This window comes from Castanea sativa, chromosome 1 (genome assembly GCF_040712315.1).
Source record: "Castanea sativa cultivar Marrone di Chiusa Pesio chromosome 1, ASM4071231v1".
NCBI lineage: Eukaryota > Viridiplantae > Streptophyta > Magnoliopsida > Fagales > Fagaceae > Castanea > Castanea sativa.
The window spans coordinates 24,918,887-24,990,975 of record NC_134013.1 but is presented as its reverse complement, the minus strand read 5'-3'; the positions used below and the strand labels follow the sequence as shown (position 1 = coordinate 24,990,975).

Below are 72,089 nucleotides of genomic sequence, written 5' to 3'. Positions count from 1 at the left end.
TGATTGGTGTCTATTGGTTCAATGGAAATGAACCATAGACACAAACCTAAAAAAAGAATGCAATTTCAAAAGGTTTAAAACAAAGTATACAAAAAAGGCCTCAAAACTTGCCTTTGGAAAGATGAGCAATTTCTTTTAGGAAAACTCACGACTTTTGGAAAAATTTTATTTTGAAACTAAGGTTTACACTTTTTTTGTGTGGAAAAGACCTAAAAATGGCTTCTTTTGATTTTACATGAAAATGGGATTTCCTTTAACTAAAAAAATCATAAACAAAGTGGTAATTTCTAGAAGATAAAAGCATTTCTTTGTGCATGACTTTAAAGAGACTATGGTTATGTTTGGTAACAGTTTTTTTTTTTATTTTCAAAAACTTGTTTTGGAGAATATAGAGAAATTTTCTTATATTTTTGAAATAAAAAACATGTTAGTTAATTGAAATTGAAAAAATATTTTTTTGAAGAAAAAAATAGAAAATACTAAAATATGTTGTTACTAGGATTTGAACTCTAATACTATATCATAAAATGAGATAGATGTATTAAATTAAATGCGTGGTTTCATTGACTTTTAAAAATTAGAAAATGAAAACAACATTTTGCATGTTTTCAGTTTCCATCACAAATTGAGTTTTGAGAACAGTTTTTGTTTTTAGTCCATTTTGGTTTTCCAAACAAGTTTTTAGTCTCAAAAATAAAAAATTATTTTTGGAAACAGAAAATAAGGGAAAAAATGGTTACCAAACATACGCTAAACTTTTAAAGTTTAAAAGCCTTTTTGAAACATACATTTCTTTTTTAAGAGAATGAAACATCAAAATTTTTTGAAGAAAACTGACCTAAAACTTGATTTTAAAACATTTGGAAGAGAGGATTGTGTTTGTTTGTTTAGATCCCGTAAAAAACAGATTAGTTTAACCTAATGAATTAGCCAAGTATTTACTTAGGTTAATTATGAGATCTAGGTTAGGCACCCCTCACCACCTATCTAAAGGATAGTACCCCATTTTAGTTTTAATTACAACATTAATGTTTTAAAGAAATTATTTAGATACTTGGCATTTGATTTTTGAATTTGTTTTTGTACAATCAATATATATATATATATATGAGTATTTATTTACATATTACATATCATGTGAATATTTTTAGCAAATAATAATTTACAAACTAAGCATATGAAATATAAGTACATAACATGTGAGAGTTTACTATCTTGCAAAAATAATACATATAATTTAACATGTGAGTATTATTTATTACATATTTGACATGTGAATGCATACATAAACAATAAAAGTAAGGGAAGGAAATATGTCATATTTTAGCAAATTTATCCTCCAATTTCTCATTCTCATGTACAAACACAATGAACCAAAACATTAGTGCAAAGAGGAAGGGGGGATATGTTAGCTTGATTGGTGTCTATTAGTTCAATGGAAATGAACCATAGACACAAACCTCAAAAAAGAATGTAATTCCAAAAGGTTTAAAACAAAGTATACAAAAAAGACCTCAAAACTTACCTTTGGAAAGATGGGGAATTTCTTTTCGGAAAACTCATGACTTTTGGAAAAATTTTATTTTGAAACTAAGGTTTACACTTTTTTTTGGAAAAGACCTAAAAATGGCTTCTCTTGATTTTACATGAAAATGAGTTTTCCTTTAATGAAAAAACATAAACAAAGTGCTAATTTCAAGAAGATAAAAGCATTTTTTTGTGCATGACTTTAAAGAAACTAAGTTATGTTTGGTAACAGTTTTTGTTTTCTATTTTCAAAAACTTGTTTTTGAGAATATAAAGAAAAAAAATTTTCTTGTATTTATGAAATCAAAAACATGTTTGGTTATTTGAAATAAAAAAGATAGTTTTTTGAAGAAAAAAAAGAAGAAGAAAATACTAAAATATGTTGTTAATGAGATTTGAACTCTAATGCTATCTCATTAAATGAGATAGATTTTTTTAAATTAAACGCGAGTTTTTATTGACTTTTGAAAATTAGAAACTAAAAAAAACATTTAGTATATTTTTAGTTTCCTTCACAAATTGAGTTTTGAAAACAGTTCTTTATTTTCAGTCCATTTTGGGTTCCCAAACTAGTTTTTAGTCTAAAAAGTAAAAAATTAATTTGGGAAATAGAAGATAAGGGGAAAAGTAGTTACCAAACATTCCCTTAATTTTTAAAGTTTAAAAACCTTTATAAAAACTTACCTTTCTTTTCTAAGATAATGGAACATCAAACGTTTTTAAAGAAAACTTACCTAAAACTTGATTTTAAAACATTTGGAAGAAAAGATTGTGTTTGTTTGTTTAGACCCCTTAAAAAATAGATTAGTTTAACTAACGAATTAGCCAAGTATTTACTTAGGTTAATTATGAGATCTTGGTTAGGCACCCCACACCATCTATCTAAAGGATAGTACCTTATTTTAGTATTAATTCCAACTTTAACGTTTTAAAGAAAATATTTAGATACTTGGCATTTGATTTTTGGAAAATAATTTTGTACAATCAATATATATATATATATATATATATATGTGTGTGTGTGTGTGTGTGAGTATTTATTTACATATTACATATCATGTGAATATTTTTGGCAAATAATTATTTACAAACTAAACATGAAATATATGTACATAACCTGTGAGAGTTTACTATGTTGTGAAATTAATACAATTTTTTAACATGCGAGTATTATTTATTACATATTTAACATGTGAATACATAACTAAAAAGTAAAAGAGTGTGAAGGAAAGATGTCATATTTTAGCAAACTTATCCTCCAAATTCTCATTCTCATGTACAAACATAGTGAACCAAAACACTAGTGCAAAGAGGAAGGGGGGGCATGTTAGCTTGATTGGTGTCAGTTGGTTCAATGGAAATGAACCATAGACACAAACCGCAAAAAAGAATGCAATTCCATAAGGTTTAAAACAAAGTATACAAAAAAGGCCTCAAAACTTACCTTCGGAAAGATGAGCAATTTCTTTTTGGGAAATTCATGGCTTATAGAAAAATTTTATTTTGAAACTAAGTTTTACACTTTTTTTTTGGAAATGACCTAAAAATGGCTTCTATTAGTGTTTTACATGAAAATGGGTTTTCCTTCAATGAAAAAACATAAAGAAAGTGCTAACTTCAAGAAGATAAAAGCATTTTTTTGTGCATGACTTTAAAGAAACTAATGTTATGTTTCGTAACAATTTTTGCTTTCTGTGAGGATACTTCCCCAATTATCCGGATTTATCCGCTTTGGGGAGCCAGTCCCTCACGGTTTATCGGCTCAGTACCGAGTGTGGAGAGCGTACGGATTTTCACCCTCTGGGGGCTTGACACCGCAGTCCCACATCGGCAAGAGTTCCCTCCCACATATGGTTTATAAGCTTCTGGAGCGACCATATGTGTACCATTACTACACATGTGTAGTAGTGGTACACATATGGTCGCTCACATCGGCAAGAGTTCCCTCCCACATATGGTTTATAAGCTTCTGGAGCGACCATATGTGTACCACTACTACACATGTGTAGTAGTGGTACACATATGGTCGCTCCAGAAGCTTATAAACCATATGTGGGAGGGAACTCTTGCCGATGTGGGACTGCGGTGTCAAGCCCCCAGAGGGTGAAAATCCGTACGCTCTCCACACTCGGTACTGAGCCGATAAACCGTGAGGGACTGGCTCCCCAAAGCGGATAAATCCGGATAATTGGGGAAGTATCCTCACACTTTCCATTTTCAAAAATTTGTTTTTGGGAATATAGTGAAAAACAATTTTCTTGTATTTTTGAAATCAAAAAATTGTTTGGATAGTTGAAATTGAAAAGATAGTTTTTTGAAGAAAAAAATAAAAAATACTAAAATATGTTGTTACTAGGATTTGAACTCTAATGCTATCTCATTAAATGAGATAGATTTAGTAAATTAAATGCGTGGTTTCATTGACTTTTGAAAATTAGAAACTGAAAACAACATTTTTTTTTGTTTTTAGTTTCCTTCACAAATTTAGTTTTGAGAATAGTTTTTGTTTTTAGTTCATTTTGGGTTCCCAAACAAGTTTTTAGTCTCAAAAATAGAAATTTTTTTTTGGAAAATTAAGGGAAAAAAAATAGTTACTAAACATACCTTAAACTTTTAAAGTTTAAAAACCTTTTTGAAAACTTACCTTTCTTTTTTAAGAGAATGAAATATCAAACTTTTTAAAAGAAAACTTACCTAAAACTTGATTTTATAACATTTGGAAGAGAGGGTTGTGTTTGTTTGTTTAGACCCCTTAAAAAATTGATTAGTTTAACCTAATGAATTAGCCAAGTATTTACTTAGGTTAATTATGAGATCTAGGTTAGGCACCCCACACCACCTATCTAAAGTATAGTACCCTATTTTAGTTTTAATTCCAACATTAACGTTTTAAAGAAAATATTTAGATACTTGACATTTGATTTTTTTTAAAATTTTTTTTTTTACAATCAATATATATATATATATATATATATATATATATATATATATATATATTGTAAGGACACAATTCAAATTCCCAAACCACGACTGGGAGGAAAATGGGCTTGAAAGGCCTTTCTTCACAATGAATTTGTAGAGGGTGGGTTGGTAATTTAGATTTCAAGAATGGTTTAGACAATTACAAAAGGAATGGGCTTTGGGCCCAATGGAACAAAACAAAGAATCGTTTGCAAAGAGTAAGACTGAGAAATCGTCCTCGGATTGTTTCCGAGGACGATTTATAATAATATTTCTCAAGTTTGAATACAAGTGTTGATCATCATTTACTATTGACTCTATCTCTTCTACTCCAAAAGTTCCTCCCTTCTTCGTATGCCTTCCCTCCTATTTATATTCTTTTCTTTCCCTTCATCACCTTCCACTTTCTGGTTGCAATCCTCATTTTTGGATACTTGTCCCATCCATTCTTCCCTAAAGCCCGCTGGGATTAGGGACCAAGTTCCAAGCTCTATGCTCAGGTCCCATCCTTCCATCTCTCCAGTCAGCGTATCAATTACAAAGCTTTTAATGTATGGGCGGTGGTAGCAGCTTTATTTTTAGACATTCCACCGTTCTTTCTATTGTCCTCCACGTATACTGTGTATCCCCATAGTTGTAGGACTCTTTATAATATAACCCAGGGATACTAAACTTCTCTTCCTATGTCCTCGGCCTAGTAATCCGAGGACAAATCTTCTCCTTGGACGTATTCGGCTATTTAAATAGTCCACGATAATTTTGATGTCTTTGGATTTGGGTTTCCAGCCCAAAATACTTCGTTGGGCCATCCTTCATATATTACTGGGCCCAACACCCCTACATATATATATGAGTATTTATTTACATATTACTATCATGTGAATATTTTTGGCAAATAATTATTTACAAACAAAACATATGAAATATATGTACATAACATGTGAGAGTTTACTATGTTGTAAAAATAATACATATAATTTAACATGTGAGTATTATTTATTACATATTTAACATGTGAATACATACATAAAAAATAAAAGAGAGGGAAGGAAAGATGTCATATTTTAGCAAATTTATCCTCCAATTTCTCATTCTCATGTACAAACATAGTGAACCAAAACATTAGTGCAAAAAGGAAGTGGGGGGATATGTTAGCTTTATTGGTGTCTATTGGTTCAATGGAAATGAACCATAGACACAAACCTCAAAAAAGAATGCAATTCCAAAAGTTTAGAAAACAAAGTATACAAAAAAGGCCTCAAAACTTACCTTTGGAATAATGAGTAGTATCTTTTAGGAAAACTCATGACTTTTGGAAAAATTTTATTTTGAAACTAAGGTTTACACTTTTTGTGTGTGGAAAAGACCTAAAAATGGCTTCTCTTGATTTTACATGAAAATGAGTTTTCCTTTAATGAAAAAACATAAACAAAGTGCTAATTTCAAGAAGATAAAAGCATTTTTTTTTGTGCATGACTTTAAAGAAACTAAGATTATGTTTGGCAACAGTTTTTGTTTTCTATTTTCAAAAACCTGTTTTTGGGAATATAAAGAAAAACAATTTTCTTGTATTTTTGAAATTGAAAACATGTTTGATTAGTTGAAATTAAAAAGATAGTTTTTTGAAGAAAAAAATAGAAAATACTAAAATATGTTGTTACTAGGATTTGAACTCTATTGCTATCTCATTAAATGAGATAGATTCTTTAAATTAAATTTGTGTTTTCGTTGACTTTTGAAAATTAGAAACCGAAAACAGTTTTCTTCACAAATTAAGTTTTGAGAACAGTTTTTGTTTTCAGTCCATTTTGGGTTCCTAAACAACAATTTAGTCTTAAAAATAGAAAATTATTTTTGGAAACAGAAAATAAGGGGAAAAAATAGTTACCAAAAATGCCCTAAAATTTTAAAGTTTAAAAACCTTTTTGAAAACATACCTTTCTTTTTTAAGAGAATGAAACATCAAACTTTTGTAAAGAAAACTTACCTAAAACTTGATTTTAAAACCTTTGGAAGAGAGGATTGTGTTTGTTTGTTTAGACCCCTTAAAAAAGGGATTGTTTTACCTAATGAATTAGCCAAGTATTTACTTAGGTTAATTAAGAGATCTAGGTTAGGCACCCCACACCACCTATCTAGGTACCCCATTTTAGTTTTAATTCCAACATTAATGTTTTAATTAAAATATTTAGATCCTTGGCATTTGATTTTCGAAAAAAAAATTTGTACAGTCAATATATATATATGAGTATTTATTTACATATTACATAACATGTGAATATTTTTGGTAAATAATTATTTACAAACAAAACATATGAAATATATGTACATAACATTTGAGAATTTACTATGTTGCAAAAATAATACATATAATTTAACATGTGAATATTATTTGTTACATATTTAACATGTGAATACATACATAAAAAATAAAAGAGAGGGAAGGAAAGATGTCATATTTTAGCAAATTTATCCTCCAATTTCTCATTCCATGTACAAACATAATGAACCAAAATATTAGTGCAAATAGGAAGGGGGGATATGTTAGCTTGATTGGTGTCTATTGGTTCAATGGAAATGAACCATAGACACAAACCTCAAAAAAGAATGCAATTCCAAAAGGTTTAAAACAACACATACAAAGAAGACCTTAAATTTTAGGAAAACTCATGACTTTTGGAAAAAAATTTATTTTGAAACTAAGGTTTACACTTTCTTTTTGGAAAAGACCTAAATTGGCTTCTCTTGATTTTACATGAAAATGAGTTTCCCTTTAATGAAAAAACATAAACAAAGTGCTCATTTCCATAAGATAAAATCATTTTTTTATGCATGACTTTAAAGAAACTAAACTTTTAAAGTTTAAAAACCTTTTTGACAACTGACCTTTCTTTTTTAAGAGAATGAAACATCAAACTTTTTTAAAGAAAACTTACCTAAAACTTGATTTTAAAACATTTGGAAGAGAGGATTTTGTTTGTTTGTTTAGTCCCTTTAAAAACAGGTTAGCTTAACCTAATAAATTAGCTAAGTATTTACTTAGATTAATTATGATATCTAGGTTAAATACATGCAAACATATTACTTGGTGCGAAAAAGTAAAGAAGACAGTAATATGATGACTTAGGAAAACTAATGAAACAAATTGTTCCAAGGGTAAAACCTGGGGAGGATTTAGCTTAGCTATCCTCAAGGTAAACAAATCCACTATGATAGAATAGAAGATAACAATAGATTTAAACCCTAAATCTAAATTTACCTCAAGTAAAACTTATTTACACGACCACGTGCACCTCCGATTCCACGGGCTCTTCTATCTTGGATTTTCTAAACACAAACTCCTTGTTTGTGATTTTGAGATCCCACTCAAAGGTTTCAGATCACCATCAATAGTAGATCTTTATGCAGCAACTCAGTTACACCAGTTCTTGATTGTAGATTTCGTTCCGGTAGACGCTTGTAGAGTTAGAAGGTTATAGAAACCTCACAGATCCCACAGGATTAACTCGCAAGACCTCCAAGAGCTTCTAAAACGTAATTAGGGTTTTCCTTTGTACTTTGTTGTACTAGTCTGAAACCTTAAATGTTTTTATGGGCTTGGGCCAGATTCAAATTCTATAGAATTGACTTATTTGCGATTTTCAATCTGTCGAGTCTAATTTTCGATCACTTGAGCTTCACAGAATTTGACTTTTCTTTCTGTAACTTGAATGTTCTTCAATCTTGATTTGTACAATATTGGGTAATATCTAACACTTAATCTAGACATGTTTTTGTTCTTGATTTGCCAACATACACAAAATAAGAATCTAAACATTTAATCCTAAGTATTTTGAACCTAATAGATTGCATTTTAAAAAAGAATTTTCATAAAAGCCAGAATCTAGGAAATTTAGAAAAATAATTTTTAGAGAACAGAGAAAAGAGAAAAGAGTTTGGGAGAGAAGAGTTTTTGTAAAATTGTGATTTAAGCTCAAAAATTATTTGGGAGAGAAGTCAAAACAAAGGGAAAAACAAACTTGTTTGGAAAAAGATGCTTTGAAATCCTAATTTAAACATTTAAAAAAAGGTTTGATTCTAAGAAAATGTTTTCCATGGATTTTCTTTAAAAAAGGGTTTTGAAGCAAAGAATCCATGGTTTTTATCTTTTTAGGGTAGAGCACTTAGGGGATTTTAAAAGGGGAAAAATTTTAGATTAAAAACACTTTGTTTTTCAAAAGAGAATTTCCATGCTGTTTAGAAAAAGATACCCAAAACATAAATCAACATTTTGGAATTCAGCTCCTAAGCTCTAAATTATTTTGACAAGTAGTCTATTTGGTATTAGAGTCTTAAGTAATTAAATATAATGCTTTCTCAGCTCTGTTTATTTCTAATATTCAACTGAATTAGGTTATAATTTCTCTCTTTAAAAACTACAATTGAAAATCCTAATAAGTTTATGAAATAGTGAGAAGTCTATTTTTTGTTAGCTTAATTCAGTGACAAAGTTGTATGTATTGTGTTTTATTTTTAATGTAACTTTCAAAAACTTAATTGCAAGGGCGTAGCCAGGAATTTTTACATGGGGGGGGGGCAAATTCAAAGTATTGATATAAAAAACATAATTCATAAGACTATTGAATATGAAATTTCAATTTTGATATATCTTAAACATTAATGAATATACAAAAACTGTCTAGTTCAAAATATACATATACAAAAATATCCACACAAAAAAAAAACATTTCACATCAAAATCATGCTTGACGACGATTTTTCATGGAATAGAATTCATCCATAATCATTTTCATGGTGAAATTCCCAGCAATTTCCTTTTCTATATAAACTGTTATATTATCTGCCAAAAGTTTATCCTTCATTCTATTGCGAAGTCTTGTTTTTAATAGTTTCATAGCTGAAAAAGCTCGAAACTGGAAAAGTCAACACAAGAAGAATCAGTTTATCAATTAAATGATAAAATTTAGACTTCCCTGAAATTTCTAATCCCCTACATAGCTCAGATATTGTACCCATATTTTGAAAATCTGGATGCTTTGTCACATCAAGCTCATAATGTTGCAATTGATGCTTCCAAAGACAAATTTCCTGCTCATTGAAATCTTGAGGATAATAATTTTCATCCAAATTGCAAATATCACCAATTTTGAATGATCTAAAAGCATCCTTAGGATTTATTGTTGAACTGAGAGTGAGAAGATTTGCTGTTAGCTCACAAAATCTACTATTCAATTCTTGCAATTGAAAATCTATTACAACTGTAAATATGTCAATTCTTAAATGATGTTCTATTGTTGTTAAAGCTTCATCTTGATGACGGTATCTACCTCGAGCTTTAGTGTAACGAGCATTTAAATCAGGAATATCAATTTCATGTTGTCCACAAAATGATTTAACACTAGCAAGTAAAGGCTCCCATCCATCATCTCTCAACTTTTGAATAAGTGATTTTGTAGTTGAAACTAAATGCATGGCATTTAAAAGATCCTGGGAATGTTGTCGCAAAGCTTGGCAAAGAATATTAGTAATTCCCATAATCTCTTTCATTATATGCAAAATCAAAACAAATTCAAATGATGTTAATACCTGATAAGCTCCCTCGGCATCATCATGTTGTTTATAATTAGCCCCTTCCTTAGAGATAGTATTGATAACTTTACAAGTTGCATCAAACATTTTTATCAAACTACAAATAGATTGAAAATGAAATCCCCAATGTGTATCTCCAGCCCGTTGCAAAGTACCAATTTGGTTTGCTCCTCTTCTAGTTTCAATTTCATTAGAAGCAATCATATTCTCAATTTGTTCCCCTTGAGCATATTGCAATTCATCATTATGCTTACTAGAACCAACAACAATACTGATAATATTAGTCAAATGATCAAAGAATTGATGAACAACTTTTACTTCTCTAGATGCTGTAACTAAAGCCAATTGCAACCTATGAGCCATGCAATGTACATAATAAGCATATGGACATTCTTTAAGAAATAGAGCTTGCAATCCATTCCATTCATCATGCATATTAATAGCTCCATCATACCCTTGACCTCGAATATTTTCAATGTGGAGGTTGTAACGAGAAAGGACAACACATATCTCTATCTTTAGGGTCAATGCAGTAGTATCTCTAACATGCACAACATGAAAGAAACGCTCTTTAATGAAACCAATTTTATCAACAAACCTCAAAATAATGGCCATTTGCTCTCTCTTCGACTCATCTCGGGCTTCATCAACGAGAATGCAAAATTTTGAATCCCCAATTTCTTCACGAATAGAATTTCGCATATTACTAGCAAGGATATACAAAATCTCCTTTTGAATTGTGGGTGATCTATATTTGGCATTTCGTGGAGTATTTTCTAAGACAACACTAGCTACTTTGTCATTGAAAGTTAATGTGAATTTTATCAATTCGATAAAATTACCTCTATTTTTTGAATCAAGGCTTTCATCATCACCTCTAAAAGCACAAGCTTGGAATGCTAGCCATCGAGCACACTCTATTGAGGTTTTGAGCTGCAACCGATTATTCTCTAATTCTTTTGACGTTTGTTTCTCAATTAGCTTGTCAATATGTCGTGAATAATTCTTTAAATCCTCATAACATTTCACAGCAATTTTATGTGGGGAGTTTGGATCTTTCCCTACATGACGAATTAAAGGACAATTTATTCCATCATTCACTTTTTTCCAATTATTAAAACCTATTGAAAGGAATGCATTTGATCCGGGATGACCTATTGGTTTCTTACCAAAAAGGTAGCAAGGTAGACAATATATCGCATCCATTGAAGGTGAGTATTTCAACCAATCCCTATGTGATTCAAACCATGAAACTTGAAATCGATGATGATGAGTATCATTGTTATATGGATAGTCTATATTTTTAGGTTGATATGGACCTTCTTTGAGATAAGCTCGTCGAATTTCATCTTGTTTGTTGATAGGAAATTCACATATTTGTTTACGTGATCCTGGATCATGATTTATCTCTTCATATTGAATTCTTGAACATTTAGAGGGGTGTTCATCAGGCATTGAAGTATCAACATTTGTTTTTACAGCCACAAGTGTCCTAATTTCTGAATTGCTAACATCTTTTTTCTTAAAGAATGAATTAATTGTTTTTTGTTTGCTCATAATTATTTTAGCTTTAAGAATGACTCAAAAATTAACCTGAAAAGAACTTTAAAAAATAAAATTTTAATTAGAAATTTTTACTTAGTTATATGGATGTTATTCATACTAAAAAAAAACAAAACAAAATTCCACTATAATTTAAACAGTCAACCCATCATCATTCTTATTATTAAAATTTTCTTTTATTTTAATTTCTTTTAATTAAGAATAACCCCTCAAACAAAAGCAAAAATTAAACACACAAGTCCACAACATAAACCAAACAATTTAACAACACCCACTGCCACATGATATCTAACTAATAAAAAATAGGTAATAACTCAAAAAAAATTTACCTTAGAAACTTTATCTTCACAAAGTGCAAACTTTATCTTCCCTTCAAGACTCATCACAAACAACCTCCCCATGCCCATGCCTTCAACCATATATTTCTCTAAAAATCTATGAAAAATTAAAGGGCATGTGAATATTTAAGTGTAGATAGTTGAGAAAAAAAAAACACTAAAAGAGATGAAGCGAAAATTGAAAACTCACCTTCTGGGCCTCTAGCTACGCCCTTGCTTTGAATGATTTATTTTAAGAAAGAAAGAAGAAAGAAAATAATGGTCTTTTTTTTTTTTTGGGATCGTGAGGACTGGGTTTGAGAAGAGGGCTGAACTGAGCTGAGGGTTTTGTTTTGTTTGGGGGCTGCTGGAACCAGTGGAGTGGGTGGTGGCGTGTACACAGTAGACAAGAAGAGAGTAAAAAGAGAATCAAAAGAAAGGGTTTTGAATCTTTTGATTTTGAGTTGGAGAATGGGTGATAAAGGGTTGTTTTGTTGGGTAGTGCTTTGGGTATTCAAATATAAGTGGGTTGTGGGCCATGTTTTGTTTTATTAGAGGATAAAAAGGCCTACAATTGAAACTAGAGTCTGGGAGTGAATTGAAGTATTGAACAGAAATGGGAGGGGGGGCCGGATGTACATCATTGGGGGGGTCCAATTAAAATTTGTACATATGTTGGTGGACTTTTTTTTTTGGCAGGGGCCACGGGCCCCCCAAGGGGCAACATGGCTTCGCCCCTGCTTAATTGTAATTTGCAGTAGATGTACTTGAGTCTTTCCTTTACATTTGGAAAGCTACATGGTCAAAGATTTCATGATCTAGAGGCGACTAGGAGGCGAGCTACCTAGCCCGCGACATCCAGGTGGTTTGGATGTGAGTGCTGACGTGCACCTCGCAACTACCATTTGACCTTAGGGCGCGTCCAGGTCGCGAGTTGCACGATCTTTGTACTCTGCTTCTTGGACTGCACCTAATCAATGCACATTTGCTAGCACACGCACACAATTGTGAGGCATGGCAAAGACTTCTGATAAGGGTGAGACAAACCCTAAAAATCATAAGAGAAATATCCAAGAGAAGTCACAATGAGTATAAGAAAAGAGAGAAACTTTATTTTGAGAAAAACACATTCCATCCTCTCTTTTCCATCTCTTTCATTGTTTTGATTGAAATTTTGTAAAATCTTTCCTCACCCATAAACACAGACCTTGTGAGTGAGAGAAAGCTTATGGAAACTTGAGAACCCACCTTTAAATCCAATCTCTATTGGAGGTGTTTCCATTGGTGCTTCAATGGAGGTTATCTAGTAAGCTAGATGAAGAAAAGACTTGGTGAACTTGGTTGCTAGCTAGAGCTTAGAGGACTTGAGTACACAAGGAGAAATGAGCGTGGAGGCTTTATGTTCATCCATGTATTGCGACTATTCATTCTAGTGGAGATTTCCGACGGGTGGTTAGGGGAGAGGTTTTTACGCCCAGTGCTTGGGTTTTCCTCTTCCTAAATATGTTTTGGTGTTTAGTGTGGTTTGCTTGCTTTTCCCTTTATTTCCTTTACACTACTATATTGCCATGCTTTGTGTAGTGTAGCTTGTTTTGTTTTGGAAATTGGTTAAGTCATTTATTACTGGACTAGTATGTTTAGTTTAGGGTAAAATTGATTAAGTTGTAAAAACCTTGCTTTGGTTCTAACTTGCTAGGGATAATATAGCACATTTCAAATAGTTATTTTAGTTATGTGAACAAGTATTGATTAATTGTATTGTTATTGCTCAGAATTGTGGAAAGTGTAGGCAATGGTGTGTTTAAGCTCAAACCAGGAGACCATGTTCTCCCTTGGACACCAAATTTTGATTATTAGGGGCATTTTGGTCATTTTGCCCATATACATTCAAAATTGGTGAACTGACATTCAATTAGGACAAATCACTCTACATTTAGCATTCCCTTGATTCCGGAAACAAAATTATAATTTTTGCAATTTTTGGCTTAAAATTGGTATTTGGCATACAAAACGAGAGTCAACAAAATACAATATTTACAATTTTTTTTTTCCATTTTAATAAAATAAGTGGTGACTTTATATAAGCCCTCGATCTAGGGGGGAAATATAGTCAATCAATTTGAGAGGTACCAACATGCATGACTTTGCCTATTTATGCAGGGTTGGCCCAATAAGATGCCAAAGGGCCAAGGGCGCCGTCTCTCATAGATTAACTCTCTTTTTAATAGATTTTTTTATTGTTAGTATATGGGAAGTGATTGTTTTTATGGTTGAGTATGGTGGGTTGAGATTATTTAGTTGAAACTGGATATTTTGTTTCTAGGTTGATATGTTGATTAAAACTCTTGGCATTCCATTTGAATGTCCAGAAAATATTGGAAAAAAAAGGATTTTATTTTATGTAATTTTTTATATATAGAGACTTTATTATTTTAATTGACCTGGACATGATCATTTTATTGGACTAATTAGCATATGTTACCGACTTTAGCTGCATTTGATGACCAACTTGTAATGGGTATGAAAAATGGTCCGAAGTAAAATGCTATACAATGTCAAGAACTAAAATCTAAAATTTTCAACACAAATAGGCATAATTAAAATTCCTCAATACCCTCAATACTTTGAGGGTACACTTGCAACTTAATTTGTTTCCCCCCCTAATTTTATTGATTTTTATTTTATTTATTCATTTTTGGGGGGGCTTTATTATTGAGTTAAAAGTTGAGGATTAAATTATCTAGAATTCTTAATTCATGGTGGAGCTTAAAGTCCTAAATATGTATCTATTTTATTTGAACAAAGTTTAGGTATAAACATAGCTAACAATAAAAGTATGACATGTATCATTGTTATCTGCAACGTACACACAACTTACTAAACCAAACTTAGGTGATTATCTACGATTATTAATTTTAGGTCGGTGCACATGATCTTTTTCTTCTTTTTTTCTTCTTTTTTTTTTTCTTGAGAAGCAACAACACACATGATCTAGACAAATTTTATCTTACAATCATTAACCAATTTTTAGCCAAACTTTGTCTATTTTTAAAATGGATTAGATTTAATTAAGTCATCAATAGTCTAAATATATCCAAAATAGATTATAGTTCGTCTTTATTTAGATATTTACAGTTAAAAGATAAAATCTTGGTAGCACTGTCCATAATAAGTCAAGACCAAGCAGTATAAGTACCATCACAAAGACAAAATCAGCACACAAACATTCAAAACAAAAGTCATCTAATTTCAGTCAGACAATTAATCACAGTCGTCGCCATCCAAGTTAGCCATGTCAAGCACAGCCGGTCAGGTCATTAAGTGCAGAGGTGAGCCACCACTGACTACACTCTTCCTTTTCTCAATATGGCCATGCTTTTGTAGTTGGGTTCTTCTCTGTTTCTGAAGAGGGGTTGGCTTTATTTATATACTTCAGTAACTTCAGTTTGATAGTTTCAGTGATCAGTAGTCACTGTCGTCTTTCACATATTCTGTTTGTTTCTGTCTATGATGATTTTTTTATATTAGATCTTATGCAGCTATTCTGTTTGTTGGCTTTGGTTTCTCTTTCATAAATTGATCACCTTTTAGTTTTGTTGTTTAGAGACATGCACTTCTTCTATGCATGCTTTGGTGTTTGCGTTTTCGAGAGTTGATCCTTTTCATGGCTTATTATTCTCTGTCAGATTTGTATATATCCAGACGGTTTCATACGAATTGCCTTTAAAATTTTTTTTTTCATGGGTTGTGATCATGAGCTTCTGTTATTGTTGAAAGATATTATTATAAAAGAAATTAAAAAATTTTAACTTTTTTTTTTTGTTAATCCTGTGACAAAAACTTTTTTGAAGTCAAGTGTTCACTAGTTGTGTTATAAAACTCTTGACAAATATCATAGATTGATGCACTTTCATTATTCTTGACATTTGATTTATTTATATATATTTTTAATAATTTGATAGTTACAAGAAAAAACCATTTGAATTTTGGATGTTTCTAATAAAATTTTGATGTTATACTATTGGAATTAGTAGACTAAATTGGGGTATTTGTTTTATTTAAGCCGCGGTGGCGTGGGAGGCTGGAAAGCCATTAGTGATTGAAGAAGTGGAGGTGGCACCACCTCAGGCAAATGAAGTCCGCATCAAGATTCTCTTCAACGCACTCTGCCACTCTGATCTTTACTATTGGGAAGCTAAAGTAACTGATTTCAGATGATACTTTTTTTTAGATTAACGATTCCCTATAAAAACCCCATGTTGCCCCCATCATATTTTTCTTAAATAGGATATAAGGATATTTGGTATATTCATTATAAATGCCTATTAACTAACATAAATAACAAATACGAAATTCCATGTTGGGAAATTTTTTTTTTTTTAAATGGAGGTATTGACTAAGTTAATATTAAGGGAAATCCATTCAATAAATTATCATACTGTTAGCCCATTAATTACTAAGAATAGAAGCCTTTGCAAGTGTAGTGTAAAATAACATATTGCAATTTTTTTTAGCCAATAATCGTTTCAAAAGGCCCTAAGTCTTTCTCTTGATCAAAAAGAGCAAAACATAAAATAGGAATAACAGGTACTTATAAAAAAGTTGTAGGGCCGATCAACTATTGATCAAGTTTAATCCTTTTTTCTTTATGAGAAATTTAATCTGGATTAGTTTGCCAAAGTTCCTCTTTCTCCTTTTATTGTCTATTAATAGTAAATTAGCATGTAACTCATGCAAACGCATGAATGCATTTAAAATTAAACACAATTTTTATTATAAAAATATAAAATTAGTTAAATTATTTTAAAAAAAAAGCATGTAACACATGCATAAGTATAGATATATTTAAAATTCAACACAATTTTTATTATAAAAATATAAATAATTAGTCAAATTATTTTTTTTAAAATTAAACATAATTAGTCACATATTAAAATTCTTACCTAAATTTAATAATAGTTATGCTCATTTTTTTTATAATTTTTAATAAGATAGAACGTGTGGTGATATTTGTTGTGCAGTGGTTTTTATTAAGTATATGTGATTGTTTTTTTTTTTAAATTTTATAGTTCATTAATATTAGATTATTTGTATTTTGCACTAATTAACTCACTTGGCACAAAAATAAAAAAACTTAAGTAGATAATTATGGTGTGGTCCCCACATAAATTTAGACATATGGTGCAAAATTGGATTCTAATTTCAAATTCTAATTGAATTTTCTCTAAGTTTTACTTATTAATATATATATATATATATATATATATCTTTTTTTTATTATAAAAAAATGAAAATAGATATTAGTGGTAATTAATAGGCATTTATTATAACTATATATATTGGCTTTGGAATGCAAACACACAAAGATTTTGATGATGTTTTTAAAGACTTTATCAAAGATCAAATTTTTTAAAGGGACAGTAACTATTTTTCATAACAAGGGGGCCGAACAAAAAGCGGTGTTACTTTTTTCTTTTCGTCTCTATTTAATAGAGAAACGATATGTTCACAACATTTTCACAATAGATCTTAAGTGACAGGTTGTTACTGGTTGTTATTGTTGGGGCAAAAAAGTAATCTTCGTATTAGGTTCAAATTTGAACTAATAACAACTAACTACCTGTGATTTGTTGTGAAAATATTGTAAAAATATTATGGACGTAGCCCAAATACAAGAAGAGAAAATGGTGGTAACTATTTCCTCTCTTTTTTTTTTTTCTTTTTTTTTTCTATTTAATATATACTTCTCCAAATACAAGAAGAGAAAATGGTGGTAACTTTTTCCTTTTCGTGTCATTGATCTAGGCTTCTCTAAATACAAGAATATCTCTTCAAACATAAATAACAGCAGAAATATGGAGTTTTATAGGGAATTCTTGTAAAATTTAACATAGTTTTTTTTTACATTTATGATTAATATTTTAATAAGAAAGGTGCATTTTTTTTTTTTTTTGAGAGAAAGGTACCTCAATATAATAAGAGCAATAAACATAGTAGTATAACATTTTTTTAATTGGGTATCAGGTTTTGGGAGGAACTTCGGTTTTTTTATTTTATTTTATTCTTTTTTTAAGCTTGATGAGCCAAGTATGTATTATTCAGAAACTCCATACTATGCAAATGATTTTTTCTGGAAACTTAAACCCTGGTTCTTACTTCCGTACTCCACAAGCACTTATACTTGTAAAGTGATCATCGCGATAAGGGTGCGATGTGGTTATGCAAATGAAAATTTAAAATATTGAATTATTGAAAAGTAGTAAATGTAGTTATATTTGAAATTGATCATTCATTAATTTTGCTGGTTTCATTAATTTTGAAACCTAATTTGGTACTAAGGTGGGGAAACAAATGGGTGAAGTTAGCCACGCTATTTCCATGTAATTTATAAACAGGATTTGATGAATGTATTTACAGTTTGAATGGTAAAATTAGACTGGTGCGGTTGACTTTATAGTTGAAACTAAAATGTCCTTTATATTGCAGGGGTTTACTCCGTTGTTTCCTCGCATACTTGGTCATGAAGCTGGGGGGTATGTATAACTCTAAATTTTGACAGGCAGTCTATTTGGTAATTGGTATGAGAGTCTTAAGTAATTAAATATAACGCTTTCTCAGATAAGTTTATTTCCAACCTTCAACTGAATTAGTTTAATTCCTCTCTCTGCAGAATACCATTGAAGATCGTAATAATTTTTTAGTGGCATGAACAAGTACTGATTGATTGTATTGTTGTTGCTCAGAATGGTGGAGAGTGTAGGTGAAGGTGTGACTGAGCTCAAACCAGGAGACCATGTTCTCCCGTGCTTCACTGGAGAATGCGGGGATTGCCGCCACTGTAATTCAGAGGAGAGCAACTTGTGTGAAACTCTTCGGTTCAATACTGACAGGGGTGTTATGCTCAATGATGGCAAGACAAGATTCACCAAAGATGAAAAGCCCATTTACCACTTTCTTGGCACCTCCACATTTAGCGAGTACACTGTTGTTCACGTTGGCTGTGTTGCCAAGATCAACCCTGCAGCCCCACTTGACAAAGTTTGTGTACTTAGTTGTGGAGTATCCACAGGTCTGGAGGAGTTCTTTTCAAGAATAATAACAACATTAGTGATAATATTCATACTAATTTTTAGTTTCCATCGATCTATTTGTTTTTATACCTGTAGGTATGGGTGCCACTTTGAATGTTGCAAAACCCAAAAAGGGTCACTCTGTAGCAGTCTTTGGATTGGGTGCGGTTGGCCTTGCAGTGAGTTTTCTATTTTGTTATGTTCTATAATTTTTGGCAACTGCAAAAGCATTAGAATGGTTTTCTGTATCTCTAATCTTGTGCTGATATTTTAGGCTTGTGAAGGCGCAAGGATGGCTGGGGCTGGAAGAATCATTGGTGTTGATCTGAACCCTGATCGTTTTAGCGTGGGTAAGTCATTAAAGGTATACATAAATATATGTTCCTATTAAAATGTTGGAGATGGTTTTGATTCTTAATCTCTTTGGCAGCCAAAAATTTTGGTGTTACTGAGTTTGTGAATCCAAATGATCATGACAAGCCAGTTCAAGAGGTTTGTTTGGACGCCATGACTTGCTATTTCGTGATTAATCAGTTGGCATGACTAGCATGTATTTTGGGTGTTTTTTCTATATGTTCTGTTCTCTTTTAGTACATATTTTCTGTTTAAAATGTTTACACTTCTCACCCTTTTGAAACTAATGAGGGTTATGCCTTCTCAATTATAGGTGATTGCTGAGATGACCGATGGAGGAGTGGATCGGGCTGTTGAATGTACTGGAAGCTTCCATGCCATGATCCAAGCATTTGAATGCGTTCATGATGTAATTATTTAACGAATTTATATAGCCATCTTCTCTTATTATACAATTGCTTCCAAGTCTCCCATTACGTTTCCTCAGACAATAAAATTTTCTTTTTCTCAGGGTTGGGGTGTTGCAGTACTTGTTGGAGTACCAAGTAACGATGACGCATTCAAGACTCATCCTCTCAATTTTTTGAATGAGAGGACACTTAAGGGTACTGCTTTTGGCAATTACAAGCCCCGCACTGATCTTCCTACTCAGGTGGAAAAGTACATGAACAAGGTAAGCTTATGTTTCAATTCTTGAACCATTTCTGCATTCTCGTTAAGACATGTATCTTTTATATATAAGCAACTGAAAATGGAATAAGCAAAGTGCAACTTTCTTAGATTATTATGAAATGGGTTTTACTAACGTATGTGCTAAGGACATATGTTAAAAAACCACTTTAGGAATTTTTTTATGAAATAGTTAATGTATGCTCTAATTGATTTGACAGTTTTTTTAATTTTCTACATAAAATTTCCTAAAATGAATAGTTAATGTATGTCCTAATTGTATGCTCTTAAAGCATACATTATCCAGACCCGAATTGAAATATACATATTTTTAATAAATGCAATTTTATATTATTATGGGTAGTCGTTAGATGTAATAGTTACTTTCACATAACGATCATACCTAATTCTTTTTTTTTTCTTTTTTTATATATACTTAGTCAATGACACCATTAATTGATGTTGCAGGAGTTGGAATTAGATAAATTTATCACTCACTCAGTCGCTTTCTCGGAGATCAACAAAGCATTTGATTACATGCAGAAAGGGGAGTCTATCCGATGTATTATTCGCATGGATGCTTAAAACATTCTCGTTCAAGATGGTGTGCATTATCTATGACCAGAGATCTTGTTTTGAATAAGATATATAAGCTTATAAGCTTATATGTAAAGAGAACAAGCAATTTCTGAGTTTATGTTACTTTTTTGTGTTATCTTAATTTAAATACCCTATTTTGCAACTTACATTTAACTTCATTCAAGGGAAAAATGATCATTTCACATCCTAGGAGTAAAAAATGTAATTTTGACCATTTGATCTCCAATTGCATCATGTAGGATAAATTTTGACAGCATAACAATCAAAATGACAGGTCATGAGCCTCAATCAGACATTCAGATTAAAAAATATATCATGAAATTAAATTTTAATGGTTAATACGCAAATATAGGAATTAAGTCCATCCATTTGTGATTAAGAATAATTTGTTTTAATTGGTCCAATTTAAATTTACCGATGTGTCATAACGCTATTAGTTGAGACGATGATTTATTGGCATGCATAGAATTTAATTCGGTGAAATGTTATTTTGAAATTCCTACATTAACCTTTTCCCACCTTGTAACATAGCTACTGAACCTAAATCAAAGGTTCTCAAATTAGTTTCTTATCCATATACTTTTACATTAGTAGAATGTAACTAGAGCTAAGGCCATGTAAATTTAAACTTTTAAGTAAAATTATTCAATTATTCAATAAAAGTTACATTTTCTTATGGTCTCCTTATTTTTCCAATTTAATACTCCATATAAAACTCTCAATCAAAGAGGATAATATATAGTTAGTCAAATCATCATTTTGAAAAACACCAACACGATTCTACTTGTTCATGCAATGTTGGCCCAATAAGATACCAATGGGCTGAGGCCGTAGTCTCTATTTTTTATTTGATCTTTTTTATTGTTGGTACATGGGAAAGTGATTGTGTTTGTAGTTGAATGAGGTGGGCGGAGATTGTTTAGATGCAAAGCGTGTACTGGGTAATTTGTTTCTAGATTGATAAGCTTGCTGCTTGGAGATTGTGATTCTGGCATTCCATTTCAATGTCTAGAAAAAAAAAAAAAAATCTTTTTTGTAATTTTTTATATTTGATACTTAGATTTTTCTTTTTTTTGGAAAAAAAAGGTTAGTTAATTCACATGGGCACAATTTTTTTTAATGAATGAGAAATCTATTCAATATCATATCATTTATTATACTATATAAGAAAAGTTAGGCTTAAAATTGCAAAAATTTTGTTAGATTTTTAAGAGATTAAATATATATATATATATATATATATTCCTTATCATATTCTCTTATAATTTTTAAGTTGATAAATTTTTTAATTTGATTACAATCCAAATTCTTTATTTAATCCTTTTATTGCTAATTTATCTATAATTGCTAAGTTACTAAAAATCTTAATATTACAATCCAAATTCTTTATCTAATCCCTTTTGTAAGGACTGGATTTGGTTCCTAAGCTTAAAGGAAGAATGATTGAGGCCCAAAGAACCCAATACAATACATTTGTAGAGAGTGGGTTGGAAAACAAGGCTTTAATGGATCAAACAATGATTGTAGTGAGCCCAAATGAAGAAAAAAACCAAAACACAATTGTTTTGGATGAAGTAAATCATCCTCGGCATAGTCTGAGGAGGAGAATAAATCTTACATACATATATATTTTTCTCTTGAATATGGTTACAAATTTAGTTCTTAATGCTACAGTGGTCGTTCTTTTTCTCCTTTTCAGATCCCCCCCCCCCTCCGTAAGGGGCTTCCTTCTTCATTATATATCCCTCTCACTTTCATCTCCATCATCCACGTGTAGATCAAGTTGTTGGCCTTGTTCCTTGTCCCATTAGTACATTCCTGAAGTCTTTGGAAGTAGCTGTAAGACTGCTTATCACTGTTCAGGTATCACCTCGAAATTAGTGCGGTCAAAGGGTTAGATGCAAAGCATCCAATGCGATGATAGCAGCTTTCTCCTAAATATTTCACAGCTTCTCTTCGTTTTGTGCTTCCATGACGTTTATCCTTATCAATAGAATCTTTTGGAAGGTTGTCCTCGAGGGAAGACCAATCCTCCTTACCTCTACTTTGATTAGCCGAGGTGACATTCCTCCTCAGACTGTCTTCCATAACCCTCGCAGCTATAATTTGTTCGCGATGTTCTATCTCTTACGTCTTCTCTATTGCCTACATGTCCTTGGACTACTAAGCGTCCTCGGACAAGGCCCATGACCCAACATACTCTCCTGGGCTTTTTATCCCTACAATAGCCCCTCAAAATTCCCTTCCTTTGCTCCTCGGAAAAGAAAGGGATTTTGATATTATCATCATTATTCCCTTCTTGTCACACGTCATCTTCTATCTGCACAAACGCCTTTTCCAATGCCCAATGCACATCCCTGACGTTTCAGCATCCAGGGCGTGCTCGTATTAAATTTCTAGGGCTCCATGTCTCCCACGCTCTATGATGTAATGGAGATCCAACAGCTAAGGATTTTCTTGGAACTTGGGTGGGAATTCTCCCACTTGTCTCTCTCTCTGATACAAATACTGTTTGAAGGCCTCATTCACTCCACTTTTACACTCATAAATATCAAGAACCAGTCCAAGGAGAGTTTCTTCCCTTGCGTAAGTCATTTAAATATTTTTGTTTTTTTTTCTTCTACTTTTCTTTACCCAAAATTCTTTCCTCCTCGGCCCCCTGATTTCCTCTCTTTTCATCTTTAACTCTTTATCACTTATGGGTAGGCTTGCTCATTGGTTGACTCCGCTGAGGGTATAGAGAGCTTTAAAGCTCAATATAGTGTTCCCCCGGGAGTCTCTATTAGGTATTGTAAATAGGGGGATTGGTACGCTTAGAGGCAGAAGGAAGAAGTGGTAATCCCGATGATTGCCTTCTTAAAGGGAGGGATGAGAATCCCCATTGGCAGAGTTACTAGGGATTACATAATATCCGATAGATTAGCCCCCACCTAGTGTGCTCCTAATATGTTTGGAATCCTTGGTAGCATCGATGCCCTTAACGAGAAGATGGGTGTGAACCTTAGCCATCACGATGTTAACTGGGTTTACAACCGCCATAAATTATCAGGGCAAGGATACTATTTAAAAACTAGAGAACTCACGGTCAAGCTTATATCGTATCTCCCTGAGTCTAATAAGGGCATGAATAAAGATTTCTTCATCGTTTCCGGAGAGTGGCACGATGGGCTTCACTGTCCGACCAGAGAAGGGACACCAAGTGGGGTGTTTTAGGTCTAGGTTCATGATTTTAACAATACCCCTTATTTCTACTAACCCCCTGTGTGTAATTTTGCAATTTGTGCTTACAAGTTTAATTTTCTTGGTAAATATGTTACACTCTGACAATATATTTACGCTTGGTGATATTGCATATAAATACTCGGCCATTCCCAACTTCAGCCTTGTTAACGAGTCAGACCTCAACAGAGTACTAAAGGCCGAGGTATTCGTTCACACTGATGGGCAGTTGAGGGTAGCTTATTTGATCCTTAGCTACACGCCCTTATCATTCAGCTTCCAAGAGCCCAAGTGCATGATCAAGGCGAAAGACTGCCGCTTGCACCTAATCAACGTTGTTGTGCCTGGCTTTCTACATCCAGACATAGCACCACAAGGTGTACTAGAAGTAGAGCCGCTACTATAGTATAAGGCCCAAGGAAGAAGTAACTCCCTCCTAGCCAGCCATCAGAGAGGAGGAAGAAATAGTTGAAGTTTCTGATTCCAAGGACGATTTCGAGGTATTCAATCGACCTGAATTCGCGGAGGTTCCAACCGGTGACTTTAGCAATCTCCCGTTGGCACAAGTAAGTTATACACAAGAAGAAGACCCTTCCATTCTTGAAGCCATGGGACTACAGCGCAGGGCAAGAACGAGCCTTCATGACTTGCTGGAACCTCAAGTTGGGGGCAACATCCCTGAGAAGACAGCCTAACCAAAGCCTCCAAACCTTCCCTCTGTCCAGGTCTCCCAAGCTGACTCGGTTGATAAAAAGAGGAAAAGAGACCAGAAGGGAAAAGAGGTAATAGAGGAGAGAAGGGCAGCTCAGTCAAAGGAGTTTGAGCAGCAAAGAGGGGGCAAGCAAGCCAGGGTCGTGCAGACAAGATCATCCAGCGAGGGAACTATCGTAGAGAGGAAGAATGACCACCAGGTCGAAGTCATAGCTTGGGCCCCTTCCTTGGTGTTAGATGGAGGCCCCCTTCCCAGCGATGCCTCCATAAAGGACTTCCAGCAAGGAAGGGTTGGGTACGTCGCTAATGCAGTAGAGCAGGCTCTATTGCTGCCTGTCGACATGGCTGACCTTAGAGGGATGCGGAATCACGAAGTGTTCCTCACATTGAAGAGGGATCTCGCCCTGGTAAGGCTTCCAACCAGAAAAACTTTTCTTTCTTCGCCCTTATTTTTCTTTTTCTTTTATTTATTTATTTTATTATTATTTTTTTTTTTACACTTAAAGTTACAACTATGTTTTTGTTCTTTTACTTTTACACTTTATGCTCATTTCTTTGGTAGGCCGTCCAAGCCACACATAGGGTCGAGGAGATAGTTCGATCCGCCCATAGGACAATGAAGGACGAGGAGAGTCAGCGCATTGCCGCCGTGGAGGCATTCAATGTAGCCGACAAGAAAATTAAAGAGCCGAACGTGAAGTTGAATTAGTCGGATTGGGACAAGAAAAGTGCTGAGGTTGCCCTGGAAGGAGCTGAGAGGCAGGCAGAGAACCAACGCAAGCAGCTTCGCCAAACCGAGGCCAGGGACCAAGCCGAGCAAGACGGCTACGACGTGGGGGTGGCTGAGACTGAGGAAGCCCTCAAGGTTAAGGTCACGGAGGTATGTAGAGTTTACTGCCTCCAGGTGTGAAATGAGGCCCTAAACTAGGCTGGGGTTGAGGCCTCCTCTGCCCTTAGGAGGGCAGAAAATTTTTACAACCCCCCAGCAATCCGCATGTCAAGCCCTCCAATTTCCACAAGTTCCCAAGCTGACCCTGTTCTTGAAAAAGTAGAGGTGGCCAAGGATACCTAGATTCAAGCTCCTCCTCCTTCAACCAGTCCTGCCAAGGACGTCGAGAAAGAAAAAGAAATCTCCAAGGGAGTGGTTCCTAAAACGACCAAACCTCCTTCTGCGCCCAAGGACAGTTCTAAGGGTGGAGAGGCTCCTAATGATATGGAGATAGTCCTTGTTGCAATCCCCCTTCTTGCCAAAGAAGACCCTAAAGGCAAAGGTCCAGCTTCTACTGCTATTTAGGCGACCAAGCCCATCAAAGGCGCAGGGAAGACGAACCCTCCCTTGAAGATCAACTAGGACTCAAATCAAAATCTGTTGGGCTTAGTTAATTTTTTTTTTTTTTTTAACTGGAAACTTCATCTCTTATAACCATTTAACTTTCTCAAGGTTTAATTTAATGGAAGTTAACAAATTTTAATCATAGATGTTTTGTGCAAATTTTGACGTTTCCTACATTCTATTTTACACTTAATTGGTTTAAGAGTGAAGGATAATAGCATTTGACTTAACATACACTCACATACTTAACTTTAATGATCATTGGCGTAAGTGAAGCTTCCCAAGCTTACCGTTCTCACAAGAGGGGACCTTAACTTAGAAGAAATACTTCTTATACTTAGTCAATATATAAACAAAAATATAACCTAGATCTATTAACGGGGTAAGTGATAATGTAACTACCATTTCCCATATAAGCAACAACAAATCTGGCAGGACCACCCAAGATCATAATCTTGACAAAATAAACTATTAACTTTAAAAACATACCTTAACATAGCTCACTTAAAGGGCCCTACACACCATCCATAGTTCCATGTATCCTACCCCTTAGTAGCAGATTTAAGGAATTGCCGAGGACTCCCAACTCATGACATGATTACGAATACCCTCACAAATGCTTTAAGTGATGCTCAGGTGTGGCATAGTTAGACTAATTACTTGCAAATGATTGGGTTATCCATCATAGCTAGGCTACTTACTAATTCCCTCAACACATGTGGTTTAAGAAACTTAACTTGTTCGAGGTTCTGTTTAACACTCAGAGAAATAATAAGAAGTATTAATTTACCCAAGGTATGTGGTCAGAGGAACCAGGCATGACTAAGGTTCTGTTTAACACTTAGAAAAATAATAAGAAGTATTAATTTACCCAAAGTATGTGGTTTGAGGAGCCAAGCATGACCAATGTTCTGTTTAACACTTAGAGAAATAATAAGAAGTATTAATTTACCCAAGGTATGTGGTCTGAGGAACCAGGCATGACTAAGGTTTTGTTTAACAGTTAGAAAAATAATAAGAAATATTAATTTACCCAAGGTATGTGGTCCGAGGAGCCAGGCATAACCAAGGTTTTGTTTAACACTTAGAGAAATGATAAGAAGTATTAATTTATCCAAGGTATGTGGTCCGAAGAGCCAGGCATGACCAATGTTCTGTTTAACACTTAGAGAAATGATAAGAAATATTAATTTACTCAAGGTATGTGGTCCGAGGAACCAGGCATGACCAAGATTTTGTTTAACACTTAGAGAAATGATAAGAAGTATTAATTTACTCAAGGTATGTGGTCCGAGGAGCCAAGTATGTCCCAGGTTTTGTTTAACACTTAGAGAAATGATAAGAAGTATTAATTTACCCAAGGTATGTGGTCCGAGGAACCAGACATGACCAAGGTTCTGTTTAACACTTAGAAAAATGATAAGAACAATAGATAATGTCATAAGTAAAACATAGTAGGAATGCCTTTTTTTAATAATAATACCTCCGTAGGTTATTTACATTCCAAGGGCGTGTTACAACTTTTTCATCTAGATCTTTTAGGAAATATGCTCCTATACCAGCTATCAAGGTGATACGATACGGCCTTTCCCAATTAGGTCTTAATTTTCCCCATTTCGGGTTCTTTGCATTACCTAAAACCTTTCATAATACCAAATCTTCAAGGGCTAATGGTCTTAACTTCACATTTGAGTCATACCCTTGCTTAAGCTTTTGCTGATAATATGCCAACTGAACCATGACATTTTCTCTTCGCTCTTCTCTAGTAACCCCTCATTGCTGTCTGGAGTAAACAAACTTGTCCTCAGCATTGGGAATCTAGTCTCTAGAGGAATAACAGCCTCGACACCATAAGTCAGGGAGAAAAGAGTCTCACCTATGGACCTACGAGAAGTAGTTCTATATGTCCAAAGAACATAGGGCAGTTCTTCCACCCATTTGCCCTTGGCATCATCTAACCTCTTTTTGAGCCCATTAACTATGACTTTATTCACAGCCTCGGCCTACCCATTTCCCTGGGGATAAGCAAGAGTTGAATATCTATTCTTGATGCCCATATCACAACAGTACCTCCTGAAAGCCTTGATATCAAACTGAAGCCCATTATCCGAGATGAGGGTATGGGGAATCCTAAACTGGGTAACAATATTTTTCCACATGAATCTCTTAGCATCCACATCCCTGATGTTTGCCAGGGGTTCAGCTTCAACCCACTTGGTAAAGTAATTAGTGCCAACCAACAACCATTTTCTGTTTCTTGCTGCCTTAAGGAAAGACCTTACAATATCTAAACCCCATTAAGTGAAAGGCCAGAGACTAGAGAAGGGATTAAGGACACCCCCAGGCTAATGAATATTTAGGGCAAATTTCTGGCACTGGTCACACTTCTTTACATTCTCTTGTGCTTCCTTTTACATACCTAGCTACCAGTACCTTTGAGTGAAGACCCTATGAGATAGAGATTTGACACCTGAATGACTCCCACAAATCCTTTCGTGCAGTTCTTCCAAGAAGGGTTCTACTACCTCGGGATGTATACAAAGTAAGTACGGTTCAGAAAAAGAGGGCTTATACAATTTCTGGTCCTCAAGCAACAAAAAACGAGGAGCTTTTCCTCACACCTTATTAACCTCTCCCTTCTCCTCGGGCAAGATGTCATCCTTGAGAAACATAACAATAGGATCCATCCAACTAAGGCCCACCCTAGTCCGATGAATCTATACCACGTCCCTTTTTACCTTGGCAAGTTTGCACAAATCTTCAATCAAGATAACCCGTGGTAAACTTGGAGTCGAGGAGGTTGCAAGCATGGCAAGAGAATTTGCATAGGTATTTTTGCTTCTTGGTATCTACTGTAAGATGAAAGATTTGAACACTGATTGTAAATGTATGACCAGATTCAAGTACTCTTGCATTCTCGGATCCCTGGCTTCTAATTCACCCTCTACCTGTCCAACAACCAGCCTAGAATCTGAAAACACTTCTAACGCATTCCCTTACATTTTTTGAACCATAGTCATTCCCACTAACAAGGCCTCATACTCAACCTCATTATTTGTGGCCGAGAAACCTAATCTTAAGGATTTCTCAATAGCATCCCCTTGGGAGATACCATAACCAGCCCCACTCTGGATCCTCTTTGATTAGTAGCGCCATCAACATATACCTTCCAGGATAAAGGTTCTTGTAAAGAAACCATTCCAACTGATTTTCCATCCATGTTTAGCTTGTCTCCTTCTTCTTCTACAAAAGGTTCAACAAACTCAGCCTCCAAGTCGGCAAGAACTTGGCACTGTTAGGATGTGTGTCCTTAAATCCTATTGTATGATACTATGTATGTGATAACGCCTTAAAATGTATACTTGTTATATATTTATGTGGGCGTTATCTCCTTATTACTATGATTAATTTGTATAATTAAGTCATGATTTGCATTAGTCTCTATTATTTATTTTTACATAATTTCTTGAATAAGATGTCATTCATTGTGTAATTTTCTACTTTCAGGAAATCATGTAAGAAAGATGAGTTTACAGGAATTTATGAGAGAATAGAGGCCAAACTAGAATTAAGTGGAGCTAAAGGACCATGCTTAAATGTTTAAGGAGGTGCAGCTGGAGTGCTTGGATTGTCTTCCATGATTGGAAGCTTCAAATAAGGAAAGAAATCAAAGAGGCAAAATCTGAAAAGGAAAAATATGATCTGAGTATCGATCAGTATTTTGGGCGTATCTCTCTCCTCAAAAATCCAATTGATACAAGGCTAGATGGGTTGGAACCGTGACTTAAATATCTACAACTTTTCAGTTTTGAGTTTTTTGAAATTCTTAAGTTTTGAAGGCTGAAATTAACTCACAAGTTAACGCTGTAAACCTGGACGGAAATTAAAATAGTAAAAGTTTAATTTTCTTTGGACACTTTGACATTAGGGTTTTGAAGGGAGGCTGTGAGAACGAATTTTGGGCAGAGAAAATCTTGTATTTTTCTTTCTCTAATGGCAGCCTAAACTCTTTGCTAGAGCTAGGGGTCATGTTTCTTCTATACGGTATGAGTATTCAATGTGATTCTTTCTAAAATTTTATCAATAACATATTTGATTGTTCAATTAGATTTCTTTTTATGTATTAGTTCTTCCATGCTTTCAATAAGTTCAATCATGTTTTTCTTATTGTTTAGATGAATTTCTAATAGTTTCAAATAGAAATAAGATTTTAAAGTGAATGGGTTTTTCTGAAAAACTTTTCTAACCGCATTATTAATCGAGGTTATAATGCGTTCTTGAATTGTCTCAGTTCAACTGAATCATAAGTTTTTAATTGTATAAGAACAATCAATTATGAAATAGATATTTTCTTAAATCACAAAGAATCTCATATCGATATAGGAAAACACCCCGATGCCCTAGTATTTACATTATTGATTTGAATAAGTTTTTATTATTATTCTTGTTAACAATCACCAAGCAAAAGTATTTTTCTTCACTAAAATTATTGTTTAATTGTATTGTCTTTGAATCTACCCTGTTCCTTGTGGTTCGACCTTGGTACTCCGAGAACTATATTGCTACGATCTCCTACACTTGGGAGTGAGCAAACAGTATGACATTATGTATGACTTAATGTTATAATTAATAAATTTGTTTTATTATAATCTAAAATAATGGTAACATGAATATTGGACATTATCATATAGTCCATGAGATGCATAGTATATGATTTATGTGAAAAATCACAGAAGATATAAATCACAAATTCTTTGTAAACTCAGAATTATAGTTCATAGTTGGTGATGAAATTGGGTATTTCATCTACGAAGACTATAATATATCAACTAAGATGATTTTTCTTGATCATGGAAGTGGAGACTTCTAGTTGATATGCTTTAAGAGTTAAGACATAGTGAACTGGATCGCTGTGAGATTTATTATTCTTATAACGACTATCAAATGAATGATAAATCTCACGTCTTCTATTTACATGAACTCTTAATTCTAAGAGGATAATTGACCTGATCATGAAATGTAGGTTGTTTTGATATATCAGGAGTGAGATCTAAAGTAACGATCAAAACCTCAGTATATTAGGCAGCCACATTTGATGTTAATGGAACATATATTCTCAAGATGAAATTCATAATCTTTTAACGAAAATACAAAATATTCCCTTGAGATAAGTTTAATGGGTTCGGTTATTCAAAGAGTTAGGCTTAACCACTTTAGTAAAACCACTTTAGTAAGGAGTTACTAAAGTATATATTTATGAAATTGGATTTCATAAATATATGATGAATAACCTTAAAGGATTAAACTGGGTACTTAAGGACCAAGATGTAGTAATCTACAAAGTGGCAGTCTACCTTTATAACTTTGTATTATTACAAATATTTTATGAAAGGGTTGCATGTATAATAAAGTCTTGGGATATAATTTATAAATAAGGCCTAAAGTGCAACTATATTTATATAGTGGTATTATATATAGTTAATGGTAACTTTGGACTTGTCAAGAGTTGACAGAAAAGCCCAAGTCCTATTAGATCTAGTGTCTTATTGGTCCATTTTGGTCACACTCCAAGCCACTCACTAAAGCCCAATTGGAAAGGCCTAAAAGGCTAGCCCAATTAGATAATCAGTTAGATACAAAGGAAGAAACATACAAAATTTTATGTGAGTGTGACATCATTGTGAAATGGTGTGTATGTGAGTGTGAGACACTCTTATTTCTCCTTTTGAAAATTGATTGAGTGGCCACACTTCTTGGGCGTAAAGTGGAATTGGAGTGAAGATTAAAACTGTTCTTGAGTACTTCTGATCTTTTGTTTTGAATTTCACCGCATCAAGGTATGCTCTCTTGTTCTTGAATTCTGAAATTTGCATAGTAAATGTTAACAATTGCGAATGAAGTATCCGTTAATTTTTCACTGCGTATGTTTTGTATGCGATACAAACATGTAATTTTTCATCAAGCCTTTAACAGAGGTATGAGGCATGTACTTGATATCAAAGGACCCCAAAATTATACCCCACTTAGCAATTTTCCCTATATAATCAGCTCTCCAAAGCAGGGATTGAAGAGGAAGTTGAGTCAACACCACCACCGTGTGAGCTTGGAAGTAATTGGGGGGGGGGGCTTATGAGTTGCATGTACTACCGCTAATATGGCCTTTTCCAATGGTAGATACCGAACTTCTGCTTCATATAGGGACTTGCTCACATAATAGACTGGCCTCTGAACTCCATCATCAACCTGTCTCAGTACCAAGCTAATTGCATGGGGAGCTACAACAATGTAAGCAAACGGGACCTCGTCCTCTTTGGGCTTGGACATGATGAGTGGCCGAGAGAGGTATTCCTTCAACTGTTGAAAGGCCAGGGCGCACTCCTCGGTCCACTCAAATCCCTTCCATTTATTCAACAATTGGAAGAAAGGCCTGCACCTATTTGTTACCGAGAGATAAATCGGTTCAAGGTAACAATCATCCTTGTCAATCTCTGGACTTTCTTGGGGTTCTAAGGTGGCTGCAAATTGTTGATCGCTCTAATCTAATCAAGATTGACCTCAATTCCATGATGAGTGACCATGTACCCCAAAAACTTTCCTGAACTGACATCGAAAGAGCATTTAGAAGCATTAAGGCGTAGCCTATGTTTCCTCAATATTCCAAAGATGCTTCCAAGGTCAGTAATGTGCTTGGATTCTAACTTGCTCTTTACCACCAAATCATCAATATAGATCTCAATATTTTTTCCTAGTTGTGGCTCAAACATCCTGGTCATCATCCTCTGATAGGTGGATCCTGCATTCTTCAAACCAAAGGGCATCACCTTATAATGGTAATTTCCAGTCGTAGTAACAAAAAATGTTTTCTCTTGATCATCCAAAGCCAAGAGTATTTGATGGTATCCTTGGAAAGCATCGAAAAAGCTCATCCGAGGATGGCCACAGTGGCATCTACCAATTAATCTATACGCAGCATGGGAAAGGGGTCCTTGGGGAAAGCCTTGGTCAGATCTGTAAAATCTATACATACTCGCCACTTTCCATTATTCTTATTCACTACCACTGTGTTTGCCAGCTAATCGGGATTAAAAAAAAAAAAAACCTTTTTAATAGCCCCAGCCTGCTTAACTACCTTATCCTTGACAGCCTTAGAATGTTTCTTAGACTAGTGCTGAGGTGGTTGCTTTCTAGGGATGGCTGCCGAGTTGACATTTAAATGGTGGCAAATGAAGTTCGGATCTACCCCAAGAGCCTCGTAAGCATTCCATGCAAATACATTAATATTTTTTTTAAGAAATACCCTCAATTCTTCCTTCTCTCGAGGAGGCAGTTGTGCTTCGACCTGGAAGAACTTCTCCCTATTGCAAGTTTTTCTAATTCCTCACACTTCGCCCCTTCTACCATATTTGTGTACAACACTGGCTTCCTTGATTGTTATAAGCCCCGCTCAGAAGAGGCCGATGACTCACCTTCAACTTGATGCCTAATAGCAGAAACTAAACACTGCCTAGCCATAAATTGGCTCCTAACCAGCTCTTCAACCTGGTCACCGGATGGATATTTCACCTTCAAATGTAAAGTGGAAGAAATGGCTCTCATGGCATGTAGCCAGGGTCTTACCTCGATGGCAGTGTAAGGAGAGTAAGCATCCACTACGATGAAGTTCACCTCTATTACCTCTAACCCTTTGGTATGACCACCTTCCCATCAAAACCTACCAACGGTGAATTATAACTGGTCAAATCCTCCGGTCCCAGCTTTAGCTCCTTATACAAATCAGGGTACATAATCTCTGCCCCAATGCCTTGGTTAACCAACACTCGCCTCACATTATACCCCCTATCTTGAGGGTAACCACTAGTGCATCATCATGCGGTTGCAAGGTACTAACCTTGTTCTCATCAGAGAAACTCAATGCTGGTCGGACCTTCATCTTACTCCTCTTTGGATCAAAGGAGGAGCCCTCTGCAGGTGGTTAAGCTATTGACAATATCCTAGAAGGGTGAAAACTAGTCCTTCCTGAGGTGGCAAAAATGACATTGATTGTGCCCAGAGGTGGTTTTGAAGAAGCATCTTTCTAAGATCTTGACCCCGCCTGGCCTCCCTGTCCATTGGGGTGACACAAAAATTGTTTTAACTTGCCACCTCGGACTAGCTGCTCCAGGTGATTCCACAAAGTTCTACACTCCTCCGTTGTATGCCCTCGCTCTTGGTGGTACTGGCAATGAAGGCTCTGGTTGTGCCTCATGGGGTCTCCTCCCATCTTATTTGGCCATTAAAAAGATGGCTCATTCTTAATTTTCTCTAAGATTCGATGCATAGGTTCTCAGAACATCTTGTTGACCACTAGAGCTGCAACAGCCCCAAATTGCCTAGAAAAATCCTACCGATGACGATTACTATTGTACTTGTCCGACCTGAAGTCCCTCCTATCTTGAGAAACCACCTTAGCCTTGCCTTTATCTAGTTGTTGGTCCTCTTCGACCCGCTTGTACTTATCAATGTGGTCCATAAGCTTACGCACATTCCTAACTAGTTTTCCTGTCAACGATTTCCTCAATCCGTACTCAGCAGGCAGGCCAACCTTGAATGTTCTTACAACTACATCATCAAAATCCCCATCATTCTCTTTAAACATCTTCCAATATCAATCAAAGTACGTTCTTAAGGTTTCTACCTTTCGCATGGCCATAGACAGCAAGGAGTCCAAAGGCCGAGGAACCCTACTACAAGTTACAAATCGAGAACCAAAAGCTCTCGTAAGCTCCTTAAAAGAGTGAATAGATCCTTACTTCATTCCATTAAACCATCTCATCGCCACAATCCCTAAACTTGATGGAAAGTCCATGCACATTAAAGTCTCGTTCTTAGAGTGAACAACCATTCTCTGGTTGAAATGACTCACGTGCTCCACAGGGTCCGTTATACCATTGTATATGGTAAACATTGGCTGAGTAAATTGTTGGGGAAGCCCTCCCTCCTCAATCCTCCGGGTAAAAGGTGACTTGGAGATCTGATTCAAAGCCTTACTCATGGCATTATTGCCCAGGTCTTTACATGACAGACTTCTCCTCCTCCGCCTACCACAATGCCCCTCGACACTGAAAAAAGACTCGCTAGGAGGAGTCCTTGACCTATGCCAGTAGCAATGATCACTATCACCATCGGAAGAATGGTTAGAACTTGAAGGAGTTCCTCCACGTCGCTCTCGTCACAACCTTCTTCTCAAACGATCAATTTTCAACTGCATACTTTTGGTAGTTGCCTCATGAGAGACGTGGCTCCCACTCTTAGACTGGCTCCTACCGGTATGTGTGGTATGGATACTAATTTCCCGGTCCCTCTTTTGCTCAAGGTTGAGAAATTGATCTTGACGTTGGGACCCAACAGACTCCTCCCGGTTTGGCCTTGAGCCCACCATGACTGAGTGTTGTTTTCACTAAAGCTTGAGTAGATTCCCACAGCTGGCGCCAATTGTAAGGACTGGATTTGGTTCATAAACTTAAAGGAAGAAGAATTAAGGCCTAAAGAGCCCAATACAATACATTTGTAGAGAGTGGGTTGGAAAACTAGGCTTTAATGGATCAAACAATGATTGTAGTGAGCCCAAATGAAGAGAAAACCAGAACACAATTGTTTTGGATGAAGTAAATCGTCCTTCGCATATTTCGAGGAGAATAAATCTTATATACATATATATTTCTCTTGAATATGGTTACAAATTCAGTTCTTAATGCTGCAGTGGTCATTCTTTTTCTCCTTTTCAGATCCCCCCCCCCCTTCCGTAAGGGGCTTCCTTCTTCATTATATATCCCTCTCCCTTTCATCTCCATCATCCACATGTAGATCAAGTTATTGGCCTTGTTCCCTGTCCCATTAACACCTTCCTGAAGTCTTTGGAAGTAGCTGTAAGGTTGCTTACCACTGTTCAAGTATCACCTCCACATTAATGCGGCCTTTAGAGTGGTGGTAACAGTTTTCTCTTAGATATTTCCCAGCTTCCCGTCATTTTGTGCTTTCATGACGTTTATCCTTATCAGTAGAATCTTTTGAAAGGTTGTCCTCGAGGGCAGTCTAATCCTCCTCACCTCTGATTTGATTAGCCGAGGTGACATTCCTCCTCGGACTGTCTTCCATAACCCTCGCATTTATAATTTGTTCACGGTGTTCTATCTCTTACATCTTCCCTATTGCCTACATGTTCTCGGACCACTGAGCGTCCTCCAACAAGGCTCACGGCCCAACATACTCTCCTGGGCCTTTTATTCCTACACCTTTATAGTTAATTTATTTTGTGGGAGTGCATGAGGTTTTGCCAAGTGATATATTCTTCACTTAGGCTTTCACCCCAACAAAGATTACATTTATGTCAAAATATTAGTTCATAGAATGTATTCATGGATTAAATGCACGTATGAATTTTTTATAGGTGTGCACTAATTATATATATAAATAGTTTATTTGATTATGTTTTTTAAATAAGAAAACAAATATCTCATGTGGGAGACCTTGAGGTTCTGCCATGTAGCACAATTACACCATATAATAAACATCAATGATATGAAATGGATTAAAATGCTTTTATCATTATTTAAACTAGCTTGTAACCCCATACATATGCATTGATACACTTAAAGATATACAATAAGATGCATAATATAATTTTTTTTTTAAAAATGCATAATATAATTCCTATATATATAATTTAAATACTTTTGATAGTCATTTTTATATACAATTTTCCCATAATTTTTTAGGGATGATTATGTCCACCATGTAATGGATCACCATGCTTGAATAAGACGTTGTGTTAGCTTCCATACCACTTTGTAAGGCTTGCCTTTAAGAAAATGTTGGTTTTCCCTACCTTGTTGAAGGCATTGCACCATCGCAAGTAGGGGTCTTACCACGCTTGAATAATATGACATCTCATCGGCTTCCTAATCATTCGATAGGGCTTACCTTTGAGGATGCATTGGCTTTCCTACCCTGTTGAGGGCTAGTTATGCCCTCACAAGTAAGGGTATCGCCAGGCTTCCTAATCACTTGATAGGGCTTACCATTGAGAGAGTAAGTGTTTGGCTTTCCTTACCTTATTGAGAGTATTTTCACCCTCGCATGTAGAGGTTTTGCAATAAGAGTAATTTATAAGATTTCTCGCCGCTTCGCAAGTTTTACCATTGAGAGAAAGCATTAGTTTTCCCTACCTTATTGAAAGCATTTCACCTTCGCATGTAGGGGTCTCACCATGCTTGGATAATATGGTAGTTCGTTGGCTTCCTAATGTTTCATAGGGCTTGCCTCCGAAAATTAGTATGAGCTAGATATATTGTTGTCGCTTATGATCTTGTGCGAGATGCCAAAGCGACAAACGATATGCTCCACGATGAAGTTGACTATGGCCACTCTCATTGCTTTCTTGAGCGGAATTGCTTTCACCCTCTTAATGAATTTCTTAGTGGCAGCAAAGACCCAAATGTACCCGTTCAAGGGCAAATGAATAGGTCTGACGATGCCAAGCCCACAAGTGTGGAACGCTTTGGGACGTTCACGTCTTGAAGATTATAAGATACGTGAGTATGATGTTGGAGTGCGCTTGGAGGTGCAGTGACTTTTAGCAAATTTGGTTGCATCAAACCAATGGTATCTTATCACTAAGAGTTGTTGGTGTGATTTCTTTTTCCTTTGGTACACTTCATATTCCTCCAAGATGAATTCCAAAAATAAGGTCCCCCAATTTAGTGTATAGAGGACGGAATATGATTCTCCTTTGGCGAAAAAAAATGTTGTGCCGGAAACAGCAACTCCATACTTTGCTAACTCGATTTCTAATTTTGGGACAACGATAGGCTAAACATTAGAAATGTTGGTATAGGATTGTTTCATTCTCAGCACAACAATTTTTTTTTCACGCTTTGGTTAGCCTCTTTATCAAAGATACATGGTACCACAAACAACGGCTCCATACTTTGCTTGCTTGGCTTCTAACTTTGGGATAATGATGGGCTAAGCATTAGAAACGTCGGTGTAGGTTTGTTGCATCTCTAGCACAACAATTTCTCTTGTTAACCTTTATGCTGCTTATTCCAAGTTTCTACATTGTACTAAGATTCCACTCCAAAGTCTTCAGAATGGATTTCCAGCAACTGGCATGTGATTTTTGAGCTTTTTGACTTCAATATCTAGAGCGAGGTCAAGCAATGAATTCTTTAAAGTCGCACACGCAAACTGACAGGCCAAAAACATATTAACCCATTGTGATGGATTAAGTTGATTAATTAGCCGAGTTTAATTAATTAACCAATTTAACATGCAAATGTGTGGTAGCACAAACAAATCACCAATAAACTAAAATGCAACGGAAAATAAATTGACACGGTGATTTGTTTACAAATGGGGAAAACCTCCAAGGCAAAAACCCCATCGGGTGATTTTAAGGTCACCATTCCCGAGAATCTACTATTATCACAACAAGCGGTTACAAGTAAAGGAATTCCAGTACCTTATACCAACCTACAGTTGAACCCTTACCCCAATACCCAATTGGACTTGTTCTGTAGTGACAATCTCTCATTTTCAATACACGGCTTCCAGTACATGACTAACCAATTGCGCGGATCCCAGTATGCGACTTCAATCACCAACTTGAGAAAGATGTTGGCTGCAAAGTTCTTGAGTTCATCCTCACAATGAAGAACGAGAAGATGGCTTGTTTCTCAGCTTGTTTCTTGGACAGACTTGAATGGCTTTAACACTTGATCTTGAAATGTTGTTTCTTGAAGTATCAAAAACATCCTAGATCCACCCAATTAAAAGTAAAGTGCGTTTTGTCAAAGGATTAGCCAATTACATAAAAGAGTGACATATGTTCTTATCAAGTGAACCACATATGTCCTAACAATCTCCCTCTTTGGCAATCCGTGACAAAACCACAATAAAACAAATAAACATATGAGAGAAGTCATAAATCACTCAACTCATACTCACTTGTTGAATACAATAAAATCTATCCTAACATAAACTCTTGAAAAACTTTGCAAGAAGAGAGTTCATGACAAGTAGACTTTGACAACCTGTATTTCTGAAACACTTTAAACAAAACACATCAAGGCATCTCTATGTGAAGCAGAAATAAGAGATTGCATATAAGATAAAGAAACATGTGTATAAAGAAAGAAAAGAAACAACACATGTAGAGGTAGATGAATAAAACATACATCATCATATATATATATACCACTTGAGAAACATCATGTAGGTAAAAAAATGGTCACAAGACCTAGGTACAAGAACAATGTATCTCTAACAAGAAAGAAAAGAAAAGATACATGTAATCCTTACTACATCCCTCAAAAACAAACTCTCCCCCTAACAAAAATCTCCTAACTCTCCCCCTAAGAGTGACTACTCTCATATCCAAAACTACTTCCCCTTTTTGTCACGAGTGACAAAAGGTAAGAGTGTCAAGTAGACATTGTTACAGAACTGGAAGAGCTAGCATCTCCATCCTCATCATCATCATCGCCAGAACCATCATCAGGTGTCTCGGATGCCTCGAGAGAAGGAGAGGGAGACTCCACAAAACCACCAAGGTGAGCCTGCTGTCTAGCAATGCAGCCAACACGGGTGTTCACCTCATACAACTCCGTAGAAAGTGTATCAAGATGAGCATCCATACGCTGAAGCTGCGCCATGATTGCATCCAAAGTCACACCTCCCGTTGAAGAAGAGGGAGCGGAGGTAGAAGGAGCCGAAGGAGTAGGAGGAGCTGTCGAACTGGACCACCTCACATGAAACTGCGCCTCGCTCCATTTAACGGTAGCGTAGTCAATGGCACACATAAAGGAGAAATGGTCGGATGAGGGAAAAGGAATAGAAAAATGGCATAAGATTCGCGTGATAGCAGAAGGAAAGATGAGCTTATCACGGGTAACCATATCACTATAAACATCTATGATAGAAAGGATAAAATGTGAAGGAAAATCAATGGAAAGATCCTCAAGAAGGGACAACAAAAAACGAGAATGAGACTCTGTAATGGAGTTGTAGTGAGAGAGAGGATACAACACAAAAGCCATCACCATGTTCAAGAATCTAGGACCTTTAGCAAAAGGTCGACATGATGTAAACTGATGCCCACCCCAATCAACTAGACGCTCACAGAAAGCAGAGATCATCTCGTCTTTGGACACAGTCCGTAGACGCTCAAAACCGGGGTAGTTAGGATGCGCAACCCTCGGAACACGAAGCACATCAGATACCAACTTCGGTGTGACGACAATGCGCGTACCTCGAACGCAAGTATGAAAGAGAGGTACTGAAAGATCAATTACATGCATATTGGAGTAGAACTCATGAATTAGCACAAAAGGACATGTGACCGAGACGTCACACAGTGACTCCCATTCCTGTCTGTGAATAACATTGGGAAGGTCAATGTTGACAAAATCCGACAAGACAACTTGGCGTTCTGAATGAACACCTCGTTTAGAGAAGTTCTCTGAGAAGTCCTTTTGGGCTTTCTCATCACGAAACCGAACAGAGGAGGGAGTAGGATCAGAAGACGAAGAGGCCCTAGAACGCAGAGGGTTCTGGACAGGAGCAGACTTACGTTTTGGTGCCATTGACGCACTAACGTAAACAAGAGAGAGAGGGGGAAGAAAGAAACACTCAGAAAAGTTCCAACACAATTCAAATATAGCAAGTATATTGAAAGGAAAGAACGTATGCATGAAAAAAATGCTTAAACATGTGACATGCCATATAAAAGACACATGGGTTCCGCCCAATTCAATCCTACCAGCACACAATCAAATTGCACACATTTAAATGCATGATAATACAGTTATTATGCCTATGAGATGCAATGTATGAGATTTGAAACTTATTTAGGCAAAAACCCATCCCAAATTTTCACAACCACTTAACAATTTTGAAAAACCCCAAAAATTTTCAAAACTCAAAATCCTAGGTTTCAAAACATGAAATGCATGTATAATGAAAGATAAGAGGCTTATCAAGAGAAGAAAATCTTGAAAAATCTTGAAGAAAACTTGAGGAGAGTGTATGAGTGAGAGAAAGTGAAAAAGGGAGGTGAGAAAATGAAGTTATCGAGAGAGAGAGATCGAGAGAAATGAAGTCCGGATCGCACAGAACCTATTTATAGAACCTCAGTAAATCTCGACAAATAGAGGTGTCGAGATAGGTGTCGACAGATGCAGCTATCGAGGAGGTGTCAAGGAACAAAACATCAAACACGAGTAAGAAGCTCGATCGATCCACCAGCTCTCGGGAATCTATTGAGAGGTTGAGAGGTCAGGAGGTTTCTTGATCAATCCAGAAGCTATCGAGAGGTCAGGAGGTTTCTCGATCGATCCAGACGCTATCAAGGAGCTGTCGAGATTGCGATGAGATGCAACTGAAAAGCTCGATAGATAAGCCAAGTATCGAGAGGTGTTGAGAAGGTATCGAGAAGGCTTAAAAACAGTTTTTCAAAGAGGAGAAAAACACAAATATAAATGCAATTAAACATGCAACTCAGCCAATGACCCAACCAACATATTAACCTCTCAAAACATCTCTCAATTAACAAAGAGTTAAGCATTTAGCTCCCAAAAACACACACACACACACACTAAACAAATCTAACCAATTTTATATTTCAAAAACAAGTTAAGACAGTTTAGTGAGCATACATCAACACATGTAAACCTTATGATGGCTAAATCACATTGTACCTGCACATGTATCAAAAGTAGCAAAGAATATTGCATGTTGTGTGTGAAAAACATTGCAAGATTACATAAGTGTTTCAATGCTATGACGATTTGAGATATGAGAAAATCACTTTAACTCACACACAATCATAACTGTTTGATGGGGACTATCACCTTTGAGGTACATCCTATAACTCCCACATCTCCTAAAAAACACGCTTACAATCATATTTAAAGCATTTTGTTCTTTTTGCTTTTATTTCTTTGCATATTTTCTTTTATTAAGCAAACCATGCATGGGTATACAAAGGAGAGAGAAGAAATACCCAATTATGTTAAGCTCTTAGACATTGCACTTTTGCTATGCCGAAACATACAGATGTCATATCATGATTGGCAGGTAACAGTGGTGAGATGGTTATTTATGCCTTTCTCTTAGGATTTTCTAGTCCATCCCGTCAAAAATAGTGATAAGTACAAGAGATCCCTTAACCTTACTCATCACAAACAAAGAGTCACAAAGCTCACTTGCTTAGTTGTGCATAAGAATGCTCATCTAAGCTACAAAAGATACAAAGTTTAGAAAAATCTGTTTCAAAGGCCATTTTAAGGTTCACAAGAACCGATGTACACATACACACACTATTTTTGTATTTTTCTGAATTTTTCATTTTTTTTATTTTATTTTTGAATTACAACAAAACAACTAAAAACTGAAAAACTAATAACCAAAAACATGCAAGACAAAACAAAGCAAAGCATAAAAACTAGACTGACTCAAAACATTAAAGCAAACACACAAGTAATGCAAAAATAAAAACAGAAGAAGAGAGAGAAAAAGTGATTAGATCACTTGGAACCCTTTTCCTTCCACACCTTGGAAGAACCTTTCCTCTTTGTAAACCCTTGAACCGTCGGTGAAGGGGAAGAATTGATACCGTTTAAGTTTGAAAGGAATATGAAGGCTTTGAGAAGATTTTCAAGAGGAGCAAACGAGGACGGAAACTGATTTTGGTTTCCCGACGCCAACATGCTATTGCTATTTTGAGTGGCTAACCACTTATATCAATTCGGTCGAGTACGACCAGCTACTCCACAATGATGACAAAGATGCTGCTTCTTTTGTTTAGGCCTTTGAGAGATAGCCTTCTTAGCCCTAGGGTTTTTAACTTCCTTCTTATCCTACTTAAGGGGTGCTCCTAAGATAGATTTACCCTAATCTATGTTCTCACTAGCTAATTCAATTTTAACATTAGTGTTCTCAATTTCAATATTATTGCTAGGGGGAACAAAAACAGTAGTACTAGTAGAAGCAATACTAGAAGAAGAGAAATCATACCCTAAACTTGTTCGATCTGAAGCAGATTTTTGAAAGTCGAGCATCTCATTGAGCTTAGCACTTGAAGTCCTTTCCAGCTGAGTCTGACTTGGAATAGTTCTACCTCAAGCTTCTTAGTCTTCTCAGCCAAGAAGTTATTTTCAAACCTCAGTGCTCCAATAGTTTGATTTTCTTCATCAAACTTTGTGGAAAAATCTTCACGTTCAAGCTTCACATCACTAAGCTTCTTGGTGGTTAACCTATACAGCTTCTCGTGCTTTTCTGAGACCTTATATAATTTTGCATAGGCTGTGTGAATGTCATCTTGATCATCCATCTTCTCAAACTTGGCTTCCACCAATTCCTCTTCTTTATCCACATCTTCAACAATCCCCTTAATAGGATTAACTGTGGTAGTGAAGGCATTCAAGATTCCGTCATCCTCATTGTCGGAATCATCTTCAAGCTAGGCGTCGCTTAGCATAACAGCAAGTGCTTTACTTTTCCCAATCGTCTTGAGATACGTTGGGCATTCATGTTTCATGTGTCCGAAGCCTTGACACCCAAAGCACTTAGGTCTTGTAGGAACAGTGTACTGATCACCATCCCTTGCATCCTTCTTCCCTTTGTCTTGACCCTTGAACTGAGAAGAACTGGATTACTAACGGTCCTTGTTGAAGCCTTTCCCATTGGCATTCTTCATGAACTTCTTGAATTTTCTGGTGATGTAGGACTTCATCTTAGAATCTTCATCGTTTGAAGACTTTTCCGTCTCATTGCTCTTGGCCTTCAGTGCCATATTCTTGCTCTTGTTCGTTTTTTCGATTCTAGACAAACCTAACTCGTAGGTCTGTAGATTTCCAACCAGCTCTGTCAAAGGAATTTTATCAATATCCTTTGATTTCTCAATCGCAGTGATTTTGGCATGGAATCTTTCGGGCAGAGATCTGAGCACCTTTCTCACAATCTTGGGTTCTGGGATAGTTTCTCCAAGATTAAAGGTAGAGTTCACTATGTCTTTGAGTTTTGCATAAAACTCATTAAATGACTCATCCTCCTTCATCTTTATCTCTTCGAAGTTTGTAGTGAGCCTCTGCGTTTCGAATCCTTGACAGCCTTAGTTCCTTCATAGGTTTTCTGGAGGATAGTCCATGCTTCCTTTGCAGTTTCAGTGGAGGATATCTTCTTGAATTCCTCATTTGTGACTGCACTGAACAACGCATTTAATGCCCTGCTGTTGAAGTTTTCCGCCTTGATCTTTGCCTCATCCCAATCGGCCGGCGCTTCCTTTGGCTTAGTCCAACCAATCTCTATAGCTTGCCACACCTTCTCATCTAGAGACTGCAAAAAAGCTCTCATGCGTACTTTCCAGTATACATAGTTAGTCCCATTAAATAAAGAAGGGATAATAAGAGATTGTCCTCTATCCATGACAACAGGGGTCAATGGATCACACACAAGGATTAAACCCTAATCAGAGTGTGCCTGCTTTGATACCACTTGATAGGCCAAAAACGTATTGACCCCTTGTGATGGATTAAGTTGATTAATTAGCCAAGTTCAATTAATTAACCAATTTATGATGCGGAACTCCGTTAGAAAAGAGCAAATGGATTCCTCTCTTTATTTATGATAATTTGGGTGACGCTCTCTCTTCCTTCCCCATCCACGAGGGCAATTGTCATAGCTCCTCGCTCAAATCAAAACCTTTCTTTTCTACGCATAGAGGGAAAGATCACTCCTAAATGCAGCTGTGATCTTATATACGATACCACCAGACGCACCTTGGTACTTCCGTCCGCCAATCAAGGCTAGTGGAGCGAAGGGAATCCTATGACAATTATGAGGGCCCGAGTGGGTATTCCTTAGTTTACTGGAAGTGCTTTAAGGAAGTGTGACCCTTATGATGAGCTATTCAGCGTGGTAGCACAAACAAATCACCAATAAACTAAAGTGCAGCGGAAAATAAATTGACACGGTGACTTGTTTACGAATGGGGAAAACCTCCAAGGCAAAAACACCACCAAGTGATTTTAAGGTCACCATTTCTGAGAATCCACTATTATCACAACAAGCGGTTACAAGTAAAAGAATCCCAGTACCTTATACCAACCTACAGTTGAACCCTTACCCCAATACCCAATTGGACTTGTTTTATAGTGATAATCTCTCATTTTCAATGCACGGCTCCCGGTACATGACTAACCAATTGCGTGGATCCCAGTACGCAATTTCAATCACCAACTTCAGAAAAATGTTAGCTACAAAGTTCTTCAGTTCATCCTCACAATGAAGAACGAGAAGATGCTTGGTTACAAAACCCTATGGTGCAAAGACATAGCAGCTTCTTTACAAAGAGATGAACTAGGGCAAACTTTGTCTCCGGTCACAAATTGCTTGAACAGACTTTGCTCAATGCTTGTGCAACTTGTGCTTATTTTGACGGCCCTTAAAATAATCCTTTTATATGTCTAGGGTTATGAGAAAAGAAGGCCCAAAGACACGTCCACGGATTAGAATCAAAACAGTACTAACTGTTTTTCTTAAATCTCGACATCTAAAGGTGTCAAGGTGCTGTCAAGTAGCTGTCGAGCCACGGGGCTAGAACAGCTTCTTAAAGCTCGATAGATGCAGCTGTCGAGCCAGTTGTCTAGCTTTAATGAAGAGCACTTCTAAGCTTGATTCTTGGACAAACTTGCATGGCTTTAACACTTGATCTTGAAATCTTGTTTCTTGAAGTATCAAAAACATCCTAGATCTACCCAATTACAAGTAAAGTGCGTTTTGTCAAAGGATTAGCCAATTACATAAAAGAGTGACATATGTTCTTATCAAGTGAACTACATATGTCCTAACACAAACCCTTCTTATTAGTTGGCTTAGTTGCAAATTTCATTTGCAAGAGTTGTGTGACAATAACAATTTTCTTGAGGATGGCAACATTAGCGCTTCCCTCTTCAAGCATAATCTTGAATTTAAGAATGATTAAGGTGTTGGCTTGGCTTGGAATGCATGCGCTTGTCCCGACTTGAGATATATGAACATGCCATGGCTTGGCATGCGCGGATCGACCATGACTTTGGATGAGTGAGCTTCTCATGGCTTAGAGTGCATGAGTGTGTCACGACTTCGGTGAGAAGGAATTAAGTTCAACTTTTCTTCTTTGTTGGATGCTCTGAGAAGGTTTCCGTTTTGCCCCCTAGTGTAATCGTGATTTATATTAGTAAATGATAGTCATGGCTAAGCATTAGCACAAATGACTTGTAGAAAATATTTTGACAACAAGTCTAGAGCATTGAAATGGTTTAAATGATATAAAAAAAATGAATTAGCAAAGATAATGCTTGAGAGTCTTAGCTTAATCGTACTTTGACAATTGTTTATCACTCGTATGACTTCAAGACTTGGCATATGGAACGTCACTACCTCATGGCTTTGTATATGAAAAATCTAGCGACTTACGGTGGACTATTTAGCTATAGCCTTTAGCTATTTGGTGAAGACTTAATTTAGTGGTGACACCAAAAAACAATATTCAACTGCAAAGGGATTCACATAAAAGCATTTATATTGGCCCCAAAACGAGTCAATCACCAATGACGGCTCCCAAATGCTTAGTGCTTTGACAATAGCATGTCGCTTGTATGACTTCAAGACTTAGTTTATGAAATGTCGCTACTTGAAGACTTGGTGTGTCGAATATCTAGCGAATTGCGGTGGGCTTAGCTAAGACCTTTAGAAATTTGATGAAGACTTTATTTAGCGGTGATGCAAAAAATATTCAGCTCCAAAGGGTTGCACACAGTGTCAACTATACTTGTCCCAAAACAAGTCAATCACCCGCAGCAGCCCCTATATGCTTAATGCTAACTCAGCAACAATACAACTCAACTGTGAGGGATTTCACAATTCGCTCTTATACCAATGAGCTTGGTCTATGATTGAATGCTATAAAAGATTTGTGCCCCTTTATCCTTTACCAATTGGTCGTTGGATGGATTGGTAAGGCACACGGTCCGACATCAACAATAAAGGACACATGTGTTGAGAAGATGTTGAGGATGAGCTTTTAGACGTTGTTGTTAGGGTTTTTGGTTTGAAATTGATGTTTAGAGTTTTGCATTGTTGATTATTGGTCAGAGCTTCCATTTCCTTCGTGGTTGGACTTGTGGCTCACCATTTTTGCATTTTCAAGCTACAACAAAATTTTTCACAAATATCATGTAAAGCAAGAGACATAGGATGATTCATCCATAAGAATGATAGCTAAAAATAATATAGATGAGTGAAAGAAAATTTTTCCTTTGAATAAGAAAGTTGATTCTCCCTCCATCCTTCAATTTTTGGGTGGATTCTAAAGGTTGGGGCGATTTCGTTACATGATTTGGAGCATCTCTAGTAGCTCAATAAGCAAAGGATAGAACTTATTTCAGCTCAACTTCACCATGCACTTCTTGCGTGGCAAAGTATCATACAGTTTCTCTTAGAACAACAAGTTAGTGTGAGAAACATCATCTTTTTGTTGGTTTTGCATCTTCGGATACATGACTTCTCTTGTTTTAGTTGCTTGACTCCTTAGTGGAGTCACCAAAATGTTGGGGACGTTTTTGCGACAAGGGCAAAAAATGCGAGAACGGCCCAAATCTATTGTAGAGAATCAAGCTCAAAATTTCAAAAGTATAATGAACAAAAGGCTACTGGTGCTTGACAAGAGAGAATCAAAATGCTAATAACAAAATAGTAGAAAAAGCATAAAAACATAATAGGTCTAAAAGTTCAATCCACAATCAGCGAAAAGAAGAAATCGAGAGAGGTTGAGAGGAAGAGAGGAAAGGTTCCCCTGTACCCATATTTCCACCCCTATACTTCAGAATTGTGAGAATGTTAGTTGGCTGAATGGGTTTAACAAAAGTGCAGAAAAAACATAAAAACATAACAGGTCTGAAAGTTCGACTCACAGTCAGCGAGAAGAGGTAATTGATAGAGGTTGTGAGGAAAAGAGGGAAGGTTCACCTATACTCATATTTCCACTCCTAAGGTTCAGAATTGTGAAAATGTGTCCTGGCTCAGTGGGCTTTTACTCTTAAGTTCTAGCTCTATAGGGAAAACGTGATTGCTCTATTTTGAATCTAATTGGTGCCTTTTGTATTGAGTTTGGAATGCTCCAAGCGACTAGTTTTAGGTCAATAGAAGAGATTTTGAACCCTAAGGTCTCAATCAAACAAGTTATGGTCAAATTTGTTTTAATTGGATAATAGGGTTGGCTTGCTTTTTGCTTAATTTGGGATGTGGAGTGGCCTAAAATCATGGGCTGGTGTTTCCTAGACATGGCAGGCCCTTGGAGTCTACATTTGGCTGTTGCAGCATACAAGGCCAGCCACTTAGGGTCAGCTATATTTTTTAGGCCAAAAAATGGTAAAGTAGAAAGGTTAGGCCATAGTTAGACAGAGCAAAAAGGCTCTTTTAAGGTGGAAATTTTGGATACAAGACCTCCTTCATGAACCAGAGGTGCTACCAGTGTCCCCTGCCCACTTGGTAGCATGCATGGGTTGGGCTCATGCAAAAGGTCCGAAAGGAACTGAACCATACCCTCCAAACCACACTTCCTTAATTTCCCCCACAAGTCACATGGGCTTGGGCCATGCTTAAAAGAATAAAATATAATATAATATATGAATTGAGCCCACAAGGAAGTCGAGCTTGGTTGAATCAGGCTTGTACGAAATATGTCACAAAAATGGGTATCAACAGTACTTAATAACTTACTTGGATGAATATGTATGATGTGATCCCACATTTGATTCTAAAATTAAGAAATAAAACTCTTTAAGAATAAATAATTTAGGACACATAATGCAAATTTGGAATTCTAATTTGAGTTTCTCTCAGCTTCAACTATTATTAAATAATGAATATTTATGATGTGGTCCTACATTTTATTCTAAAATTAGGAAATAAACCATTTAAGAATAAATAATTTAGGACACATAGCGCAAAATTGGAATTCTAATATGTTGTTCTTTAATCCTTTAATTGCTCTTTACTTTAAGTGAAAAACTGTAATGGACATGTGTGTGCAATTTTAAATTTTCACTTTTAATGATAAATTCATTACTTTAACTAATTTCTGTGACATACTCTATTTCTTTATCCTCTTGAGATTTAAAAAAAAAAAAAAATTATCTATCCCTTTAATTTCGTAATACTTTAATTCAATGAAAACCTATTCATGTTTTCGTGAAATTACTTCATGTTATTTCTTTAACATATTTTGAACATTTTATATAATCATTCACATGGCAATTTAAATCGTTATCCACACATCGCGTAGGCTCTATGCTAGTTATCATTAACCAAAGGGAAAGAGTACAAGGATCAGAGCACCTAAACTAGCAGCACCAAGCTACAAACCCAATTTTGCCTAACCAAGACCAAATTCAACTCATAATACAAAAGTATTAGCAACACTACAATGCCAAACATACACAGTAGTGTACACACCAACTGCACCTCATCAAAAGGCTAAGATAGCAATTTAGCTCTAAACATCCTATCAACTAGACATAACCTTGGTCCTTGGACACCCGGGAAGCCACCACAACATGTCACACCAACACAAACATTGCGGCAACTCTGGACACCAACAAGGATTAGTCAACTTTAATTCCTAATTTTTGACAGATTAGCTTTGTCAATGTTTGAAACTTTGTTCGCATATAACCTTCAATTCTCCATTTTATCTCATTTTCTATGCCTTTTGCCATTTGGTCTCCAGTTAGCTATGTATTTGAAGACGTTGTTTCTTTATCTCCATAATTGATGATATGATATACAACAGATTTAACATCTAACCCACTCTAGATTGAACACTTTTCCCTACTAGCTGTTAACCCCAGTCAATTACCTTATGCTAGTGAACACTCACCTGCTGCCTTAAACATACCTGAAGGGGATAAAAATGGTAAATGGACGGAGATAGTGAGGACGGATCGACATCATAAGTGACCCAGCTATGACGGTTGAGTGTTGCTGAATATCCGTCTTGTATAAATTAATTATGGATGCCACGTGGCATGTCGTTTGATATATTTCAGATAAGCTTTTGCTTTATCCCCACGCAAACGTGTATACTTGAACTTCTTGCGACACACGTTTGGGAAGACTCCTATATGGAAAGGAACTTGAGAAGGAAGTTGTATCCTTAAAGAAAGGTAATTCTACTCAATATAAATACCCCAGAAACCCTAGGTATGAAGGTACGCATAATATTCTTAACTCTGGCACTCTAGGGTTAAAGGGAACACGATTCTAACTTGACCTTCGGAGGGTATTCGGCCGACACCACACCGGTGCTCTCTTCTAGGTCCTTTGTTTTCCTTTTGCAGGTATTGTTTTCGTTCGAGGAACGCTTGCAACTCACTGGTGATATTTTCGGCATCATCAGTTGGCGCCGTCTGTGGGAAAAACTAAAGAGGAGGAAGAAAAACTTCGGATTATTTTAGCCTCGCTCTATCCCTGAGACAAAGAGTTGCATGGCACTCACCCAATCGATGGCAACGAAAAACAATCAAGGCGACGAACCACGCGCCACCGCTTTGGAGAGGCAGGTCCAAACGCTTGCAGCGGCGGTTGAGCGCCTTACTAAGCAGAACCATGATTTGGAAGAGCAGTTGCGGCAAATAACTGCACATCAGAGCGCACCACAAGAAGATCAGGAGGGAGCTAGTCCCGAAGGAAGGAACGCGGAAAGACCTGAGGGCAGCAATGCTCCGACTAGACCCGAGCGACAAGAAACCAATCAACCACTTGCTTTAGACCCTGTGCCGACTCACATAGCCACCGAAATGCAGGAGATGAGGGAACGTATGGATGCAATGATGAACGCCCTTAAGGGACGGGTATCCAGCAATCTGGACGACCTAGTCCACAGAACGGATTCACCATTCACAGCGTTGGTGAATTCATGCCCCGTCCCTTCAAAGTTTAAAATGCCCCATGTGGAAAACTATGACGGATCCAAGGACCCGTTGGATCACCTAGAGTCTTTCAGAACACTAATGCATCTTCAGGGTGTACCAGACGAAATCATGTGCAGGGCTTTCCTCACCACCTTGAAAGGGCCTGCGAGGGATTGGTACAGCAAGTTGACGCCTAATTCCATCGGAACTTTTAAGGAATTAGGTGCACAGTTTGTATCACACTTCATTGGAAGTCATCAAAACAAGAGGTCTATTGCATGTATACTGGGAATTAAACAACGAGAAGGTGAGACATTAAGGTCTTATATAGCCCGCTTTAATAAGGAATCCCTCTCGATAGACGAGACAGACGACAAGACACTTGTGGCAGCATTCACAAACGGGTTGCAAGAGGGTAAGTTCTTATTTTCCCTATGTAAGAATGACCCAAAGACTATGTCCGATGTCTATTACAGGGCGACGAAGTATATGAACGCGGAGGATGCCTTACTGGCCAGAGAAGACTACAAACCAAAGAAAAGGGAAAGAGAGGAAGATATGAAACCAGATAACGGACGAAAAGTGGCTAGAACCAGAGATCGACGAGAAGACAGGAGACCCAAACCACCTTTAGGGAGGTTCACAAGTTTCACCCCCCTCACAGCCCCAATTGACCAAGTGCTTATGTAAATCAAAGATGAAGGAAGCTTGAGATTCCCGGGTAAATTGAAGGGAGATCCGAACAAGAGGCCAAGAGATAGATATTGCCGCTTTCACCGTGACCACGGCTATGATACGACAGATTGCTATGATTTGAAACAAAAAATTGAAACCCTTATAAGGCAAGGAAGGTTGCAAAGGTTCGTGAGGAAGGAAAGAGCTGATCAGCCCCAGGAGCAGAATCCTAGACGGGAAAACGAGCGTCCCAGACCACCAGTAGCAAACATATGGATGATAATGGGGGGCAACGCTTCAGTAGGATCGTCCAAGAAGGCCAGAAAGACTTATTTACGGACGGTACAAAGTGTCCAATCCACGGGACCTTCATTGGAAAGGATACGGCGGAACGACACCAGTATCGAGTTTTTTGAAGACGAGGCCCGACGCCTTCACCATCCCCATGACGACGCGCTTGTGGTTAGCATACAGGTAGGGGACTTCAACATCCACCGAGTCCTGGTAGACAACGGGAGCTCAGCAGACATCCTTTACTATCCTGCGTTCCAGCAGATGGGGATTGCAAAGGAGCGCCTAATCCCGGCATGCGCACCCCTCGTCGGCTTTGGGGGAACCCGGGTCCATCCTTTAGGATCCGTCACATTGGAAGTGACGGTAGGAGACTACCCACAACAGATAACTAAAAATGTCTCCTTTCTAGTGGTTAACTGCTCCTCAGCATACAACGCCATACTCGAACGTCCTACTCTCAACGCATGGAAAGCCATCACCTCAACCTACCATCTGATGATCAAGTTTCCCACTGAACAGGGGGTGGGAGAACTACGCGGAAATCAGGTAACTGCACGGGAATGCTACGTGGCCATGATGGAGATGGATTATCATGTACAGACAATGAGCATCGAAGAACAGAGAACAGTGGCAGAACCCGTGGAGACATTGGAAGAAGTCCAACTAGATGATTCAAGGCCCGATCGAACCACCAGGATAGGAACCTCGGTCGACCAAACGATTCGACATGCGCTCCTACTGTTCCTAAAAGAAAATCAAGATGTGTTCGCATGGAGCCATGACGACATGCCGGGAATAGATCCAGCAGTCATAATTCATAAATTGAATGTATCGCCTTCCTTCCCCCCAGTCCGACAAAAGAAACGCGTGTTTGCCCCTGAGCGGGATGGAGCCGCTGCAGAGGAAGTGCAGAAGCTATGAGAAGCGGACTTCATACGAGAGGTGTATTACCCAGACTGGTTGGCAAATGTGGTAATGGTCAAAAAGTCAAATGGGAAGTGGAGAATGTGCGTTGATTTCACGGATCTAAATAAAGCGTGCCCTAAAGACAGTTACCCGCTCCCACGGATTGACGCCTTAGTCGACTCTACCGCAAAACATGAGTTGTTGAGCTTCATCGACGCCTTCTCAGGGTACAACCAGATTAAGTTGGAGAAGACAGATCAAGAGAAGACATCATTTGTGACGAGTCAAGGGCTTTTTTGCTACAAGGTGATGCCATTCGGACTCAAGAATGCAGGAGCCACATACCAACGATTGATGAACAAGATGTTCAAGCACCAGATTGGCCGGAACGTCCAAGTCTACGTAGATGACATGTTGGTAAAAAGCGAAAAGGCGTCGGATCATCTGAGGGACCTCCAGGAGACTTTCGACACTCTTCGAACATACAAAATGAAGCTGAACCCAAGCAAATGCGCATTCGGAGTAACTGCTGGAAATTTCTTAGGGTTCATGGTGTCCCAGCGGGGCATTGAGGTCAACCCCGAGAAAGTGAAAGCAATTATGGATCTATCTCCCCCAAGGACGGTGAAGGAAGTGCAAAGCCTGACAGGGAAGATAGCAGCCTTGAATAGGTTTGTATCAAGAGCAACAGACAAGTGTCTCCCTTTCTTTAGGACGCTAAGGAGATCTTTTGAGTGGACGGACGAATGCCAAAGGGCTTTTGAAGAGTTGAAGGCATACCTCCGCCCCGCCAATCGCTTAGCCCGTCTACACCAGGGGAGGAGTTATTCCTGTACCTTGCTGTCTCATCGGCAGCGGTAAGTGCGGCTCTCATTAGAGAAGAAGGGAAGGTACAAAAGCCCGTCTACTTTGTAAGCCGGGCGCTACGAGGAGCAGAGGAGAGGTACCCACGGATGGAGAAACTCGCCTTCGCGCTTGTAACTGCAGCCCGAAAACTGAAGCCGTATTTTCAAGCACACGCAATAATAGTCCTGACGGATCAGCCATTGCGAAGAGCAATGAACAATCCTGAAGCCGCCGGACGAATGGCTTTGTGGGCTATCGAGCTAAGTGAGTACGATATCCAATATCAGCCACGAACAGCTGTGAAAGGACAAATATTGGCAGACTTTATTGCAGAATTCACTACACATGAGGAGCAGGGGGCAGCAGAGAAGCCCACATGGAGAATTCACACAGACGGATCCTCCAATAAGCATGCAGGAGGAGTCGGAGTTGTACTCCATACCCCGGAAGGAGATAAGATTGAATGTATGATCCGTCTGGAGTTCCCTACCACGAATAATGAAGCGGAGTATGAGGCCTTGATGGCGGGATTGGAACTTGCAATAGCGGCTGGGGCCAAGAAGGCAGTGGTCTACTCCGATTCCCAAATCGTAGCTAGCCAAGTCAATGGCAGTTTTGATTGTAGGAGTGAACGAATGAGGAAGTACCTCGGAGAAGTGAAGGATCGAACGAGTGACCTCCAATTCACAATAACTCAAATCCCAAGAGAAGAGAACCAAGAAGCGGATCGACTCGCAAAGGCTGCTTCGGCCGAACCTATGGTTGTCCCAGAGCAGGTATTGTCCTTCGTCCAATATTCGTCGTTGCTAGATAACATTCAGGTGCAGGAATTAACCACTGAAGACGATTGGACGATTCCAATTGTGGCGTACCTCAAGGACAGCAAGCTGCTAGACGGGAAGGAAGAAGCTAGGAAATTGAAAGTTAGGGCTGCCCGATTCATACTGATCAAAGGCATCCTCTACAAAAGAGGATTCTCCCGACCATATCTAAGATGCCTGGGCCATGACGAAGCAGACTACGTAATGAGGGAAGTTCATGAAGGGATTTATGGAAACCACTCAGGATCAAGGTCTCTGGTACACAAGCTACTCAGAGCTGGGTATTACTGGCCGACAATGCAGAAGGATGCCCATATATATGTGAGAGCCTGCGATAAGTGTCAACGGTTCGGCAATCTTATTAGGCAGCCAACGGAGGAACTCACACCCATGACGGCCCCATGGCCGGTCGCACAATGGGGGTTGGACATCATGGGCCCATTTCCAATGGCGGCAAGACAACTGAAGTTCTTAGTAGTTAGAATCGACTACTTCACCAAGTGGGTGGAAGCAGAAGCTCTTGCTACTATCACGGAGAAAAATATTCGCACCTTTGTATGGAGAAATATCATTTGCCGATATGGGATCCCGAGAGTGCTCGTGTCGGACAACGGGAAGCAATTCGACAACGATGCGTTCCGAGACTTTTGTTCTCAGCTAGGAATCAAAAATCACTACTCGTCGCCCGCTCATCCACAGGCCAACGGACAAGTTGAAGTCACGAACCGGTCCTTGTTAAAGATCATCAAGACCTGGCTCGAGGGGGCAAAGGGCATATGGCCGGACGAACTACCAAGTGTCCTATGGGCGTACAGAACAACGGCAAGAACACCAACGGGAGAGACACCGTTTCGATTGGCGTTTGGTGCTGAAGCCCTCATACCGGCAGAGGTGGGGCTGACGAGCTACCGCGTGGAAAGCTACGACGAGAGTAAGAATGCTGGAGCATTACGTCTAGAGCTTGACCTTGTTGATGAAGTCAGGGCAACAGTGGCCCAAAGACTTGCACGGTACCAGGATATGATGGCAAAACATTACAACTCTAAGGTTCGGCACCGGGACTTCGAAGTTGGAGATCTGGTGTTACGAAAAGTGCTTGGCGCTACGAAAGGTGCTTGGCGCTACGAAAGATACATCCTCGGGAAAGCTGGGTCCCAACTGGGAAGGCCCGTACCGAATCATCTCATGGCGCAGGAAGGGAACGTACTACTTGGAGACATTAGACAGAAAGAAGTTGAGCCATCCCTGGAACACGGAGCACCTGAAGAAGTATTACCAATAATGCAGCAGTCACAATACCTACTTCCTTACTTTTCAGCTTAATTTTAGACAGTTATAGCTTTTACTTTTTAGAGCTCAGTTTTTCTTTTTCATGAACAATTCTGTTTGTTGAACTTATGAGAGGAATTTTTAAAAAAAAAAAAAATGCATGCTGATGAAAATCTACAAGTCCAAAAGTGGACGATCAATCAAAAACGATGAAATCTACAAGTCCACAAAAGGGACGAATCACCCAAAGGGTGAAAAACCTACAAAGCCCACAAAGTGGACGGATCACCCCCAAGGTGAGAAACCTACTAGTCCACAAAGTGGACGGATCACCCAAAGGGTGAAAAACCTACAAAGTCCACAAGGTGGACGGACCACCCAAAGGGTGAAAAACCTACGAGTCCGCAAAGTAGACGGATCACCCAAAGGGTGAAAAACCTACAAGTCCACAAAGTGGACGGATCACCCAAAGGGTGAGAAGTTTACGAGTCCACAAAGTGGACGGATAACCCAAAGGGTAAAAAACCACAAGTCCACAAAGTGGACGGATCATCCCATAGATGAATGACCACATTGTGGACGGATCACCTGAAGGATGAAAAGTTTTACAACTCCATAAAGTAAGACAGGCTACACAAAAAGATTAGAAAACCTAGTTCACAAAGTGGACGGTTAGCAAAAAATTCATTTGAAAGTCCGTTCACAAGTGGACGGGTTATCTGAATATACGACGGATAATAAACAAGCAACAAGCAGTTTAAGATTTGATAAGTCAAGTTTAAAAATTACAAATGACGGTTCAAACAAAGTTCTCTTAACAGTGATAAATTTTTTACAAAAGGGAAAGTATTCTATTCATTCTTTGGAGATGAGTTCCCGTCCAATGGACCGTCGTCTGGCTGAATAGGAGGTTGAACTTCACCTTCCTCGGCTGGAGCAGTGACGGCAAACACTTCATCTGTACTTTCTGACTGGACGGATTGCGCGAGTGTTTGCCCTTGAGCATCAATGTTAATATGAGATACGTCCAAGTCAGGGTACGACGACTTAACCTGACGGATAGCGTCATCGAACCCGTCTGCAAAGGAGTTTCCAAGCTCCGTCAGAAGATTCTCAAAATCACGGTATTCTTGGACGGCTATCTCCTTGGCGTTGTCAAGCTTCGACACCGTCTCCGTCAGCTGCTTCTCTTTGTCCTTCAAAAGTTCGCGTAGATGCCCATTCTCTTTCTCCACTTCGCCTCTAACTTGCTCCGAGCACTTGAGCTTTTCTGTCCATATTGATCTTATAGGTCTTCAGCTCGTGTAACTCATCCTCCATCGTCTTGTTTTTCTGTCTCAGACGGTCCATGGATGTCTCATGATTAAGGCAACGGCCAAAAAGCCCCTTCATCATCACCATGGCTTGGAAGCAAAAAACAATGTCATGATAATGACGGGTGTAAAGGAACTTAGCTACAATACTAGACGGATCCAAAATTACCTGTGCAAGGGTGAAGAGGCCCGTTTCACCCATCGCCTCCGTCGAGTGGTTGCCAAGATCTGCGTAATCGTCAGCTGTCAGCATGGACGACATCTTCTCAAGGGCATAGCCCGAATCTTCCCGGAAGAGAACGGGTGGTTTCTCCCCTGAAGGTGCTGGACCCTTCATTAAGCCTTTGCCTTTTCCGTGTTTGACGGGTGTTTTCTCAGCTTGTAAGGCCACGACGGGTTCGACGGAGGTCCGTTGTTTCTTTTGAGGACGGTCCGTCTTTTCATGTTGAGTTCGTTTTGACGGTACCGTCGGGGCCGTCCCCTTTGTTTGACCCCCGTCCTGCTTTTTCTTCGCTGCTTGCTGTTTAATAAGGGCTCTCCTCCTGGCGGTGTCCATCTCTGCAAATCAAAGACGGATGAGAGAGGAAAGGTAAAGTAAAGCAAAAGAAAAATGAAAGACGAGTATAATTTTGGCGGACTTACGTTTTCGAATTCTGTTATCGTATTGACGGGCAGCGGATGAAGGTTCGGGTCCGTCGCAATACCAATTCAGAGTATCAAGGGTGACGAGTTGAGCCCAAGTTCTTTCCTGCAGCTTCGTCTTGTTAAAAATTCTCTCTAAAAAACTCCACTGCTCCAAGTTAACTTGAGGACGGTCCCGAGCTGCAATAAAGGACGGTTAGACCTAGAAAATAAATTAAATGAACTTCAAAGACTGGACGGAAGCAAAAAGGGGTACACATACCCGACGGAGGCATTATGCCCCATGTTATGTCGACGGGCATGTTAGTTACATCTCCTAGACGGCACATCCATTCGTCCCTTTCCAAAAAGAAGTAACGACTCTTCCAGTCTCTGTTTGAGTCTGGAGTGTCACTGACGAGCCTCAATAAGGGACTTCTAGCTGCAAAGCTATACATCCCCTTGGACTTGACAATCTCTGTTGGACGGTAACAATGGAAAAATTCTTCCACCGTCAACCTTTGGGCACCTTTAGACATCGCCCCATACAAAACCTCAACCCCAATGAACACTCTCCAGGCATTTGGGGAGATTTGGGTGACAGACAGACCAAGGTATTGAAGAAGTCGACGATGAAGAGAACTTAAGGGAAATCTGAGCCCCGCCTTTAAAGCTTGCTCGTAGATCCCAACACCGTCTAACCCCTTGTAGTAGCATTTCTCGGATTTGATGGGGAGACGTAGACAGATGTTGTCTGGTATTTGATACTTTGTCCTAAGTGTGTTGAGTTGAGATTCAGTCATGGACGACCTAAAATCATTTACCGTCCAGAGAGGCAGCATGACGAACTCCCTAAGGCCATCTGGGCCAATTACTGATTGGACGGGAGGATCCACGCCGTCCAAGCTACTGCTGGACGACTCTGAACTCTCCGTCTCTAGAACACCATCAAGGGAAGAAGAGGTACTTGACGGATTCCTCTCTTCACTTGAAGTGTCAGGATCTCTTGGACCTGACGGAAACTTTTCATCGTAGCCCGCCCCCTCGCGGACAAACGACTAGTTACTTGACGCACTAGACATTACCTACATTTATGACGGTACAACCTAAGACGCCGACGGTTCTAAAGAAAATGCATATACTTAAAACAGTGAAATTCAAAGAAAGACGGAGAAAGGTTTGGAATACATACCGGATCGAGATGGTTTCTGACGAGAAAAGACGGACGGATCTGCTGAACGACAGGAAGGCACGATAGCTGTGACGGTTGTGCTCTGCTCACAAGTTTTTGATATGAAGATAAAATGAAGAGAGAAAAATCTGGCTTTTTATAGAACAGAGGGCACGGAATACGAAGCGACGCCTCATTTTGGGGAAATAGCCAATCCACGAGGGCCACGTGCTCTTCGTCAGAAATACAGGCCACGTGTCATCCGTCATGATATGCCAAGGCCGTCCCCATTTAATACATTGCTTTTAGTCATTCCATGGATCCGTCAGATTATTAGGACGGATCCAAGGACTGAAGGGGGCAACTGAAGGGGATAAAAATGGTAAATGGACGGAGATAGTGAGGACGGATCGACATCATAAGTGACCTCGCTATGACGGTTGAGTGTTGCTGAATATCCGTCTTGTATAAATTAATTATGGATGCCACGAGGCATGTCGTTTGATATATTTCAGATAAGCTTTTGCTTTATCTCCACGCAAACGTGTATACTTGGACTTCTTGCGACACACGTTTGGGAAGACTCCTATATAGAAAGGAACTTGAGAAGGAAGTTGTATCCTTAAAGAAAGGTAATTCTACCCAATATAAATACCCCAGAAACCCTAGGTATGAAGGTACGCATAATATTCTTAACTCTGGCACTCTAGGGTTAAAGGGAACAAGATTCTAACTTGACCTTCGAAGGGTATTCGGCCGACACCACACCGGTGCTCTCTTCTAGGTCCTTTGTTTTCCTTTTGCAGGTATTGTTTTCGTTCGAGGAGCGCTTGCAACTCACTGGTGATATTTTCGACATCATCAATACCCATACCACTTTCTTCCAAAGCCTACTAGCAAAAGGGCAATTAAAAGAATAAATGATCCCTTGTTTCACACTGATTTCTGTAGAAAACTCACAAGAAATCACCTGTCCTCGTATGGTTAACCAAAAGAATAAAGCATGCTTAGGAATTATAGTTGTATCCCAGACCAACTTATTCCAATTTAATTATTGGGTATAAAACCAAAGAGTCAAAATTCAATTAGATTTTAAATCATATATGTATGTGTGTGTGTGTAATTAATTAATTAATGAGAAACTATTACATATTTTAGAAATTCATGGCTTAAAAAATGTGTAAGTTGTAACTCTAACACTAGGTATAGTTTGAACTCATATATGTGTGTAATCATAATTGTTTTTTATTGTACTCGTGCATTTGCATAAGGTTATACACTAGAATATAAATGTCAATAACTAAAATAAAAAAATTTAAAAATAAAGAGGCATAATTAGGGCTTGTTTGGTAGCCCATCTTAAGCAATGTTGCTCATAGTTTAAACACCCAAACAGGTGGGCCCCATACTAAAATATGTGTTTGGTAAATGAGTCTTAACTATTGTTGTTTGAGTTTAGTGTTCAAGCATCCATTGGCATATGTGTTTCACATGAGAGTCTAATGCTCTGGCTGTTGACATAAATCCACTGTGCTCTCCCATGCGTACAAGCAGATGGTCTCTTCTCTCCCACGCGTCAGTGAAGTGTGGCCTCTCTGCAACGGCTCTCCCACACGTCTGTGCAACAAGGATCTATAAGCTTTTCGCATCACCATAACCCTAACAACTCTCCATTAATCTCACACACCCTCCTTTAATCTCACACACCCACCCAATCCACCATAACTCCTTCCAATGGCCATCGTCTCCTTCATAATCGTTGAGCAGATCCCCTAAAATAAAAGTCCCAAATCATACGGCCGTTCAACCTCCCCCCACCTACCATATTTACTCCCACAGCCCAGCCACACCCTCAAGGCACTGTTTATTTTTGGATTTTGTCAAACCCACAACAGGCTTTATCTCAAATCACCTTTAATTGCCCTTCAAATCGCGTCTAGTATTACATATGGACCTCGCAGACTCCGCTTCATCCTCCTCAGTAATTCCACCAGTTCCATCATCCTCCTCCAACGCAGTTCCTGCACCTAAGGTAAGTGTTTAAAGTTTGTGTTAAATTCAAAGTTCATGTTTGCCGTTACTGAAATTTGTTCTTAGTTGCTGTTGATTGTTGCTTCTTGCTCTTGATGTTGGACACGTTTTTCCTCCATGCCCTATTAACTATTCATATATGTATAATTTGTGAAATGGTCTTCTTGACGCTAATAACGGTCTAAACTGGTTAATTGATTCCCTGCAATTATTTTTAATAGTGATTCTAGATTTGGTTTTTTTTTTCCCATGATGTATGTAACTTGTCTGCAAAAGAATGATCTTAAATATACTTGTAATAACTGCTTTGAGTTAATCTTGACTCTGTGTTGCTCTAGATGTATCACTTTGCTACAACTTGTTTGGTACAGTTTTCTGTTCAAACCACCATTTTACCATTGTGCAGTTACTGGGTTAGACCATAGGGTTAGGTTCAAGTTGAGAAATCATAAGACTAATTAGGAAAACAGAAACCTAAATTTACTAGGCAACCATGTACAGTCTGTCATGCATACTATCCATGTTACTGGATATTTATGGCTTAAGTGTGTATGTCTTATTAGATGGCAAACCCATCCGACGCTGAGGATTTCAAGTTATGGCCTGCACCAATAGAAAAGCACTTCATTGATGTGTTGGTGGAAGAAGAAGCCAAAGGGAACATGCCTTTTGGGCAATTCAAGAAAAACCTTTGGATAATTATCCAAGCTGAGTTTAGCCGACGAACCGGAAAAAAATATAGCAAAAAGCAATTAAGCCAAAAATATCAATGGTTGAAGAAGAGATACTATGTGTTTGCCCAACTAATTGGTCGAACCGGAATGGGATGGGATCTTGTTACCAACACCGTCACAGGTAGCGACGAGGCTTGGGCACATGCAGCGTCGGTGAGTGTTATACGTTTAATTAATTGCCACGCCGTTCATTTTGTAAATTCTTCATGTAAATACTCTCATATATACTAGTCTCTCTAATCTCATGTATACCACATCTTGTCTCTTTCTAGTTGAACCCTACCTGTAAAGAATTTCATAAAAAGGGGCTAGACCACTATGAGTTACTAGGATGGCTCTTCAACATGGGCACGGCAACCGGATTGTTACAAATATCCTCTGCCTAACTAGCCCCTAACAGCGATGAAGAGCGAGAATTGGATGCTGCTTTCTCACGCAGGGAGTACACGTCAGTGTTGAACCCGATAGTCCAGATGATGTGGATGAGCTCCTCCCCCCCCCCCTCCCCCAGATATGGGGCAATGCAGCAACCCAAAAGGAAAGCAGCCAGCTCATTCTGACACCTCAACAGGGAAGAAGAGGAAAGCAGGGTCCCTTGACAGAGCCACCGATGCTATCATGGAGTTCACAGAGATGTCAAGGAAAAAGCGTAGTGATAAGGAAAGCGAAAGTCGAAAAACCATAGAATATGCATCGATGCATGATCCCTTCTTAATGGCCAAGGCCGTGGCAATTCTGAACACTATTCCTGATGTTGATGATTATACCTTATTCAAGGTCCTTAATGAACTCCATAAGCCTGAAAGCAAGGTTGCTTTCATCACCTTGAATCCGAAAAGACAATGGGGTTGGATGGATTTAGTGACTAGTTTACTCTAGGGGAGTTGGTGAAGGAAGGGGAGGAAGTGAAGGGCTGCTTTTGTGAAGTTTTCAGTTTCCGTAATTAGTGTTTACTAAGCTAATGACCACTACCACCAATTTTTGTTGACTTGCTTGTATAGTTTAGTGGGGGCACGTTGTATTGTACTAAGGAACAATTATGTTATTATATTTGAATATGTATGTTATTATATTTGGTGGTTTGTTATGTTTATTACCTTCTCTTGTTAAGACCTATTTGTGTTGCTGACTTATTATTGTATAAAAAAACTTGTGACTTATCTTTTACTGCACAATTTCTCCCCAATTTCTATTTTCGCCACAATTTCTATTTTCTGCACAATTTCTGCAAAATTTCTGCACAACTTCTACACAATTCCTGTTTTCTGCACAATTTCCACACAATTTCTGCACAAATTCTGTTTTCTCCAAAATTTATGTTTTCTGCACTATTTCTGTTTTCTGCACAATTTCTGCAAAATGAATGTTTTCTGGACAATTTCTATTTTTTGCACAATTTCTGCTTTCTGCACAATTCCTGACTATATGGAATGATTAATTTTATTCATTCTAACCACATGATTAAACCTCACCAGGGAAAGGCCCTTTGGACACACCTAAACCATGGATACACAACCTCACTTGCCAGAACCATGTATTAAGTAATCTAGGGGAACTCCTAATCTCGTATGTGTGTGTGTAATTAATTTCAAAATAGTTAATAGGGTAATTTAAAAAAATTTAAATCCACAAGGTTAATAATACTGACCTGAAGTGCCTTATCCCTTTCATCACACCATGATCGAAGTCTGTCACGATCAGAAGTAACTTTTGCTAGGTTCCATTTATCAGATCTCAAGGATTTATTCAATTCCTCCGATTCTTCTTGCATGCTCATTTTTTGCTTCTGTTTTTCTTGCAATTCTTGCAGCAACTAAATTAACAAACTTAACTTAAATCTCATGTGAAATTCCAAGAGAGAGGTACATTAAAACTTCTTAAATTATAGGATACATAAGAGAAATTTTTACACTACACATGAAGCAGCTCTTACCATTGACCAAAGCCTTCCTTACAAGACCTAGATGGCTTATTAGATCGTTTCTACCATACAAATACAATGCCTATTTGGCAAGTATGGATTTTTCAAGGAACCCCCAGGTTCCAAACCAAGGAGTCTACCTTCCTATATGAGCATTCAGTATATGTATTAGTCAATGGAAGACTGAAAGGATCCAAGCCATCTTGAAAGATTTTTAAATTATCTAACCTATGATTGCTTTAGAATAAATTTAGTTGGTGCAACTTTACCTATAAGCTCAAATGTGGGTTGGATGCTTTGAGCTTCAAAGGACTAGCGATTGTTTGGAAGGCCTGAAAAAAGAACAAACGATCAAAGGTGACTGGGGTGGACCGGCCAAGAACCCTCCGATGCCAAAGTTAGTTTCTTTCTTTTTATTCTAGAATTCCAACTCTTAGGAGTTGCTTTGTACTTACGTTCATCTGGTTTGAATGGGTGTTTATATAGGGTGCTCTCGAAACGGTTATTTGATTTGTGATTTCCCCTATTTTTTAGGAGGTCAGAGGGTTTAAGGATAACTTCCACAACGCTATGGAAGTTGTATTTTATCTTCATCTTCTATAAATTTCATTGGAAGTAGAGTACTTAGTTAGAAGATATTGTGATGAACCAGGGTCTTACTCGTGCCTTGGGATAATGACACGTGGTTCGACTAGCTACTTTGTGTGGATAAATTTTCCTGGAGTTTTCCCAAGTGTTGGGGGGGTCGTCCATGCACTTTCCTCACGGACGACCCTAGCGCCTATGGACGACCGTCCTACTATGGACGACCTTCTTACGTTGGGACAGCCTTTCTTCATGGACGACTCTTATGGACGAATTTGAGTTGGTTTAATTTTTAGTTCACCATTAGTTGCCCCCTTGTCCAAGGGTCTTCCAAAGTGCTGGAGAATTTATTGTTGTCTTTGGATGCATATCTTTATACTAGTAGTTAGACATCGTTCGATGTGTCATGATTTCTATGGTTGAATTTTACCTCCCCAGATTGTGCCACGTGTCATGGTTTCATTGGTGACCTGTCGTGTTGAATTAATTTTTCAAGAAAAATGCCACGCGGCGCTCTCTGGTTGGTCACGTCATTTCAGATGCCAAATTTCAACGCTTATAAATAGCGGAATTCCTCTCCTACCCTTCACATTTCCTAAATTTTCTTCCTTGACATTCCTCATCCAGAGCCTTGCCTAGAAGCATCTCCTCGTCCTTAGATCTCCTCCGTCTAGAGCCAAGTACTCTTTTTATCCTCTTAGGTTTTTTCCTTAGAATTTCAAAATGTTTGAAATTGTTCTTTCCTCATTTAGCAATAGTGTAGATAAGGCTATAGACGAGTACCATGACTCCACTAGCTATATTGATTCCAGTAGCCATAGTAATAGTAGCAATAGTGGGGATACCGAGTAATAAACGTCTGGGGTTCCTAGGATTCCCTTAAAGGTCCTTCAAGAACACCTTAGGAAATAGGTAGCCTCAGGGTCTTAGGCTGGCACCTCAACAAGTGTTCCTTCGTCCAATCCTGTAGACGAGGTAGAGACAATATATAGTTATGCTGTAGGTATTCCTTCCAAGACAGATGAGAAGAGACTAGCTGCCCTTAGGAGATGGTTCCAAATCCCAAACGACCTTAACCCTAGGTTAGCCGTCCAAAGCGAGTGGTGCTGCCAACCCTGTTTTGGGATAGGCATCTATAAGGCTTACCTTCTAGGGGGGCTAGGTTACCCCTAAATGTCTTTGCTAGAGAATTACTTACTAGATTAGGTTTAAGAGTTTGGCAATTTAACCCTAACGCATGGAGACTCGTCGCCTCTATGCAAGTTTTGTGGAGGGAAGTATTTGAAGGGGATCGTCCTCTCACTATTGTTGAGTTCCTCTACTGTTACAAACCCTCAGAAATTAGTCCATCCTTGGGCTTTTATCAATTTATGGCCAGGGGCAATGATTGTAGGTTGATTAAGTCCTTGGTTACATCTGACAGAAACTGGAAGACGGAGTTTTTCTTCGTCTTTGGTTTCTGGGCTGGGCACCTTATTGAGGTTGGCAGGGATCCATTTGCCTTGTATACTGGAGAACTAGGCAACCTTCATCCTGAAGGTATGTTTTCATTTGATGTGTTTGCTTTGCTAGTCCCTCCTTCTTTTTATCTATTTGTACTCATCTGACCTTTTCCTTCTTTCTTTGTTTCAGCTGTTAAATCACCCTTTTTGAATAAGTTTTATCGTGATCACATCCATAAAGCTCGTCTACATGTTGACAGGAGCTCTCACTCTTTGGTGATCCTCCAGCGTCTTGCCACGTGGGGCCTTGGTCCTGAACCCTCTGCTGAAGCTACTGGCCACGAGCTTACTGTTCGTAGACGTGAGTTTCCTTTTCCTTTAGAAGTTAATTGCTATGCATTCCTTAGTTGATGCTCAAATGTTATATGGTTATCCATTATTATTATTTTTGTAGGGATGGCGACCATGAAGGAAAATAAAGGAAAAGAAGTTGTGGATGAGGCTGCCAGACCTAAAGTTCAGTCTCGTCCTGCTGTTAGGAACAAAAGAAAAAATTTGTCAATGGCCATTGACTTGGAGAATCTTCCAAGTCGTCGTAGGGAGAAGAGGCCAAAGCACAAGTCATCTAAGCCTGGGGTCGTCAAGCCTGGCCTTCCTAGTTCTACCTCTCAGCAGCCATCCATCCAAGTCCCTGGTGTGGACTCGTCCATCCCTGTTGAGGTCACCTCGTCCAAGACCACTGCGCTTGCCACGCCCCAATCTTCTCAAAGGGTTCCTATGAACCTTCTAGAAAATGAAGATTTAGCCTGGGAGAGGTTTGAAAAGGCTGTGACCGGCGATAACGTGGCTACATGCTATGACATGTCCATGAGGGAGCTCTAGTATTCTGCTGTCCACGATCTTTTCAAGGTATGTACTTAGTTTCACTTCGTCTCGTCTCAATAATATTTTTATCTCGTCTTGTCTCGCCTTATGTTTTACTAACTATATTCTTAACCACTTGTAAAGGCAACGTCAAAGTTCATTGTTGCGTCCAGGCAAGCTATAGAGTTGGACAGGACGAAGGTCTTGCTTGAGACGAGGGTTAAGGAGGTCAAAGATGACTGCAAAGGGTGGGCTAAGGTGGCAGCTAAAGCTAAAGACGAGGCCAAGGAGTTGCAGAACCTAGTTGAGGAGTTGAAGACTAATGCCACTGAGAAGGACACTCGTCTTGACCATCTCCAAAAGAGGAATGACTAGTTGAGTACCCTTCTTAAGAAGGCTAAAGAAGACGCTATGGTGGAGTTCAGAGCCTCCAAACAATTTACTGATTTGCTGGACACCAACTATGCGGCGGGCTTTGAAGACTTCAAAATGGATGCTATGGAAAACTTCCCTGAGGTTGACTTTAGCTCCATCAAGCTCAACCTTGGTGCTGCTACAAGCTCCCTCCTCCAGACGAGTTCAAAAGATATTAGCATTGAGGACGATGCCACCACCAAGCCTACCCAGGACGAGCCTAACGTTGGAGACGACCCCCCACAATGAAGATAGAGCTTACCTTTTATTTTCTCCCTTTTTTATGAGGAACATTGTTTAAGACCATTCAAAATCATTGGAGTACATTTCACTCGTCCATAATACTTAGGATGAGTTTCCAAACAATTGCCTCTTAGGCTTTACTTTACAAGAGTTTTTGGATGATGGTCGTCTACCCTTTCTGAAAATTTGATGAATGAAATTTTATTTCCATTACTTTTTATTTAATATTGAAAATGTTATTGTATGGATGAGTTTATCTCATGCTTACACCGTTCATGTTATACTGGTTTTTAAGTGGTTCGTCCACTCGTGGTGTTTTGCTCATTTATATTCTTCATTCCTTCATGTTTAACATGTTTGCCATTCTTTAATTTTTACAAGTATAACTCATCCTATGAATGGCACTGATTTTACCAGCTTTTATTGCTTGGAAATTTGACAGCCAATTCTTTTTCTCGTCCATGGGCTGGACGATTTACCTTCATCTTTAGATAAGATGTCTTCAGCATTCAACTCGTCCAAAATATTGGATTGTCTTGGCTGGGTATGTCTATCCATGGATTTAAACATTTTAATATATTTTTATATGCATGCATTTCCTCGTCCATTTCCTAGGCGTTTATGCTTAAGGTTTTATCCCATCCTTTGGACGAGTATGCCTTAAGCATATTTTTCTTCGCTTTATCCTCATTTCAAGGAAAGCTTATAAACGCTACATCCCCACATCCAGAGATTTTCATTTGTCCTAAACCTTAGCCTTCTTGTGGGTGAAATTATGGAGATTAGATTCATGCATCAAATACATTGGAAATCCAAACCACATTTATGATATAAACATCGTCCACAAATATGGCACACGCTTAGGAGCTAATGCCTTAGGAAATTAATATACTTATACAAACCAAGTACATAACTTCATCCTTCACAAATTAGTCCGTAGACAGTGCAAAAGTTAGGAACTAATGCACTTTTTATTATTTAAAAACATGTAATAATAGTAGACCACATAACTGCAACCTCGTCCATGATGCTCGTCCATGGTAATCCTCGTCCAAGCTCGCCCTTCACTAATAGTACTTTCTCAGATGCTCAATGTTCCAAGGGTGTTCTAGTTTCCATTCGTCTAGAGCTTTCAAGTAGTATGACCCCAGCCTCTTGCAGTTGATAACCCTATAGGGTCCTTCCCAATTAGGCCCTAGTTTTCCATGAGCTGGATTCTTGGTTGCCAAGAATACCCTTTTAAGGACGAGGTCCCAAATGTTGAAACGCTTGGGTTTTACCATGGCATTATACTGCCTAGTCATAAGATTTTTGTATCTTGCTGTCCTTTGTTCTGCATCTATCCTTACCTTGTCAATAAGATTGAGGTCAAGATGAAGTTGTTCTTCATTTTCCTTCTCCTGATACTTCATCACTCGGTGGTTAGCCATATGAACTTCTGTAGGTATGACTGCTTCGCTTCCATAGGCTAGCTTGAAAGGGGTTTTTCCTGTTGGGGTTCTCATAGTCGTCCAGTAAGCCCAAAGAACAACCGGTAGCTCATCTGGCCATACTCCATTTGCCCTCTCATGCTGAGTCTTGATGATTTTTAGCAAGGATCGGTTTGCTACTTCTGCTTGGCCGTTCGCTTGTGGGTGGGAGGGTGAGGAATAGTAATTCTTGATTCCAAGTTGCTCACAAAAATCTCTGAAAGGTGTGTTGTCAAACTATCATCCGTTGTCAAACACTAGCACCCTAGGTACCCCAAACTTGCATACAATGTTCTTCCAAACAAAGATTTTGACATTTTGCTGAGTAATTTTTGCTAAGGGTTCGGCTACCACCCACTTAGTAAAGTAATTGATCCCCACCACCAAATATTTCATCTGCCTGGTTCCTAGTGGGAAGGGATCTAAGATATCCAATCCCCATTACGCAAAAGGCCACGGGGCCATCATCGAGGTCAGATACTCTGACAGTTGTCTAGGGATGTTGCTGAAACGTTGGCACTGGTCACACACCTTGACATAGGCTTTATCATATGCTTGAATAGTTGGCCAGTAGTAGCCTACACGGACGACTTTATGGACTAGTGACCTTGCCCCCAAGTGATTCCCGTACGCTCCTTCATGAATTTTCTTCAATAAGTAGTTTGACTCGTCCGGAGCTAGGCACCTTAAGTAAGTGTGGGAGAAACCTCACTTGTATAACACTTCGTCTATGAGGACATATTTGGTAGCCCTGATCCTTAATCTCCTAGCCTTGTCTTTATCTTTTGGAAGCCTTCCATCTTTGAGATAAGCTATTATTAGAGTCATCCAATTTTCTTCCCCTTCTATTTGTTGTACCTCTGGAAGGTCTATACTTAGCATGTATTAGACTCTGTCATACTCGTCCATAATCCCTCCTACTGAAGCTGCTTTGGCCAGAGCATCTGTTTCCATGTTTTCCTCCCTAAGAGTTAAACAAAACTGGCTTCTTTAAACTTTTGGACAAGCCGCTTTACTTTGTTGAGATATTTCTTCATCCGATCTTCCTTAGCCTCACACATTCCATTCACTTGATTGATAACCAATTGAGAGTCTCCTTGGACGACTACTAACTCCGCTCCTAAGGACTTAGCTAATTCTAATCCTCTAAGGAGGGCTTCATACTCAGCTTCGTTGTTGGCGGTTTGGTATTGTAGACGGGCCACGTATTCCAACTTATCTCCCTCCGAGGACCTGAGTATAACTCTAATCCTCCCTGCATGTAATGTGGACAAACCACCTACATTAATGACCCATCTTTGTGCCCCTTCTTTGTTTAACTCGCCCTGACTAGGAGTGAATTCTATGACGAAATCTGCCAATGCTTGTGTATTTATCGCGTTTCTTGGTTGGTACTTGACATCAAACTCACTATCCTCTACGGCCCATTGGACTAGTCGTCTAGCGGCTTCCAACTTGTTCATTGCCTTCTTTAGGGGGTGATCTGTCAAGACGTTAATGACATGAGCCCAAAAGTAATGCCTCAGCTTTCTAGAAGTCGTTACCAAGGCAAATGCTAGCTTTTCTATCATTGGATATCATTCTTCCACTCCTCTTAGCGCCCGACTTGTATAGTAGACTAGCTTCTGTATCCTTCCTTCTTCTCTAATCAATGCCGAGCTCACTGCATATGGGAACACCGCTAAATACAAATATAATTCTTCACCAGGTACAGACGGGCTTAACAGGGGTGCTGTGGTGAGGTAGGTTTTGAGGTCTTGAAAAGCTTTCTGACACTCGTCCGTCCACTTAAATGCCTTTTTGAAAACTTTAAAGAATGGTAAACACTTGTCAGTAGCTTTCGAGACAAACCTGTTAAAGGCGTCAACTTGCCAGGTGAGAGATTGGACTTCTTTGATATTCTTCGGTGGCTCCATATTCAGTATCGCCTGGATTTTATTAGGATTTGCCTCAATTCCTCTATATGAAACCATGAACCCAAGAAACTTACCTGAAGAAACTCCGAAAGCACACTTACTTGGATTCAACTTCATGTTATACCGTCTTAGAGTATCAAAGGTCTCTTAGAGGTCATGCAGGTGCTTTTCCTCGTCTAAACTCTTTACCAACATGTCATCTACATAAACTTCTACATTCCGTCCAATCTGTGGATGAAACATATGGTTAACCAACCTTTGGTAAATTGCCCTCGCATTCTTCAAACCGAAGGGCATCACTTTGTAGCAGAACAAACCCTGGCTAGTAATGAAAGATGTCTTCTCTTCATCCAACTCGTCCATCCTGATTTGATTGTACCCCGGAAAAGGCGCTCATGAAACTTAGCAATTTATGACCCGCAGTTGAGCCCACCAGCTGATCAATGCGTGGTAACGAATAGCTATCCTTGGAGCAGGCTTTGTTCAGATTAGTGAAGTCCACGCACATTCTCCACTTGCCATTAGCCTTCCTAACCATGGTCACATTAGCCAACCAGTCTGGGTAATAGACTTCCCGGATAATGTTTGTCGTGGTTAACTTTTGGACTTCCTCTTTAATGGCGTTATCTCGCTCAGGGGCAAAATTTCTTTTCTTCTGACACACAGGCTTGGACGAAGGACACATGTTTAGACGATGCGTAATGACACTTGGGTTTATACCCGACATGTCCTCATGACTCCATATGAACACATCAAGGCTCTTCTTTAAAAATTAGGCCAGGTTTTGCTTCGTCTTCTTTTCCATGCTTGCTCCAACCCTAGTAAACTTTTTGGGGTTGTTCTCGTCCAAAGGAATCTCTTCCAATACTTCCGTGGGCTCCATATTAATCCTTCTCTCGTCTATGCTCATCGTCTGTTCGTGCTCGTCCATAGCCAACATGGCCAGATAGCATTCTCTGGCAGCTAATTAGTCTCCTTGTACTTAACCTACTCCATACTCAGTCAGGAACTTGACAAACAAATGGAAGGTAGATGTTATTACCTTCCAACTATTTAAAGTCGGCCTTCCAATGATGGCATCGTATGATGATGAGCAGTCAACAACAAGGAAGTTTACTTCTTTGGTTATCTGTTGCGGATATGCTCTGACCACCACAGGTAATGTAATGGTGCCCACAAGTTGCACCTTCATTCCTCCAAATCCTACCAAGGGCGAATTTACTAGACGGAGCTGATCTCATCCTAGCCTCATTTGTTGGAAGGTGGGGTAATACAAGATGTCCGCTAAATTGTCATTGTCTACCAACACCCTTCTAGTCGTATAATTAGCAATGAGCAAGGTAATGACGATCGCATCGTCATATGGGTGGTGAACTCTTTCAGCATCCTTGTTTGTGAATGTAATAGCTTGCTCATCAGCTCCCCTCATCCTTGGAGATCATCCAGACAGGTGGATGTTTTGCACCACCTTTAGGTATGTCTTCCTTGACTTAGATAACTGGTCTGTTGAGGTTCCCCCTATAATAACTCTTATTTCTCCAAGTGGGGGTCATAACGACTCTGCCACCTTTGCCCTCAACTTCTCGTCCTTGTGGTCTCGTCCAAGAAAATTCCTTAATTTTCCTTGCCTGATGAGATTCTCTATCTGCTGC

At 38.2% G+C, this 72,089-nt stretch overlaps 2 protein-coding genes across 2 annotated transcripts; one reads left to right on the top strand and one right to left on the bottom strand.

Moving 5' to 3' along the window:
* Window positions 1–9,351: 9,351 nt before the first annotated feature.
* On the bottom strand, window positions 9,352–11,532 carry LOC142623513 (uncharacterized). The gene has a single exon (XM_075796958.1). It carries the CDS (start codon window positions 11,530–11,532, stop codon window positions 9,352–9,354), a length of 2,181 nt encoding a protein of 726 aa, XP_075653073.1.
* A 3,717-nt stretch (window positions 11,533–15,249) lies between these two features.
* LOC142621989 (alcohol dehydrogenase-like) lies at window positions 15,250–20,635 on the top strand. The gene is made up of 10 exons (XM_075795391.1): window positions 15,250–15,286; window positions 16,021–16,157; window positions 18,444–18,490; window positions 18,701–19,026; window positions 19,124–19,206; window positions 19,302–19,377; window positions 19,458–19,519; window positions 19,695–19,790; window positions 19,893–20,054; window positions 20,519–20,635. Exons 1-10 carry the CDS (start codon window positions 15,250–15,252, stop codon window positions 20,633–20,635), a joined length of 1,143 nt encoding a protein of 380 aa, XP_075651506.1.
* Window positions 20,636–72,089: the final 51,454 nt, after the last annotated feature.

Excerpts from the sequence above, each read along its gene's own strand:
- LOC142621989 (XM_075795391.1), top strand. The coding sequence starts at position 15,250 with ATGTCAAGCACAGCCGGTCAGGTCATTAAGTGCAGAG. Across the intron at positions 15,287-16,020 it reads TCAGGTCATTAAGTGCAGAG|CCGCGGTGGCGTGGGAGGCT; the intron begins GTGAGCCACCAC and ends GTTTTATTTAAG. Across the intron at positions 19,378-19,457 it reads CCCTGATCGTTTTAGCGTGG|CCAAAAATTTTGGTGTTACT; the intron begins GTAAGTCATTAA and ends TCTCTTTGGCAG.
- LOC142623513 (XM_075796958.1), bottom strand. The coding sequence starts at position 11,532 with ATGCCTGATGAACACCCCTCTAAATGTTCAAGAATTCAATATGAAGAG.